Genomic DNA, 72089 nt, shown 5'->3' with positions numbered 1-72089 from the left:
TTAGCCTGGTGTGCCGTCTTCTGTGTTGTGGTCGAAAGAGCGTGCGAGAATTGGAGCACATTTATAATTTATATACTGCGCCCTAATTAAACAGTGATGAAAATACTTTTGTGTGCAAAAACAAAACAAAAATAACGACCCTGCCATTCTCCTGCGCTACTTTCGTTGCAACGCTTCCAGGTTCTTCGTCAGAACGCAGACTTAGTATTGGCCGGCGCCTTTTATGTGAGCAGCATGATGCATGCGTGTGATGCTGACACAGACAGGAGCTGGCCAATACTGAGCCGACATTCAGATGTAAACGCAGAAGCTCTGAACTGCATCAACTGCGTACGAGTCTGACAGGGTAGAGAAGAAATTGTTGAATAAAATCCTTATTTTTGTTTTGTTTTTGCGCACAAAAAGTATTCTCGTCACTTTATAACACAAGGTTGAACCACTGTAGTCATGTTGACTATTTTAACGATACCTTTAATACCTTTCTGGACCCTGAATGATGGTAATTACGTTGCTTTCTATGGGGGATAAAAAAACAACAACAATCTTGGATTACTTCAAAAATATCTTAATTTGTGATCCGAAGATGAACGAAGGTCTTACAGGTGTGGAATGACATGAGGGTGAGTAATTAATGACAGAAATGGCATTTCTGGGTGAACTAACCCTTTAAGAAATGAGATTCAAGGATCAATTTAACCACTTCAATGCTTTTTTCTAAATTAAATGCAGAAAGTTATTACACACAGACAGTGCAGTCTGGTGCACAGTAAGTTCACAGCCTCAAACCAGCGATTCTGTTCCGTTTCGTGTCAGTCAACACCTCCTGCTGGAGGGTGATGAAAAGATTTCTGCCTGATTTCTTCCAGTCTGGGGTGAGTTACCCGAAAGCATCGTTAGCCAACTGTGGTCGTAAATCCCTTTGAACTCTATTGGTAATGACGGAACTTGCGACCATAGTTCGCTTTTGGAAACGCACCCCTGCTCATTCCATCTTCTTAGCTTGGTGTCAACACCAAGAGACTGCAACCAGTGTTTTCTATCAGACCTCTGCCTTAATGCTTATCTTCTTTTTTTTACAAAGGCAAAAGGTTCCCACAATGTCTGAATGGAGACCACCCTGTAATGACCATATTATATTGCAAGCTTTTTCAAGAACTCTGGAATAGATCATCTTTGACTTTGTCATTTGCTTCTTGATGTCAGTCCTCTCTATATTTTTGTTCTGTCAGATTTCAGGATCTTACCCCATTGCATCACCTAATCGAAAGCAAACCAATTTATTCATCAAAACATTCCCTTCCCCTCATGCGGTTTTCTTTTGTTTCTTACCGCAATTTCTTATGCTCCCTCCTAAAGCAACGAAGTCTCTGTGAATGTGTCTGTGAAGTTTCAGCTCAAAATACCCCATAGATTTTTTAATATTCATTTTTTTTAACTGCCTATTTTGGGGCATCATTAAAAATTTGCAGATTCTGTGCATGTCCCCTTTAAATGCTCGCGCTCCCCGCCCCCGAGCTCACAACTCTAAAATACATTGCATAAACAAAGTTCACACAGCTAATATAACCCTCAAAATGGATCATTACAAAGTGTTCGAGATGCAGCATATCAGATCATGTAAGTATAGTATTTATTTGGATGTTTACATCTGATTCTGAATGAGTTTGATAGTAGCCTATGCTGTGGCTAACGGGGCTAAAGCTAATGTTACATAGTGTTGGAAAGATTTATAAAGAATGAAGATGCATTTATGAATTATAGCCTACAGACTGCAAGTGTTTAAAAATGAAAATAACGACGGCTCTTGTCTGTGTGAATACAGTAAGAAACAATGGTAATTTTAACCACATTTAACAGTACATTAGCAACATGCTAACAAAACATTTAGAGAGACAATTTACAAATATCACTAAAAATATCATGCTATCATGGATCATGTCAGTTATTATCGCTCCATCTTCCGTTTTCACTATTGTCCTTGCTTGCTTACCTGCATAACGTCTGATGATTTGGCTGTGCAGATCCAGACGTTAATACTGCCTTGCCTTGAACATGGGCTGGCATATGCAAATATTGGGGGCATACATATTAATGATCCCGACTGTTACGTAACAGTTGGTGTTATGTTGAGATTCGCCTGTTCTTCAGAGGTCTTTTTCACAAAACAATTTTACATAAGAAGGAGAAAACAATGGTGTTTGAGACTCACTGTATGTCATTTCCATGTACTGAACTCTAATTATTTAACTATGCCAAGGTAAATTCAATTTTAAAGGGCACCTTTAAATGAAGCTTCACTACACTGAAGCTACCCCCCACCCCGGGAAGCTAAGCTACAGCAACATGGCAAAAGTAGATTACTACATCTAAGCATTTTTTTTTTTTTATTTCATTTTTGTATTGAACCAACTTGATTCCAAGTCAATGCTATGCCAATGATTAATAAAACTGTCAGTCAAACAGATAGGCAGGCATAATTGTTCAGTTCAGTTGTTTATTCAACAACTGCTCCAAACCAATTGGCAATAAAAAAATAAAAAAAATGTGATAGAGATAATAAAAATCCCATTTCCAGAAAAGTTGGAACATTTTATAAAATGCAATAAAATCAAGAATTTGTTAATTCTCTCGAACCTCTATTTAACAGACAAAAGTACAAAAAGAAGATTTCCAGTGTTTCACTGAACAACTTTTTGTATTTAGTAAGTATAAAAAATGTGATGGCTGCAACACACTCCAGAAAATTTGGGACAAGCATGTTTACCACTGTGTCACATTACCATTCCTTTTAATTACAATTTTTTAATCAGTTAGGAATTGAGGATACTAATTGTTGCAATTTTTACAAGTGGAATTTTACCCAATCTCACCTGATGCAAGGCATCTGCACAACAGTCTGTAGTCATCGTTGTCTGATTCTCCTTTTCATGATGGGCCATACACAGTCAGATCTGGACTGCAGGCAGGCAGTCAGACACATCCACTCCACGGTGTATAATGTCTAGAAACCACTCTGTTGTAGCACATGCAGAATGAGGCCTGGCATTGTCTTGCTGCCCAGGAAAGATCTCATCCTGATGGCAGTTTATATGCCTCCATGTCAATGGTTCCTTCACACAAATGCAGATGTTTGCTTTTGCACCGGTCACTAATGAAAGTCTGGATGGTCCCTTTCAACTTTGAGACTAAGAACTCGATGTCCATTTTTTTCCAAAAACAAGCTTAAAACATGGACTCATCTGACCACAGCACACATTTCCACTGTCTTTTAGACCATCTGAGATGAGCTTGCAGCGTCATACTGTTAGGTGACAACTGTTTTCCAAAGTACTCCCGAGTCCATGTGGTTATATTTGACACAGTAGCATGACGGTTTCTAATGCAATGCCATCTGAGGGCTCAAAGGTCGTGCACATGAGGTGTCCTACCTTGCCCTATACAGACTGAGATTTCTCTTAATTCCCTGAATCTTTTTACAGTATAATGTATGCTAGATGGTGAAAGATATAAACTCGTTGCAATCTTGCATTGAGAAATGTCCCATGACTGAGACTGAGAAGCTCTTTTACACCCAAACATGATACCCTCACCTATTACCAATTCACCTACTAACTGTGGACTGTTTAAAAACAGTTTAACTTGGATATTATATAATATTTTCACTGTCCCAACTTTTTTGAGTGTGTTGCAGCCATCAAAATTAAAATTTGTTTATATTCACAAAATACAATTATGTTGGTCAGTGAAACATTGGAAATCTTTTCTTTGTACTTTTGTCAGTTAAAAAAAGGTTCAAGAGAATTAACAAATAACAGATTTTGCTTTTTATAGCGTTTATCAAACGTCCCAACTTTTATGGAAATGGGCTTTGTTGAGAGTATGTGTATTCGAAGCTTTACGAATCTTTTGTTTTGAATCAGTGGTTCGGAGTGCGTATCAAACTGCCAAAGTCATGTGAACTATTGAAATTTCGAAACACTTACATAATGAAGCGTTGTTTACTGAAATTGCGTGCTTTTGGCGCTCCAAACCACTCCGAAACAAAAGATTCGATAGAATCGATGTATAGCTTTCTCCTTGTGTAATCCGAAAAGAGCCAACGGACAATTTTTAAGTGTCGGCTGACTAAATTTTCCTGGTATGTTCTGCACCGTTGGTTCTAGTTGGACACCATCAGGTTTTACAGGTTTAGAGTCGAAGTTTAGCGTTCAGTTTAGAGTCGAAGCGCGTAAATAATATCAAAGCAGTAAGCAAACAAATCAAGGGCAGGGCCCCACATGGAGAATGTGGGCTTTGCTACCTCTCGCTACCTCTCGCATGCTAAGTGAGCGCTCTACCATTTGAGCTAATTCCCCTGGTCAGTGGAAAGAAGGTATCCTTCGCTCTCACACACACTGGTGAGGAGCCATGCAAATGCCCATGTTTGTGGCCAGACAGCAGCAGGTATTGGCTCGTTGGTCAGGTATGATTCTCACTTTGGGTGCCAGAGTTCCCAGGTTCAAATCCCAGATGAGTCTGTGCTTTGTTTATGATTTTATTCTCTTCAGCCTGACTAGGGTTATCAGCAATCAGGATATTTCTGGGAAAACGACCAGCAAAATGATCTGAGAGTGCTTTGTGCTTCTAGGCTGAATGGCTTAATTCTTTGCACCATATGTAATGGTTAGCACTCTGGACTCTGAATCCAGCTATTCGAGCTTCAAAAGCACACACCGGTGAGGAGCGAACCCTAGCATGTGTGCAGGCACTGCAGCAGGATTTCCAGTGTGCATAAAGAAAAGAGATTTCCTCAACATTCGTGGGCGGGGCCTGTGGCTAAAGTGACGTCACATTACCAGAGATCTGGAAACGGCTTGTTCTGAGACACTGCTTGTGATTTATTGGTTGGATTTTTATCATTATATGGTGGTTGTGTACACACACTACCAACACATGTTTAAAGTGAATTTTGCATAATAGGTCCCCTTTGATCTCTATAAATATCACAAAATACCAGTCACTTTCTTATTAAACAAGATGTTTTTTGTGATTGTGTTTCAGTGGAAACAGGCTAAACTGAATGGCAAACAGTTTCATTGCTCAAATTTAATAGTGATTTAGGAATATGAATGATATGATAACTGATTAAGCAGTAATCAGAGAGCAGGAGATAAGGCACAGGATAGCATCAAGTCCCAGGTCAGGTGATTATGCTGTTGACAACAACTCAATGTATAATCAATGTCAGCATTATCAGGGTGCTTCTCATTTTTTTTAATTGTCCATCTTCATCTGCCTTCACTCCTACTAAAGGATCAATGTGCTCTGCAAGCACTGATGGATGCAAGACATTGGCTATGTGTAAAGTGTGACACTCTTGCTCACGTTTATGTCTCTTGCACTTCAAGAAATCTGATAAAAGTATCTAATTTAATGTATCTAATTAGTCAGTAACAATACAAATCAAATGCAAATAACAAGCACACAAAACTAAAGAACATGCACCATTGTTTGAAACTGTGCTAGAAAAGTAATGTTTGTCAGGTGGATCAAAACAAGACTTCTGTATAGGATGCACCTGTGTTTTCTCGCTAACGAGGAAGCATCAGTTAGGCTACGTTTACACGTGGGCGGCTATTTTCAAAAACGGACATTTCAACCTGTCTGGTTTCAAAAATAACATCGTGCACACATGTCAGTTTTCAGAAAAGTGTCCATTTACACGTACCCGTGTATATATGCCGTCAAGAGCATGCCAAACCTGTAGGTGGCGGTGTAACGAGAATCTCAAGCCCACGTAAGCCAATCAGAATCCCGAAAATAGCAACGAATCACGCGGACTGGTTCTTCGTGTTGGAGGGAGAAGTTGTTGCAAAATTGCTGACCTCCGAGCACTCATTCGTCTCTGCTCCACGAAATAATGGAGCAGCTGTATTTGCAAATGTAAACACACAAGAAGAGTTTGCACCAACATAAATGCGACTGCTACTCTGAACGCTTCCATGATCACATGTAAACATAGGTCGCACTTTTGATGTAGGTGCGAGCTCTGGTGCATACTGTGACGTTGGCTGCCTAAACCCCGTTTGTTTCAGTTTACATACAAACGTGTAAACGAAGATTTTCAAAATCTCCACTAGGGCTGGGAAATATGTCGCATGTGATTGTCACGCGCATTTCGTCAGTAAAGCCGGTTCCCTGATTACCGCTAAATCGCCATCACCTGCTTTCAAATTGAGCGTCATTTAATAGACAGAGCCATAGTTCACTGACAAGCTATGCAATATCACGTTCATTATTGAAGGCGATTCATCTGCGATAATGAACGTGATATTGTGTGGCTTGTCAGTGATCTACGGTTCTGTCTATTAAATGGCGCTCCATTTGAAAGCAGGTGATGGCGATTTCGCTGTAATCAGGGAACCGGCTTTACTGACAAAATGCGCGTGACAATCGCATGCGATATATCGCCCAGCCCTAATCTCCACTCTGGCCGGAGTTTTTAGAAAGACTCGTTTTCAGAGGCGAATTCTCAGTTTTTCATGTAAACGAAGGGCGCAAGTGAAGGGAAATGTCTCCGTTTTTCAAAATAACCATGTACGTGTAAACGGGGCCTTAGACTACTGAGAAGTGCACATGCAAAACCAGAATGGGCGTTTACCAATCAGTGGCCAATTTCAAACTACAATATATGTTTTTCAACCATTTTTCAACAGACTTGCTAAAATTATAAAGGCCCACCCATAAACCAAGCCCCAATGGATTAGAGCAAATCGGTGAAAGCAGTTGAAAATGCCCATCGCGGTTTTAAAATGCCCCACTAATTGGAAAACACCCACTAGTTTTCTGCAGAGATACATACCTGCATGATCTTGTAGTCATCAACTACAAATCACTGTTAGTTCAATGTCACTGTCTCAACCCAAAATTTCAATGCTGATCCAACAAACTTTAAACATTAAAATGTCAATCTCAACCAAAACTCAACATTGTATCAATGTCACCACGCTATCTGGGGTGTGTTTTTATGGTACTGTTTCGTATGGTATTTTTTTATATGCCACACGTCTTTGAATGTCCCTTCGATGTACTTGGAGGGCGGGGTTAGGGGGGCCCATACAATTTTTATTATTATTTTTTTTCATATGGGCGTGGGACTGACTTGCTACGAATCAGTCACATTCTCTTTTGACTGGGAGGATACATATCTTCCCCTATGAAAATCATAATCTGATATTGAAATATCATTCTGTGTCTGGTGCTCGGTAACACGTTGTTACAAATCTCACAAGCCTGTGCTTGAGAACTTTTCATGTTTCTAGATAACAGACTATGTATGCAGGGTTATTTTTGTCATACCCTACAAAGATTCCTTTTTCACATAATGCATCCAATTTCTTTTTGTCGTGTTTGTATGCATAACATACTGAACCAAATGCCCTCATTTTAGAAAAAAAAGAATGGGGTTTGTCGTATTCTGCTATTGTAGCACCTGTTGTGAATTACTGCAGTACTCATTACAGCATAAGTCCACATCATCTTGGGTAGATTGCTCTCTAGGAGCACACATCCCCATTTTGATGGGGTGAATATGGTGCTGAGGTCTCATGTCTGATAGAATTCTTGCTTAGCAGCGACTGAAAACCTTTTGCCATGAATTCTGATCTAACACACTTTATAGACCCATAAGGGGCTGTTTGTTCGGCCAAGCATGGGCTTTATGCCCCTTTTGACCACACTTATAGAACGTAATGTCCGAGTCTGCAAGTCATTTTCTCCCCCTCTGTTCCAGGGCTGAGGCACTCGCTCTCATCACATTATCATCACTCGTGCTGGTGTGAAACTTTTCTGTACTTTCAAAACTTCTCAATTTGGTTTTGAACTCTGTGAACAATTTAAATGAGCCTGGCAAACCTTTCAAAATCATTGCAATTAAAAGTCCATCACTGAGACTGTCTCTGGCATTTCTCAGTGCTGTGATCGTGGTATCGGCTCAGATAATATATTTTGTGATGATTTGGAATAATATTGAGTTTAAAGATTATTGAGAGGGTGATTCTGTATTTAGTGGTATGGATGTAATAAAGGAACATAATTTGAAATTGAACTATGGTAAGCATGCAAGACAGGCCTGCCATGTCAGAGAGCGAGACTAAATGTGTAAGAACAGTGAGTCTCTTGACTCTTTGCTTTAATAGAAGCTGAGGAGTGTTTCTAACAGAATTAATGCTTATTTGTATGAACTTTTTTTTAATTAACTGAACTGTTGATTAAAGTACCTTAAGTATTGATATTGTGAAAATCAAATATTGATATGTAATTGTATCAGCACAGCCCTAGTATGCTAGTGTTGAGATTGCTAAGTTGTACATGATGTTTAGCATCCTCTCTTAATTAATAAGATTTTTATCACATAAAAAATCACTTATTGATTTTACTTCTCCCATCTCAGCCTAGATTTTGGCCCCGATTTTTTTTTTTAAAACTTGCTGTATATCAGTAAAGTGGTAGGAATTGTCAGGAAACTGTATTGTACAATAGTAGAAATTCATTTCAGGGACAAAGACCAAGAAAAAAACAAACCTGAAAAAAAAATGTTGAGGCATGGTACAGTATTACTCCAGACTGTAGACTTATCGACAGTGATTCAATGTCCCATTACCAATTATTTCTCTGTTAAACTATGCATTGGTATTCAGCTAAGCTGTCCTATTATCCCTTGCAGGAAAGGTGAGATGTGCTTTACCTGATGAGAACTCAAGATGCTTAAATGAAGCAGCTCACAACAAACTCTTAAATGAACGAAGGCTTAGAGGTCGTATTCATTTTATTTAAGTATTGTCTAATTATATATGTGCATTTTCATTCTTTGCCCTAGTTTGAAGGGAATAAAATTGTTTGTGATAAGTGATGGTATGTATTGTGAATAAATGTTAAAATGTAATAACAAAAAGTGAAATGGAATGTCACATTCAAACATACTGTAGCAATTTACCGTGTATATCAACTTGTGACCACTAAAGCCTCGTCTTGCACGTGTACTACAAATATTTTTTCAGATTATGACCACAGGATTATCATGGACAAACAACACTTTTCTTGCAGGAATAACATAGAATGTTACCATAACATTCTCAAATAAAAGAAATGGTCCTCACTGCAGAACACACGATCATCCCACTTTACGCCCTCTGGATCTGGATCCAACTCATCCCACTTTATATATCCTTTAAACCTACCCATCTCCGCCCCCTGGATCTCGTATGTTCTGCAGTGAGGGGCTACTGAAATAAAAGGTTACATAAATACCACAGCATACTACAAAAATATAACAATTAAGCACCACAGGTTTATTAAAGGAAATTCCAAGTATTACTGCAGAAATATGACAGTTGTACCACAAGAATGTCACAATATGTTGCCACTTGCTGCAGAAATATGACAAGAATATCACAGCAATATTACTGAACAGCACAAAATCCTGTGGCAAATACTGCAGAAATATTATAATACCACACAGTACTGCAAGAATATGACAGGAATATTACATACTTTACAACAAAATCCCGTGGTAAAGCGTCTCAAAAACAACACCACCAACAAAATACTACACAAATACCACACCAGTTTTGTGTGGTACTTTTGATGTTTTATCACATGGAATACCACATTTTTGTAAGGCCATAGCCATGCAAAGGCTATGCTATTTAATGCAAAAATTCAGTAAAACATCTTCACAGACATTTACCAGCAGATACAGTTAAATACTGTTCTAAACAAACAGCAAGACAGACAAAGTTCTTAATAATATAAATCAGGGGTGCCCAAACTTTTTCCTATGAAGGGCCAAAAATCAAACTTGATTGAGAGCCGTGGGCCAAAAGTAAATTTTGCATCATAAATCAAACTATATTACATTAAAGTTGCTATGGGTTTATTTATTTCATAATATTTAAAATGAATATAAAACAACTTTAATCTGATTAACTAATGCAGTTTTATTTGTAAAGTGTTGCATTTTAATGAACAATTAAATGGGCAACAATCCCCAAGTGTTCAATGTACAATACAGTTCAATGCCAAATACACAATCAATAATAAAACCATGTGGTTGCAATGTCAGTGACCTAATGAGAGATATGAAGCTGGTCCTTATTTTTCAGAAGTTTTTCAAGATTGGGCTGTAGCTGACTTACAGACAAAGACAATATATTATGTAGGTGAGAGTCAGTTATTTGGCTTCTTAGTTTACTCTTGTTCAGGTTCATCAGACTGAAAGTCTGCTCGCAGAGGTAGGTACTGCCAAACAGAGACAGCATCACTTGTGCCTGCTTACACATCTTTGGGTACCTGTTAGCTGGGACACATTTGTAGAAGTCTGTCAAGGGAAGGGATGTGAACTTGTGTTTCAGTTCTGAATCACACTGAAGCTCAATTAGTTCCATCTGAAGATCATCTCTGACTGCATCCACACTGATGGTGAAGGGTTGAGCAAACAACTCAAAGTCAGCAGTGCTGTGTCTGAAGTCCTCAAAGCGGCTGTCAAACTCCTGAATAAGGTTGCTGAGAACAGCATCATACTCATGGACCTTCTCTTTCACCATGCCTACCCCTCCAAGACAGGGAAAATGAACTAAATTTCCTGCATGTGGGATGAGAAACAGAGAGAACAGTGTGAGACAAGGACAGGGATGTAAAACAGAGGGAGAAAAAAATAGAATAAATAACTGAAAAAAGAAGAAAATTATTATGACAATTTAAGAAACTAGCTAATTTTAAGCAAATTTTATCAGCTTGATGTACAACAAAAATACATGCTGACATGACTGAATATAAATGTAAACTCCACATATAATTCTAAATATAATTAATAATAATATAATTATAATTGCACAAAATATCCTGAATATTATAACTGTAAATGTTACTGTTACCTGCTGAGAGATGTCTTCTGAGCAGCAGTAGTTTTTGTTTGAAGGCTCTGACGTGATCAAAAAGCTGGGTGATAATCTGGTCCTTTCCCTGGAGCTGAACATTTAACTCTGTTACATCCACAAGGAAAGCCAGGTCAGAGAGCCATTTCTTATCTGTGGGCACTTGAATGTTACCATCCTTGCTTTTCTGAAAAACTCTGATCTCATCACGCAGATCAAAAAATCTCCTGAGAACTTTTCCACGGCTGAGCCATCTGACCTCCTGGTGGTACAACACATCAACATATTGCGCATCCATCTCATCCATCAGCGTCTTGAACTGTCGGTGAGAAAGCGCCTTGGAGCGTATATTGTTGACAATTTTGACGACGTCACGCATCACATCCACAAGCCCGACAGATTTAGCACATAGTTGTTCTTGATGTAAAATGCAGTGGTACTTAACAACTTTTCCTCCACATTCACTGACTTTCTGAGACACAAATGCAGCAAGGCCAGATTTCCTCCCTACCATTGCCGGCGCTCCATCAGTTGTAATGCCGGCCATCTTCTCCCACTTTAATTCGTTTTTTTCCAACACTCTCTCAACAGCAAAAAAGAGATCTTCTCCTTTAGTGGTACCAGAAAGGGTCTCAATGCCAGCCAGCTCTTGTGTCACATCAAAAGTTTCATTTACTCCACGCAAAAATACCAACAGCTGTGTGGAATCGGATATGTCGGTGCTCTCGTCACAGGCTATTGAATAGGCAGAGAACGCACTTGCCTTTGCCTTGATTTGTTCGCCGATGTCTTGAGCCATGTCTTCTATGCGTCGGGTAACAGTATTTCTTGACAGGCTAATTTGTGAGAACATTCGTACCTGAGAAGGACAAACTGCTTCTGCAGCCACTGCAAGACATGCCTTGACGAACTCTCCAGTAGCGAAGGCCCTTCCACTTTTTGCAATTAGAGCGGAAATCTGATAACTGGCCCGTGTGGCGCTTTCTTGTGCTGATGAAGGCCGTAGCAGCGCGCTCTGTTCAGATCGAAGTCCAGCAAGCAGCTCGTTAGCCTTCTGTTTTCGCGCCTCGCCGCTGTACTTTGAGAAAGCTGCAGAATGTTTTGTTTCGTAATGACGACGGATATTGTACTCTTTTAAAACAGCAACAGACTGTTTGCAAACTAGACACACTGCCTTTGATTTGACTTCTGTGAATAAAAACTCATCTTGCCAAGCTTTTTTAAAATTTCTGCCTTGATTTCTCCATTATTGCGTTTAATTTGTTGACGTTAATTGACGTCATGTGTCGCAAAGCACGCAGTGCTGCACCTTGAATTGCGCATTTACAATATTTTTTTTTTAATTAATTTACATTTAATTTAAACATTTAATTTCAGTTTACTCTGTTGTAGTTCAACAATAAAACAAACAAAATTGTTATGTCAAATTAGAAATGACAATCTGTGTCAAAGGTATCACCCCTATCAAAAGGTCTGATTGAAGATTGTCATCGGCTATAGATGGCTAGACTGGCCACAGAATACTCTGAGTGGATCACTGTGGATGATTGGGAGAGTCAGCAGCCGGAGTGGGTGGAGACAGCCAATATGCTATGGTGGGAACATCTTAAGATCATGTGCTTTTAGAGAACGTTTGATTTTTGGTTTAAGTAAAAGATAAATCTGAAACAATCTTTTTGCTTTGCACCTATTGTAGTGCTTTTTACCATTGCATTAGTAATGATGAGTATGAGCGGGACTGAATAATAACACATGTACATTCCAAAATAGTTTGAAGCTCATGTGTGTAAAACCTACAATGATAAATGTATGATGTACAAAAAATCATCAGTAAATTCTATTAAAAATAATTAAAATAGAGAAAAGATGAACATGTGTTTACTGCACTTGATGATGAGGAATCACATCCTCCTAGTCTCGCATAGCCAGACTTTCAAACTGACGGCAGGATGTCTGGACTCTATCGCAGCTTTCATTGGTCAAGGACCGCCCAAGAGGACATTTGACATGTGACGCAACCAATCACAGTACGTTTTGTTGATGTCTCTACAATAAGAGGCCGGCATGCATCTACTAAATTATTCATTCAAGAATGTTGTGCAAGTTTACAGCAACAGTGGAACCATGACCTTCACATACTTTTGAAAATCCAGTGTTAAGTTGATCCTAGTAAGCGCTCATTGTCACAGTTGTAAACACAACAGGGGTTTGGTGTCATGGTATTAGTTTCCAGGCGGACCATTAAAGAACATGACACACACGTCTCCTGGACATCCTGTAAAATTCAACCAACCAGATGACGACTTTGAAAATCCTGAAGAGTTTCCAGTTAAGTGTGCCATATGCGTCAGATGTTCAGCCAACAGTCCATGGGCGTGACGTCTGAGGCTGAGACTACATCCTCCTCATCAGAGTGACTGTCTTCCTCAGTGTCAACTATAACCTGACAACACAGCAAGCCCTAGCCCTTTGCAAAGGGAAAGAGAAGACAGAAGAGAGTGTAATGAGATAAGAAAAAAGTAATGGAAGGGAGGCAAAGTGAGAGAATGGCAAATTAAGCGGATTAAATATGAGATTTTAATATTTTAGGGGCATATTTCTCAATAATAGTATAACCATTTTGTGTGTCTCTCCACTGACGCTCTTGCCTTTCTTATTTCCACAAGGCTCTCTGTATTACAATGAAGCAAAAATGATTATGCAAGTGTTGAGCAGAATCTCCTTGATATTCTCTTAACTGTGAGGAAAATAATGATAAATAATCAGATTTCTTAATATCGGAGCCAATATATTCCGTAATTCTAAGTTAGCTAGCAATAAATTTGCAATCTTGCTAGCTAAATTCGTTCGCCAACGTTATTTAAAATCGAATCTATCACGAAATCACTCAACGAATCTACAAATGTGTTGACTGACTTGTTAAGTAATAATATGCTGATTATTATCGATCATAAAAATGATAGCGCTAAATATTTATGGATTCACTTACGTTACCGTTTGAGTATTCAAATAAAGCTTAGTCTCATTTTGGTGCCTTATTTACTCCAACCGCTTCGTATTCCAGCAGGTCATTCCTCTTTGTGTCTCAACATTTCTGTCCTTAACATATTTATCCATTTTATGAACACATGGTGGCAGTTTTCTTGTCTTAAATCTTTGAACGGTTTACTTAGAATAGATTTGCCTCAGCAACGGACAGCAAATTAAGCCAATCAGATTCGTCAAATCAAAATTCAAAATTTTCTCCACTCACGTAATTTGTTTCATTTGGCGCGCACACACTCCTGGAGGAAGGCAAGAAAAGAAGGATAATGTAAGAAGATGGCCTACTTGTGAGATGACAACGAACCCACCCCGGACGACAAAATATAATATGGAGAAACTTGGTAGGCTAATATGGACCATCTTTTAGTGGAGAGTGCTCCATCCGGTTCACTTGCATTCGCCACTAAAAATATGTTCGAATGTATAAATGTAGATTATTTAGGGGGAAAAATCCACGGTTTTAGGAAATTTAAGAACATACAAATTATTAATTCTTAAATGGTAACTTCTTAATTGTCATTTTAAAATGTCTCAAATTTTGGGGATGAAAAAAGAAGAATGGTGATATCAATGGCACAACAAAATAAGACTGTTTCAAAGGTGTTTATAATGTAATATCGGCCAGCGGTTCAATTTTTTTACTTGCCCCAAGAAAATGGGCCTGTAAAATAAGCCTATTGTTGTTTTCGATACATGCAACCTTGGTTATTCCACCAAAAGCTACTAGATTAACTCTATATTTATATAGGCCTATAACTATTTTAAATATTGTTAGACAAATAAAGTAATAAATTAGTAACAGATAATCAAATTACGAGTAATAGCACAAATAAATACAACAGAACAAACCTAATAACCAGTGCTTTTCATGTCGGTTTAAACAGGAGATTTTTGTAATTTAATGTAGCCTAACTATTTAACTATAGATTAAACTTTATAGTTAATCAGTCAAGAGCAGTTACAGATGCATAAATACATGTTTTGAAATGTTGAAAATATAAAACGTTAAATACTGTTATTTTTAATTATTTTAAAAATGAAAAGACACTTTAAACGTGAAATTAAAGGTGCTCTATGTTTCTCCACAGTTTTCTGCATCCCTCCACCACCCTGTTTCCTCACACTCACCTGGTTACTACCCGAGACATGGGGAGTACCCTGGGTTTGGGCCTGTTCTGAGCTCGGAGCCCTCCCCCAGACAGCACACCATCTAATCATTTGTAAGTGTGAAATATCACAGGTCCTGAAATATCACAGGTCCTATAAATAGTAGGTATCCTCTTTTTTTGTTCCAGGTTAATGATGACATGATGAGGTCCCCACTGTACAAATGAGCACTGGTTACTCTTGGACAAACCATCCTACTTCTGAAACCTTTGCTGAAACCGTGGGATTGGCAGTTTTAAGATGGTTTGCAAACACTTTTTCAGATGTTGATTCTTATTCTACCACATGATTGCCACTTGCCACCCACCAAATATTTGTTGAAAAACTTTTTAAAACAGGGAAATGTGATTTTCATGTTTATTGCCACAACTGCTGTTGTGTTTTGGAAAATAATTAATGCAGGTCAAGTCAAGTCTTCTTCATTTATATAACGCTGTTTACAATACAGATTGTTTCAAAGCTGCTTCACAGTGATGATAGGAAAATGAATGGACAGAGATTGTTTTGGTTTTACAGCAGCTCTAGGAAAAAAGTTATTATCGAGCTAAAGTAAGTTTTTCATTGAATCACTTCTGTTGTAAAAAACGTTAATTATTAACTTAAAGGCCACTTAAATTACACCTTTTTAACTGAGAACAGAATACTTAATGCATTTTTGCTGTTTATTTACGTGTTTAGTTTATAGATATGCGCGTTTGAATGTGTATGTATGTATGTGCGCAGACGCTTAATCTTTCTTTACAAAGTGACATCGCCAAATTCCTTGTACATTGTTTGAGTTGGCTAGACTGGCCACAGAATACTCTGAGTGGATCACTGTGGATGATTGGGAGAGTCAGCAGCCGGAGTGGGTGGATACAGCCAAAGTGCTATGGTGGGAACATCTTAAGATCATGTGCTTTTAGAGAACGTTTGATTTTTGGTTGAAGTAAAAGATAAATCTGACACAACCTTTTTGCTTCACTTAAAGGAATAATCTCTCCAGTTGGAGATGGCTATAAAAAGAAAGGTCTGATTGAAGATTGTCATTGGCTGGAGATGGCTAGACTGGCCACAGAGAACTCTGAGTGGATCACTGTGGATGATTGGGAGAGTCAGCAGCCGGAGTGGGTGGAGACAGCCAAAGTGCTATGGTGGGAACGTCTTAAGATCATGTGCTTTTAGAGAACGTTTGATTTTTGGTTGAAGTAAAAGATAAATCTGAAACAATCTTTTTGCTTTGCACCTATTGTAGTGCTTTTGTGTACTTGTCAGTGCACTTAAAATGGTGTTCATTTTAGAATGTCACCTGACAACAAGCTAAATTAATGGCTGATGGCTGGACAGTAAAGAAATGGGACAGCGGGTTACATTTATGAGTGTTTACATGATTCAACATAATCTGCATTTCTCTGCACTGTCTGACAGCATTCCTCTCCAAGTGGAACACTGTACAGATGTAAAGGTGTAATTATTGAGAATTGAAGTTACTAATGAAGAGAAGCAGTCAAATGCTTGTTGTTTCATACTGGATTTTAGTTTTGCAGTGGACACTGATTTTCACAGCAATAAATTGTCCTAACTGATTGAGTTTTTCCTGTGAGAGTATCTGAGTATCCTGTAAGGTCAGTATTCCTGACCTTCTGAGACTCATATCTTTCATTCCATTAAGGGAGTGAATCCACATTCTTGCCTTCAAGCTGTTGACTGGAGCTAATTGTGAGTTGATGATAGCATAAGCATTCACAACAGCAAACAAACCACAGTCATATCCATTCACCACATTTGAATTTTTCTAGTCAGAACCCTGAAGGTCTTCTGTTGCTGGTGTGTACATGCAAGCTACGGCTTTCATTAGTACCGGAACAGCATGTTTTAAAGTTGTACGACTGTGGATTGAATTGAAAACTGAGATCTCTCACTTTCTGAAATTTGCTGTGGTAAGAACCCAGTGACCACTGCCTGAAATATCTGTGTTGAAGGGAATTACAACTAGATCCTGTTTGCAGCAAAAAAAAAAAAAATCAAAACTGGACTAAAGTCTCCTAGGGCAGCTTGTTGGTAAAGGTATGTTGGTGCACATAGAATTGAGAATTGATGTTTTTTGTTGGTGAATGAAGATATTAATAGCTTGCTCATTTGTTTCTCCTTTAAGCCAGGTGTTTGAAGAAAGACAGCAGTTTCTTCGAGAGACCTTTATCCAGTCATGAATGATGCCATTGATGCACATCCAAGGAGCAAATGAAGTCCCTGTACTGTTTAGTGTGGCTACTCTGGAAAAGTGTGGTGAAACTACAGGCAGACTGCCGCCATTTGAAAACCCAGACTGGTGAGTGTTGTTCTCTTTTTAGGACCTGGCCGTGCTGGCACCTTAGACAGATTAGCTATATAATAACACTCATTCTGCTCTGCATTTCTCTTATTTTCAGCATCCAAAGAAATTGATGGCATGCCATCCACCAAATAATCTGATTCATTATGAACACCCACACTGGTTGAAAACTTAAAAAAGTACCTCTTCCATCAGACTGTAATGCACCATTGGCAATATTTTAAACTACATTTACTGATTCATTTGAAGCATTTTTCATGACCATCACTCTAAATAATGGATTTAGACTTACCTTTTCAATGACTGTCTTAGCCAAATCTGTCCGAGTTGACAGAAGTTTAGCTCCATCAACCATTATGCAAAGAAAATATATTTCCTAATATATGAATGATCAATGTATTAAATTATTTAATTGTATATTAGAAAATATACAGAATAATATATTGTGTAAATATGTTACAATATATTGAATAATACACAAGGAATTGCCGATTCATATATTGAAAAATGTGACAGAATACTTACTTATATATATCATAATATAAGTAATTTTAGATTCATTAATACACTTCATAACATAAACATATAGATGTACATGTGTTAAGATACTGCATGGCACTGCGTGTGTATAAAAGTCACTGTTTGGATTTTAATAGGCAAATACTTAAGAATCTGTGAATGGATCATTATTACAGTGATTATTATGTTTCTAGCATGTTATATGTTTGGCAACGGTTCTTTTAACCCTTAAAGATGGATTGTGTAGCTTTTAATTTCTTAAAAAGCCATGTAGGAGGACACATCATGGCCATATTCCAATAAAATTGTGGAAGAATGGTTCAGAGAGCATGAAGAATCATTTTCACACATGAAAATCCAGACCATAATTTGATTGAAAGTCTTTGGGATGCGATGGAGACTTTACAGAGTGCTCACCTCTTGCATTGTCCATACAAGATCTTGACAAAAAATTATGTCAAGATCATAACATGCTAGAAACATAATAATCAGTGTAATAATGATCCATTCATAGATTCTTGAGTATTTGCCTATTAAAATCTAAACCGCGACTTTTTTTTTTGGCCGGGCAGTGTATATAGCTAAGAGTTAACATTAAGCACACCTTTGTAGACATGGATCAGTTTGTTTGTGATTATTTTTCTATTCTTCAGTGCCATCAGATATTCTCATTTGGTTCAGGAAATAATTCTCAGCTGAGGGAAGAATATACAGATTTTGTTCAGGGATGAATTTATATAGCCTACACCTTCAGTTTCTTAATACAGAATAAACAAACTTGTATACATTGTCAAGGGGTGGTGTATAAATTGTCCAATATGAATATACATTAAATCATATAAGAATATCAGACAAACTGATTAATAAGCCCATGCATGTAAAGAACATATGTGTCCAGATCTTGTCTGGAACAAGACCAAATGCTATCACCCTCTCCATCTTTTCAGAGAGAGCGAGAGAGAAAGAGAGAGAGTTCATAGCGAGAGTTAAAAGTCAAGCAGAGCGCCTGTTTTTTTCTTCTTCAGTTTGTGATTAGTATCTTTCTTTCATTCATTTAGGAGGAGTCTGAAGAGTCAGATGTTGCAGTGGCCCTCCTTAAAGACATCAGTGACAGTAACACAAGTCCAGTTCATGACTAGCCTCTGAAATTACTCGAGCTGTTTGAGTTGCCACAATATTTTATAGTTTTGAGTCACATGATTTGTGTTTTATAATGGTGAAATGTTTGAGTTGTGTAACAAAAAATTGTACTATATAAATACTGAGTTTACTGTACTTAGTGTACTTATTTTTTAAGCCAATTTAATCAGATTTTATGTTTTTAAAATTAATTAAAAATTAAGGCCCATTAAAAAAATCATTAAAACAAAATTTGCATTTAAATTCAGTTCAAATACATTTAATTTTAAAAATACAGTACAGTGTGCTTAATTAAAATACACTTTAATAAATTGTTAAGATACACTTCAAGGCCTGGTTTCACAGACAGGATTAGATTAAGCCACGAGTAGGCCTTAGTTAAATTAGGACACTTAAGTAGCTTTTATACACTGTGTTCCAAATTATTATGCAAATTATATTTTTCTCTGATTTTGCCAAATAGTCAATTTAAATGACAATCATCATAATTTTCAAGTAATCAACCTTTAGAGTACAATTCGAATTTTATTGAACAAACATCCCAATGATAATAGTATTTTTTTTTTTTTTTTTCAAAAATAAAAACTTAAAATGTGCTGTTCCAAATTTTTATGCACAACAGAGTTTCAAACCATGTTATTGTTGTAAAGAACTGAAAATGGTCATTTGTTTATTTTTCAGTTAGAACTATTAGCATATTACTGAAATCAAAAGCTATTTTAATCAAAACATCTTAACAGGTCAAGTTACATTTTAACATAGGACCCCTTATTTGATAGGAGCTTCACAATTCTTGCATCCATTGAACTTGTGATTTTGTAGAGAGTTTCTGCTTAAATTTCTTTGCAGGATGTCAGAATAGCCTCCCAGAGCTGCTGTTTGGATGTGAACTGCCTCCCGCCCTCATAGATGTTGTTTCGCTTGAGGATGCTCCAAAGGTTCTCAATAGGGTTGAGGTCAGGGGAGGATGGGGGCCACACCATGAGTTTCTCTTCTTTTATGCCCATAGCAGCCAGTGATGCAGTGGTATTCCTTGCTGCATGAGATGGTGCATTGTCATGCATGAAGATGATTTTGCTACGGAAAGCATGGTTCTTCTTTTTGTACCCTGGAAGAAAGTGGTCAGTCAGAAACTCCACATACTTTACAGAAGTCATTTTCACACCTTCAGGGACCCTAAAGGGGCCGACCAGCTCTCTCCCCATGATTCCGGCCCAAAACATGACTCCGCCATCTTCTTGCTGACGTTGCAGCCTTGTTCGGACATGGTGGCCATCCACCACTCCATCCATCTGGACCATCCAGGGTCGCACGGCACTCATCAGTGAACAAGACTGTTTGAAAATTAGTCTTCAAGTATTTCAGGGCCCACTGGAGCCGTTTCTGCTTGTGACCATTAGTTAAGGGTGGCCGAATAGAAGGTTTATGCATAACTGCAAGTCTCTGGAGGATCCTACACCTTGATGTTCGTGGGACTCCAGAGGCACCAGCAGCTTCAAATACCTGTTTGCTGCTTTGTAATGGCATTTTAACATCTGCTCTCTTAATCCGATGTATTTGTCTGGCAGAAACCTTCCTCATTGTGCCTTTATCTGCACGAATCCGTGTGTGCTCTGAATCCGCTACAAATCACTTAATAGTACGATGATCACGCTTAAGTTTTCGTGAAATATCTAACGTTTTCATACCTTGTCCAAGGTATTCAACTATGTCACGCTTTTCGGCACTAGAGAGATCCTTTTTCTTTCCCATATTGCTTGAAAATGGTGGCCTGCTTAATACACTCAAAAAAATGATTCTAGCTGCTTGTTCAGTTTATTTAAATAAAATAAGCTGAACCAACACAAATCTTTAGTTTTTTACTTAATTGGCATTCGCACTCAATTGTATTATGTTAAATGAAATTAAATTTGCAAAATGTTAGGTCAACCTAAACCATTTGTGTTGGGACTACATGAATCATTTATGTTGCATTGATTGAACCTGGGCAGTGGATTTCTAGTTCCCAGCATGCTTTGCATAGGGAAAGATTGGGACAGTAAATGTTGAACTTAAGTGCTGTTTAATGTGTTTTTTAGTAAAGGGAAATACCTTTTAAAGTTTGAAGTTCAGTTATATTTGACATTTAAAAGAGTTTATGTTATGTCGGTTTTTTGAGGTTACCATTATGCTGAAGTGTAGACCTTGTGGTTAGGCTTTAGGTGGCTATGTAAAACAAATTTATATTGTTTTCAACGAGCATTAACTGTGCTCAAGCCAGTAATGAGAAGTTCTTTATCTGATCATTACTTGCATGCTATAAATGTTACTTAGCATATGAATAAGTATTATTTTAGTTTAGTTTTTATAGAAATATAAATAAATTACTTGGAGGGCCAGCACAAATTTTACACAGTCTACATATGGTCATCAGCTTTTCCCCTCTCAATGGTAATGAAACATGTATGTCTGTGTACAACAGCTACTCAAAACCTAAGCACAAGCGCACATCTTCACCATGATGGTAACAAAAAAAAAAAAAAAAAAGCACTGGTTGGTTCCCTTTCGATACTTCACTCGTACTGCGTATGGGGAAAGGTCTCCCTTTTTCCCCGCTGCTGAAGCCTTTTTCAATAACGCAGTGTAACTGCACCGTCATTGGTTCACTCATAGACAAGTTGTTGAACCAATGGCGGCGCGGCATAGCTGCGCGGCCTATGGCGACAAAGCGCGCGAATATTCCCGCCGAAATGGGCGGGGTATAGGGCTATATAAGCAGGCGTTTCGCCATAGGATTTCAGTGTTTTCTCCTTCAGCGACGACATCTACTTCTCTTCGCTGATCTCCGCCTGAAGCCGAAGAAGCTCGCCGCCTTCTGCTCTCGCCGCCGTCTGAAGAGGCTCCCGCAGCGGACTCGCCTGGACTCGCCGGTGGAAGAAAGCGCCGGCGCCCTCGCGGACTGCAGCTTCTAGCGCCGTCGCCGAGCCGCCGCCTCCCGCTTCCCGCTTCCGGCCGCTTCCTGTGCGTCCCCTGCCGCCATCCGGCGCGCCGCCTGAGAGCTTCATCCGCGGCTTAAACGCCGCTCTAAAAGAGCGATTTCCAGCGGTTTTCACCGCTTTAAGAGCTTCCGCGGCCCTCGCCGCTCTAAAAGAGCCACCCAATTGCCGTTTTCACGGCAGCGGCGTCTCACGATGCCCCGCCACTCATGTGGTACTTGCAGGGCCCCCTGCACGACGACGATGGACACAGCGAGTGTGTCGCTTGCCTGGGCAAGCCCCACGCAGACGGCGCGCTCGCTGGAGACTCATGCCCGCACTGCGAGTGTATGAGTCTCGCTTCCCTGCGCTCGCGGGTCGCCTTCTTCACTGAGGGCGATCTCGCCGCTCGCGCCCTCCCCGTCTCCTTCCTCCCGCGGTCCGGCGAGGAAAAGACAGCGGGGTAGAGCGACTCAGCGCCAGGAGTTGAGCGAGCTCACGCCGGCCCAGCCCCCGCGTGCCTCGCCCTCTCCTCCCAGGGAACTCTCTCCAGTTCTGTTCTCTCGCCCTGAGCAGCGTCCCTCCGCAGAAGCGAGTGACCTCGTCTCATTCGGGGGAACAGACGACGAACAAGACGACTCCATGTCTCTTGCGGCTTCCGAAGCGGAAGGATGGGCTGGCGAGCCGGAAGACCCCGCTCCACCGCCTCCCTTGGAACCCATCGAGCATGGCCAGGGCATGGATGCCGAGCTCTTCCGCATCCTGTCTAGAGCCGTTGAAGAGCTGGACCTCGAGTGGGCCCCTCCAGAGGAGCCGTCTCGCAGCCGCCTGGACGAATGGTTTCTGCCAGGCCGCCGCCAAGCACCTCGCCAGCGTTCAGCGCCCTTCTTTCCTGAGGTCCACGAAGAGCTGACGAAGTCGTGGCGCGCTCCTTACTCTGCCCGCCTCCACACTACGCACCGCTCCGCCCTCACCGCCGTCGACGGCGCCGAGGAGAAGGGATACGAGCGCTTGCCACCCCTAGATGAAGCGGTGGCTGCTCACCTCTGTCCTCCCGCGGCTGTGGGTTGGAAGACGAAGAGGGCCCTTCCTTCCAAGCCCTGTCGGACCACCTCTACTCTGGCTGGACGGGCTTACACCTCGGCGGGCCAAGCTGCCTCTGCGCTCCACACCATGGCCATATTTCAAGCATTCCAGGCCAAACTCCTCCGCTCTCTGGATGAGTCTGGAATCGACGCGCCAGCCTTCAAAGATCTCCGCAGCGCCACGGATCTTGCCCTGCGAGCTACGAAGGCTACGGCCCAGGCCATCGGTCGTTCCATGGCCAGCCTGGTCGTGTTGGAGCGCCACCTGTGGCTCAACCTAACGGAGATCAAAGACCTAGACAAGACGGCCTTCTTAGACGCCCCGGTCTCGCCTTCTGGTCTCTTCGGGCCTGCAGTGGATGGCTTCACTGAGCGCTTTACTGCCGCGCAGAAATCGTCTCAGGCTATGAGGCATTTCTTGCCTAAGCGCTCCAGCTCCGCTTCTGCGTCTAGCCGCCCCAGGACTGCGCCGGCTCAGCAGAACAAACCAGCCCCACCTGCAACACAGGCAGCGCCGCCCCAGGAGCATCGCCAGCGCTCGCGCCCTGCGAAGCGCCCTCCCTTCCCGAGGCGCCAGGGACCCCGGCCCAGGATTGTGCTGGACCCGGTGCCTCCGAAGTCGTCCTGATTCGTCGGACAGGAAGAGGATGGGGGACCGTCCCGTTACGACCGGACCACCCCAAAAGCTCCCACGGGTAATTTCCCCTCCGCCTCGTTTATTTCCGGGCGTGGGAAACATACTCCAAGTGACAGCTGGGCCCACACCTGTTGCGCCCATCTAAACGCCGTTTTCACGGCGGACAAATTTTTACCTCATCACAAAAAGAGCAAATTTCCTCTTCCACCCCTCGCGGTGTACGACCCTCTCAACGGCGGTCTGTCACCCAACATTATTCAACCCCTAGCCACTCGGGCCGAGGCCTGGCAGGCCATCCCCGATGTGTCAGAATGGGTCATGGGGATCGTAAACCAGGGCTACTCGCTCCAGTTTGCACGACGGCCCCCCCGCTTCGCCGGGGTGCTTCAAACATCGGTCAATCCGGACGACGCTCATGTCCTCCGGGCCGAAGTCATGTCGTTGCTGGAAAAAGGAGCTGTGGAAATGGTTCCTCCGTCAGAGAGCGAGACAGGCTTTTACAGCCGCTACTTTCTGGTCCCCAAAAAGGATGGCGGTCTCAGACCCATCCTAGACCTCAGGCTTTTGAATCACTCCCTCACGAGACGGAAGTTCAAAATGCTGACGCTGAAGCAGATCCTCGCGCACATTTGCCCCGAGGACTGGTTCTGCTCGCTGGACCTGAAGGATGCGTATTTTCACATCCAGATAGCCCCCGTCACAGACGATTCTTGAGATTCGCATACGAAGGGGTGGCATACCAATATACGGTCCTGCCCTTCGGGCTGTCTCTGGCTCCCCGCACTTTCACCAAGTGCATGGACGCGGCGCTTTCCCCTCTGAGACAGATGGGAATCCGGGTTCTGAATTATCTCGACGACTGGCTCATCTTAGCCCGTTCGCGAGGACGAGCTGGAACGCCACAGATCCGTGCTCCTCAGCCATCTACAATGCCTGGGTCTCAGGGTCAACTTAGCCAAGAGCTCGCTATGCCCCACTCAACGAATCTCGTTTCTGGGAGCAGTTTTCGACTCGGTCCGTATGACGGCAGTAGTCTCGCCAGAGCGCGCCCTGGCAATTCAGCAGCTCACGGCATCTGTCACGAACAAAGCCTATCTCCCTCTGAAGTTTTTCCAGAGGCTGCTAGGGCTGATGGCTTCCGCCTCCCCGGTGCTGCAGCTAGGCCTTCTTCGGATGCGGCCTCTTCAGTACTGGTTGAAGTTCCGGGTTCCTCCCAGCGCATGGCGGCACGGCCGCCTATGTCTCAAGGTCAATCGGGCCTGTCTTCTAGCCCTGAAACCTTGGATGGATCCAGTATGGTTCCAACGCGGAGTCCCTTTACAGGCGGTCTCACGGAGGACGGTGCTCTCAACAGACGCCTCCAACTTGGGCTGGGGCGCTGTGTGCGAGGGGCAGACCGGCCTTCGGCTCGTGGAGCCACGAGGAAAGCCATTTACACATCAACTGTCTAGAGATGCTAGCAGTGATGAAAGCCCTTCAGTTCTTTCAGGCTTACTTGACGGGACGTCATGTTCTAGTTCGGTCAGACAGTATGACGGTGGTGTCATACCTGAACCACCAAGGCGGTCTTTCGTCCAGCCGCTTATGCGCTCTGGCGAAACGTCTGCTGGAATGGGCTCTTCCGAGGCTTCAGTCGCTCAGAGCGACTCATGTTCCTGGCAGGAACAATCTGGGTGCGGACATGTTGTCACGGAGCAACATCCCCTCCGACGAGTGGATGCTCTACCCCCAAGTGGTCCTCACGATCTGGGAGTTCTTCGGGAAGGCAGAGGTAGACCTCTTCGCCTCAGAAAACAACTCTCATTGCCCAACATTTTTCTCGAAGGAAGTAGATGCTCTGGCCCACACATGGCCCAGCACGCTCCTTTATGCTTTCCCTCCGATCGCACTGATCCCCCAGGTCATCAGGCGTATCAGAGAAGACCAGCACAGAGTCCTTCTGGTGGCCCCGCTCTGGAGGAACCAGGTTTGGTCCTCAGAGCTATTCAGGCTCTCTCTAAGAGCCCCGTGGCCGATTCCCCTGAGACGGGACCTCCTCTCTCAGGCAAACAGAACAATCTGGCACCCACAGCCGCAGCTCTGGGCTCTGCACCTCTGGTCCCTCGATGGGAGCCGACTAGCCTCCCCGAGGACGTCCTAAATACCATTTCTCAGGCTAGAGCCCCATCTACGAGGCGCCTACGACCAGAAGTGGTCAGTCTTTGTTGATTGGTGTTCAACACGCAACATAGACCCTGTGGAGAGTGACGTATCTTCCATACTGTCTTTCCTCCAAGAACGCTTGGAAATGGGGCGCTCCCCTTCCACGCTTAAGGTTTACGTAGCAGCCATTGCAGCGTTCCACGCTCCTATTGCTGGCCAATCGGTGGGACGAAACGGGCTCGTGATCCGTTTTTTGAGAGGTGCTAGGCGTTTGAATCCTCCTCGCCCTCTCACTATTCCCTCCTGGGACCTCTCGTTGGTCCTCAGGGCCTTGAAAGGAGCCCCATTTGAACCAATGGGTTCAGCCGACCTCAGGCCCCTAACGCTAAAAACCGCTCTGCTACTAGCACTAGCATCGGTAAAGCGTGTTGGCGATTTGCAGGCCCTCTCCGTGAACCCTGCGTGCCTCGAATTCGGGCCTGGTGACTCTAAGGTCGTTCTGAAACCTAGGCATGGCTACGTCCTAAAGTGCTCTCAACTCCGTTTAGAGCTCAGGTCATCTCGCTCTCTGCTCTTCCTCCCTCGGCGGACGAACCAGAGCTGCAGCTACTCTGCCCAGTCAGGGCATTGAGGACCTACATAGACCGATCACAGTCTTTCAGACAGTCAGATCAGCTCTTTGTTTGTTTTGGCGGCCGCACCAAAGGGTCTCCGGTCTCGAAACAACGCATTTCCCGTTGGATAGTGGATGCTATTAACCTGTGCTACTCCTCACTGGGCACTAATTGCCCCATAGGAGTCAGGGCCCACTCCACTAGAGGAATGGCTTCCTCGTGGGCTTGGTCCAACGGAGTTTCCATCCAAGACATCTGTGAGGCGGCCGGCTGGTCTTCGCCGTCCACCTTTGTCAGGTTCTATCACCTCGATGTCCCGACCTTACAAGCTCGGGTCCTGTCGGTGTGATTAGCGGCTTCCAACAGGTCCCGCTTCACGCCACCATAGGAAGTATCTTCCTTCAGTGTAACCATGGGTTCGGTTAGGCTTTGCCTCCGCTTGTCCTTTTTGCCCCCCTCTGGGTGGCCAAATGCAAGCTATATCGTTCCCAGCCGTGGCACGGCGTGGTTGAATTCGTTCCCCATACGCAGTACGAGTGAAGTATCGAAAGGGAACGTACTCGGTTACTAACGTAACCTCGGTTCCCTGAGATACGGAACGAGTACTGCGTCACTTGCCGTGCCACGAGGCTGCGGCTCAGGGTCGTCGCTTCAGTCGATTGACACTGAAATCCTATGGCGAAACGCCTGCTTATATAGCCCTATACCCCGCCCATTTCGGCGGGAATATTCGCGCGCTTTGTCGCCATAGGCCGCGCAGCTATGCCGCGCCGCCATTGGTTCAACAACTTGTCTATGAGTGAACCAATGACGGTGCAGTTACACTGCGTTATTGAAAAAGGCTTCAGCAGCGGGGAAAAAGGGAGACCTTTCCCCATACGCAGTACTCGTTCCGTATCTCAGGGAACCGAGGTTACGTTAGTAACCGAGTACGATCAACAAGAATGAATTATGTTCAGGAAACATACACAGAATACGTCAAATGAAACTGGTGTGATCTCATTCAATTAGGATGAATTTCACTCATTAGTACAATTAACCTAGCTTAAGTTCAAATAAATCAGTTCAACTGTGTGGAAATAGGTGTCATAATTGAATTAAGTTAGACCAACAAGTTATTTTTTTGAGTGTAATGTGGAACATCCTTCTTAAGTAGTTTTTTTTAACTCACCTGGCACACTAATTGGCACAGGTGTCTGAGATTGATTTCACTAACCCAAAGATCCATGTGACACAATACCATCCATGATTTTTACTGGAAAACAAAAAACTTTACCTTTATGACACTTAAACACAATTTGCATAATAATTTGGAACGCAGTGTGAATATGCCTTAGAAAAAAAAAAAAAAAAAAAAAACACTACTGGTGTGCCTCTTGACTCAGGTAATACATCTCAGGTAATACATCTAAAACATGCATTTTAGTATGGGACTATAGGCTTAAGCCTTCACTGTGAAACCAATATGGCATAGCCCAGGATTAAGCCTTTAGTTCAATTAGGGCATTTAAGTAGCTTTTATAAATGATCACTAGAAGAAGAAAAAAACATTACTGGCGTGCATCTTGAGACAAAACAATGAGTTGCTTTCAGTTAAGACAGCTCAAACATACATTTTTTAAGCCTTGTCTGTGAAACCGGGGGGTACATTTAATTTTTCTCAATATATTCTTTTAAAGTATATTATTTGAGTCATGAGTACAATTTATAAAAGTATAAGTGCACTTCTTTTTCACAAAGGTTTTCTATGGGAGGACAAAGCTTAAAGGTGCTAAAGAGGATCTTTTCGTCGACTGAGAAATGAGCGCATGCGTAAGAACAACCCCCTCCTTCACAGCTCATTTCGAAGGAACGCCTCCCAAAACTTGTGCATGAGTATTGGAAAACGAGTGTTTACCACCGGCATTCGCTGTGTCGTGTTAGTGGATTCATTATGTCGGACTCACCGCAGGTAACTCATAATCTGCGGTTGTTACTCCTGTCTCCTGACAAAAACATTGCATGCGGCGCCTGTGGAGTGTGGAAAGTTACTGGAGCGCACAGCCGCGCACGTCTCACAAGGAACGTCATGGCAGTGACTGACAAGCCAGAGGGCCAATCGTTTATGCGATGATCGGCTGATGTTTTTAAGGCCCTACCTCGTGCACAGATGATGTATATTAATATTATTCCTTTCAGTGCACCTAATAAATAGTCTTTTATCAGTTAGTAAAGACAGTTTCAAGTAATATTGCAAAAATGTATAAAACAAAACATCCTCTTTAGCACCTTTATTGTAATGTTAAATAAAGAGAGAACCACAAGCTGATCATCTGATTTTATTTATTATACATTTTGAAAAGACAAGAGTGAAGAACAATGTCATTATATACCAAAACACAAAATAGTGCATCTAAATGTACATTGTTATAGGCTATAGATTGTGCTGTCTGTGTCAATGCATGTTTACTCATGTCATAATAGTCCATAAGGTGGGAGTACTGTATTATAGCAAGAGATGTGTAATGGTGATATTCTGCTGTTTTTAGTGATGAGCGAAAATAGTTATGTATGAGTCAATAGTTCTTTTAAAATTATGGCAAATGTTGCTCTAGACATGAGATGTATACACATCCTTACTGATTTTATATTTGTTTGTTTGGGAATGAAGACTAACACAATTTAATCCACTGCATGCACATTTCAACATCATCCTTGAGTCTTCTCATGGCACTCTTACACATGCCCCAGCTACATTTTTATTTTCATACTTTTGAATTTTGTATAAAGTAGTTTAAAATGACTCAAAGAACCTTTATTATACAATTCTTAGACAAAATGGCGGATGACAACTGTTTCCAAGGTAGGATTGGTTGCTAAAATGTTTAAGGTGGGGCTTAACAAAGGTGTATTTAGATGCATGTTTTAGATATCTATAAAGTTATTTACAAGTAAGAACGCTGATTTCTCCAAAGAAAGATCTTCCTTGTCAAAAATCAGATTGAGATATCCATAACTAAGTTGCAGATATTTTCAAATGAGATTTTACTAGGAAGAATTGCAATTCAAGATATCTCTTATTAAGTTTTACCAAGTCAAAAATCCAATTCAAGTTATCTACAATTGTATAAATTACATTCAGATATCTCCAAATGTATCTGGGATATCTTTAAAGATAATGAATTAAAGATTAAAGAATTATGACTGGCCATAAGATAAAGATATATGATTGATTTTGTACTAGGCATAATTCTAATTATGGATATTTTGAATTATAATTTTTACTAGGTGTTTTTACTTAAAGGTGCTAAAGAGGATGTTTTGTTTTATACATTTTTGCAATATTACTTGAAACTGTCTTTACTAACCGATAAAAGACTATTTATTAGGTGCACTGAAAGGAATAATATTAATATACATCATCTGTGCACGAGGTAGGGCCTTAAAAACATCAGCCAATCTTTTACGCAATCGTGTAAACGATTGGCCCTCTGGCTTGTCAGTCACTGCCACTGCCTTGTGCGAGACGTGACTTTCCACACTCCGCAGGCGCTGCATGCAATGTTTTTGTCTGCAGATTATGAGTTACCTGCGGTGAGTCCGACATAATGAATCCACTAACACGACACAGCGAATGCCGGTGGTAAACACTCGTGTTCCAATACTCGTGCACGACTTTTGGGAGGCGTTCCCTCGAAATGAGCTGTGAAGGAGGGGGGGTTGTTCTTACGCATGCGCTCATTTCAAAAACTCACTAACAGTCTTTGGTTTCTCAGTCGACGAAAAGATCCTCTTTAGCACCTTTAATTATCTTGTAAAACTGTAAATTGAGATATTGAATTAGAATTATGCCTGGTACAAAATCAATTATATATCTTTAATTACAACTACTAGTCAACTCATTTGCAGATATCAGAAAATGTTTTTCCATGGAAGAATATGTCTTGTCAAAATCTTGAATATATAATATCACTAGTCAAATTAACATTGTTGTCAAAGTTGCAGAATGTACAGTACAGTCCAAAATTTTGGAACCACTAAGATTTTTAATGTTTTTAAAAGAAGTTTCGTCTGCTCACCAAGGCTACATTTATTTAATTAAAAATACAGTAAAAAAAAAAATAAATAAATAAAAAAAAATAACTGTGTACTATTTAAATATATTTGACAAAGTAATTTATTCCTGTGATCAAAGCTGAATTTTCAGCATCGTTACTCCAGTCTTCAGTGTCACATGATCCTTCAGAAATCATTCGCTGATCATATGCTGATCTGCTGCTCAATAAACATTTATGATTATTTTCAATGTTGAAAACAGTTGTGTACTTTTTTTTCAGGATTCCTTGATGAATAGAAAGTTCAAAAGAACAGCATTTATCTGAAATACAAAGCTTCTGTAGCATTATACACTACCGTTCAAAAGTTTGGGGTCAGTAAGAATCTTCATTTATATTTTTTTGAAAAGAAATTAAAGGAATGAATACTTTTATTCAGCAAGGATGCATTAAATCAATCAAAAGTGGCAGTAAAGACATTTATAATGTTACAAAAGATTAGATTTCAGATAAACACTGTTCTTTTGAACTTTCTATTCATCAAATAATCCTGAAAAAAAATATTGTACATAAATATTTTGTACAATTGTACACATTAAATGTTTCTTGAGCAGCAAATCAGCATATTAGAATGATTTCTGAAGGATCATGTGACACTGAAGACTGATGCTGAAAATTCAGCTTTGCATCACAGGAATAAATTACTTTGTGAAATATATTCAAATAGAAAACAGTTATTTTAAATTGTAATAATATTTCACAATATTACTGTTTTTACTGTATTTTTAATTAGATAAATGTAGCCTTGGTGAGCAGACGAAACTTCTTTTAAAAACATTAAAAATCTTAGTGGATCCAAACTTTTGGATTGTACTGTATATCTGTAATTGGAATTCTGACTAAAAACTAAATCAGGACTAGTACAGACAAGGTCATTAAATGCTTTTTTTTTTGGGTGTGTGGCAGAATTAGATTCAGGTTTATCAGGTAAAGGCACGAAACCAGACTGTCCAGCAACTGCATCCAAAGCAGATTTTTCAATGCATTAGCCTACTGCATAGTACTATGAAGAGTTTCTTCCATTTTCAAGTCAGCAGTTTGTAGCACGCAAATAACAAAAAGGGTACACAAAGAGAGGCTATTTGCTCATAATAATATCAGCACCAAATTGTTCTGAACATGAACCTTTTCAAAAAAAAAAAAAAAAAAAAGTTTCTAAAGTTTAGAAGCCTAAATATCTGTATCTTTGCTAAATGAATTTAACATCTTAACAACTTTAATTTGTTCATTTTTTGTTTATTTTTATTTCAATTATTGTTGTGTTTCATTTTATACTTACAAAATATAAAAATGTGTCAAGAATTCTGTAGTTTTGAAAGTTTAATAAAAAAGCATACCCGAGGAAAAATGAGGACAAAACACCGTCGAACTACAACGCCATCAGCTACATTCCACGCGTGACGTCACAATGCACGCCTCACCGCGCTACAGTTGCTGCAGCGACTGTTCGAAGTCAGTCGGCTTCCGTCACTCGTTCCAGCAGGTTCAGCGAAATATCGCTCTGAACAAACAGCGAGACCGACAGAGTTAATGACATATTACCCGTGTTGTGACAGTGCTTCAACTCAGCTAAATAGGAAGCATGGCAGTACAAATGAAGACCAAAGTTGTGCTGCTGGCATGTGGGTCCTTCAACCCCATCACAAACATGCACATGCGTATGTTCGAGCTGGCTCGAGATTATCTTCAAGACACGGGTACATTTTAAATTAAAGATGTATTAATGTATATATATTTATATATACACTGCAGAATGTGTTTCTTCTTATATTTTCTTGTCTTGTTTCCAGTCCAAATATCTAAAAATTCTTAAATCAAGAAGCATTTTCTAGACAAGTAAAAAAATATTGTCTTGTTTTCAGAAAAATTGAGTTTTTCCTTATTTCAAACTGAAAACAAGATTATTTTGCTTGCCTCATTGGCAGATTATTTTGTTTGTTTCAAGGAAACTTTTTTTTCTGGAAACAATACAATCATTTTTACTTGTCTAGCTTCTTGATTTGAGAATGTTTATATATTTGGACTGGAAATGAGACAAAAAAATTAAGATTTGTATATATTAAATCTTTGTATATATTAAAGTCATCTGTTTTTGTTAATCATTCATCTCATTTTTAAGATAAACATTATAGGCCTGCATATTAAACACACATAACTTAATATCTTTGTTTTTTCGAATCAGGGAGATACATAGTGGTGAAAGGAATAATCTCTCCAGTTGGAGATGGTTATAAAAAGAAAGGTCTGATTGAAAACTGTCATCGGCTGGAGATGGCTAGACTGGCTTCGGAGAGCTCTGAGTGGATCACTGTGGATGATTGGGAGAGTCAGCAGCCGGTGTGGGTGGAGACAGCCAAAGTACTAAGGTGAGAACATTTTAAGATCATGATGTTTTATTTTGGTTGAAGTAAAAGATAAATCTGACACAACGTTTCTGCATGATTTATGCATGAGTTATGTTCTCATCTTGTGTGGTTGAACGTTATATTTGATGTGCTATTATGTAAAAATTATCAATATTTTATGCAAAATTGACATTAAATCCGATAATTCTGATCTTTAATAGGCACCATCATGCAGGACTCATTTCCAGCAGTGACAGCAACAATAATGACTTGGATACAGTGAGGTGTGGGAAGAGGACAAAGATGGAGCAAAACAGAAACATCTGTCAGATTGGTTTTTCTTTTAACACGAAAGGAGGTATGAAAAATAATCCACAGCTGTCCTTCATGAGACAAATGTTCCTACTTCTCAGTGCACATGAAATGGTGTTTATTTTAGAAAGTTATTATGCTAAAATTTTATATTTAAAAATATTAAAATATGAATAAAATGTTAACATTGAAAAATTATAAAATGTACTATGAAATATACACTACCGTTCTAAAGTTTGGGGCCGGTACAGTAAAACAGTAATGTTGTGCAATGATATTGCAATTTAAAATAACTGTTTTCTATTTTAATATATTTTAAAATGTTTTCATTTATTTTATTTTTTTCCCCCTGTGATGGCAAAGCTCTATTTTCAGCTTTGTTATTATCACTGAAAACAGTTGTGCTCCTCAATATTTTTGTGGAAACCGTGTCACATACAAAAACACTAAAATGATGTGTATTATTGTCATCAATATTGGTATTTTAGACACACCTCAACTGAAGCTGTTGTGTGGTGCTGATGTGCTGGAGTCATTTGCTGTCCCCAACCTTTGGAAGCCCGAGGACATTGAGGAGATATTGGGGCGGTACGGTGTGGTGTGCATCACAAGATTTGGCAGTGATGCTGAGAAGTTTATCAGTGAGTCTGATGTGCTGTCCAGACACCGTAAGAACATCCACGTGGTTCAAGAATGGGTGACCAATGACATCTCAGCCACCCATGTGCGCTGTGCCATACGCAAAGGACATAGTGTACGCTACCTGCTCCCCGACCCTGTGGTACGTTATATTCAAGATCACAGTCTGTATAAGGAGAGCGAGCAGAAGAATGCTGATGACATCCTCGCCCCTCTTCAGAGATACACCAGCACCAACCATAGGTATACGCAGAATTGCAGTGATCCATTTGCTTCTTTTTTTCTGTAGCATTCGGCATTCTGAAAAAAAGCTCATATTTATTCAGTGCACAATGTTTAGTTCTTAATATTATGCCTGGAAAGTTTTTAATACGTTTTTAATATCACTATTAATAAGGATTGTATGATCTTTGTATCAGTCTTTAAATGGAGTGTTGGAGGATGTTTAAAGTGTAAAGTATACTTGCAATATTTGTAGTATGCTTAGCACAAAATAAATGTATTTTAAATTTTAGTATATATATATATATATATATATATATATATATATATATATATATATATATATATATATATATATATATATATATATATATATAATTTTTACTAGGTTAGCCATAGCATTTCTATTGCAACTGTGGCAAGTGTCACACAAAGTATCACATACAGTTTGACAACTGAATATCTGACATTATATTCTGTTTGAATTCTGTTGATCAGATACGAAACAACAGACACCGTGAGAGAGGTATGTCTGGAGATGTACATCAACAGTCTCTTATATTGCTGTGACAGTTGCTGGGTACCAGATGAGGAAGATGTGCAGCTGGAGGCTGATGACAACAATGTCATCTCAGAAGTAGTTCAACTGGTGTCTGAAGATCTGACCGACCCAGCATGGCCTTCAACCCAAATGGCAGGGAGCAGCAGTGAGATCGATCAGGGTGGCATGGATGCTTCTCCTGTAACCCCTGTGGAGAACAGGCCAACAGGTTAATGTCAACAAAGCATTTGAGATGCAACATTACAATTAGATGCAAAAAGAAAAATCTTACAAATTTGACTAATTATTCAAGTTTGACCTGTGGTTGGTTTCTAACAGCAAATCATTTGTTTTTCTTCTTTTTTTTTTTTTCCCAGAAAATACCAAAGTGAGGAAGAAGAACATTATTAGTGCATTCTTCCAAAAGCTATTTGGGATCTCAGCAAAGCCTAAGATGGATCTGACTGTTCCGGAGCCGTTGTGTGTCCCAGATAAAAGTGGGACAAAACTGTCGAGCCAACATCTCAAACGGATCTTTTTGTTACCGAGCAATCAAGTGTCCGAGTTCCAAGCGTTCCTGTGCCAGAACCTGAATTGGATCTGGCTAATTCAAAGGAAATATGTGTCCCGGAACCTATATCCTCAGATGTTCAGGAGGTGGATGTCAACATTGCCATCTCAGAGTTGAAGAGCCCTATGCTGGTGTCTGAAAATCTGACCGACCCAGCTGGACCTTCAACAGAAGTGGCCAGGAGCAGCAGTGGGATCGATCAGGGTGGCATGGATGCTTCTCCAGTAACCCCTGAGGAGAATAGCCCAAAAGGTGAATGTCAAAAAAACATTTGAGATGCAATATTATAATTAGATACAAAACTAAATTTCTTACAAGTTGGACTAATTATTCATGTTTAATCTGTGGAGATGTTTCTAAAAGCGTATTATATGTTTTTTTTTTTTGTTTTTTTTCAGAAAGTACCAAAGTGAGGAGGAAAAACAAAATTAGTGCATTCTTCCAAAAGCTTTTTGGGATCTCAGAAGCAAGCGCACACTGAAAAAGGATCTGGTAGTTCCTGAGCAATAAAGTGTCTCAGTTCCAAGCATTCCTGAGCCGAAACCTGAAGGTCTGGAGGCTAACATCAACAGCATCCCATTCAGTTACTGCACTTCAGTAGAAATAGATGTGCAACTGGAGGTTGATGCCATCACAGAGCTGAAGAATCACTGGTGTCTGAAGGTTTGACCGACCAAGCAGAAAGTACGTGTATTTCTCCAAAAGCTTGTTAGGGTCTCAGCACAGCCTGTGATGGATCCAGCTGTTCCAGAGTAGTTGTGTGTCCCTAGTGCCTGCACTTCCAAGCAGGAACCTAAGTGGCAGATCTTTCAGTGGCAGATAACTTTTTTTCAGTTGAAGGTCCATTGTGAATGGCTGTACACTGCCCCAGACACCTGTCACTGAGGTCCAAACCATTGTCTTCATAGGAAATAAGTCTACAATGTAAGCTTAATGTAATACGGGAGTATAAACAGGAATCAAACACAAATATTTTTCTACATTGTAAATCCTCTTTAGTGAAAGACTAATCTAGGCTGTTGTGTTCTTGTGCAGTGAGACAGCTAGGAACTGAGCCAAACTGAAGGAGATGGATATTACCCACATCCTGAATGCTGCAGCGTTGAAAAAGAACCAGAAGGTTTTGTTCGGAATGCCAAGAAAGAAAGACCTGAGAGGACGATTAATACAGGGGTGAAATATTACACTTATTGTTGCTTGTGGACATGCCAGCTGCAAAATTCATCCACAAGGCCCTGAGAAAACCATTTTTGAAAACCAAATTTATGTGAACCTCAAACATATATGTATATGTGTATGTGTGTGTGTGTGTGTGTATATATATTTATATACACACATATACATACAGTCAAATCAAAAATTATTCAGACACTAGATATAATTTTATTTTACAAGTGGGTGCAGGACACTATAGTTCATTTATGCAAGTGAGGATAGCAAAATAAAGTAAACTGTGACATATTATACCCAAAAATTATTCATACACTTTGACCTGACCATGGTTTGCTTAAGTGTTATCTGACATAATTAAGATATTTTTTCAGACACAGTTTAACTTTGAGATCTCGTCATATTTTATTACCCTTTTTTTTTAACTATAGTGAATAAACTTTTTTGAATATTTTGAATACTTATTTGACTAATGAATGAAATGTTCAAGGTGTCTGAACAAATTTTGGTTTGACAATATATATATATACATATATATTGTCAGATTATTGCACAGTAATGAATGGCTGTCATTGAATACTGGCTGTCGTGTGTGCATGAGGGTTAAAGTCATCAGTAAAAAAATCCTTGACTGCTGTTTTGACATAGTCTTTATCTTCATATGGACATTTTAGTCATATTTGTTAATTCTCTTTAATGCATTTGCCCTGTTTTGTTCTGTTTTCTTGGGAAACTGGTTTATTTTTATTTTATTTTGTCATTAATTTTAAGGAGATAAAAATGGTCCTTATCAGCCTTGATTAACATGGCAGTAAAATTCGATCACATTATGTGTACAAAATATGATAGTAACATGTTAATTTATTCAGAAGACTAAACATTCTATCTCTGACCAGTTGACACTTATTTTGTGCTTTTGATTCTTATTATTTATCTTTATTTTGTACATTTGTTTCTTATTGTCTATAATTTGTGATTTGACCCTGTCCTTGTAACATGTATGTTCAGTTTTGGTTTTGTTTCTCTGTGTTCTGTTTTACCTGCCTGAGTTAATAGTTAGTTTCCTTGGTTATTAATTAGCTCTACACCTCTCCGTGTCCTCGGTTCTGTTTACTCCCTATGCTCGCACCTTTAAATATTTAAAGATATTTACCCAGTTGTTTTTGCTTTAGTACAGACTCGTCTCCCACTTCTCCAGCGGCACGTTGCAAGATTCAAGATTTGCCAAACTCACTCCATAGTGGGGGATTCAAGATCAGCATTGATCAACCAAAAGCACACCTTGACTAGATCAGTGGTTCCCAACCAGAAGAAACTCTTGGTTTACCAAAGAAAACCTGCTCCCGACCAGGTTAGGTTCACAGAGTAAGTTACCATGGTAAATGGCTCTGAGTTACCTCTCTTTCAGAAACGGGCTTGACGTACCCTGCTATCTCGGGTTTGATATACCTCCCATTCTGAAACAGAAAACCGAGAGTTTCCCTCCTTTCAGGGTTAGAATACTCAGAGTGTTCACTTAACTTCCTTTCTGAGACGGGCCTCTGATCCGATTTGGTTTTATAACCAAGGAACTCCGGCAGTCATGAATAAAGAAACAACATCGAGTTGGTACCTACAGCATTTTCAGGCAGACCAATGATATGGCATTGGTATTCTGTATCATCCTGGTGTACTTTGAAGGCACACATTTGCTGTATGTAATTTACATTTTTCTGTTTAAAAGATAAACTGAATAATTTGGGGAAATTCTGGGGAGAGCCTGCTCCTACTGAATCAAAAGCTGGGAAAACTGTTAAACTCATTAGCTCTCAGAGACTGTATTATTGCCAGCATTCTTGTCTGTCTCAGATGCTGTGGGTCATAAAACATGCTTGGAAGGCTGTTTCTATAGACTGGATTTTGCACAAACACCCACAAAACATTTGCTATTCATATGTGTAACAGGCTTGCTCTTTTCCCATCTGCAACTGAGCAGAATGGCCTGGCACTGCTCCACCCCTTCATTTACTCTTTAATTATATAGTATGAGTGCTGTCTTTGCCTTTGTTATGCCTGTGGCTCTGTGTTTAAAATGCATCTTGTTCCCCTGCTTTTCTTGGCAGTCTTGTTGTTTTGTTGTCACTTGGGTTGAGGGAAAAATGCCCAAAGGTTACAAGACTCTGTTCATTCATAGTTGCCCCATCTCACCAATTCTCCTTAAAGCTTTAAATACCCAGATGATTTTTTGCTCTGTTTAGTATTTCACTCTCTGTAGTTAAGGTACAAAACTTCTACTGCAGTTCAGAGGTGCATTTTATAGGAATGCATTAGAGCTGGAAGGTAAAATAAATCGATTTTTGGACAAGAAGATTGAAACAAGTAGAATGATTGCAGTAGCTTTATTGTATAGGTGTAAGGGTATGAAAATGAGTTTACATTTAGGTGATGATTCTTCTGTCCTACAGCAGTTTACCTAAAATGTGGCACCCTCTTTTAAGAGTAAAGCCGGGTGCACACTGTGCGATTTATAGCAGTCCTTTAGGATTGTTGCTTGTCAGACTGTACGAACATGATCCTCATGTCACACTGTGGGGATTTCAGCCTTCATTTATATTAAACTGTACGATCTGTAAAAAATGGACGTGCCCATGAAAACTCATCCGGTGTTTTACATCATCAACCCACACATGTTCATGTGACTGTGAGCTGCTGCATTACACGTGGGACTGAAATGGTGGCTAACAAAGACATCTCTAGCGTTAATTTTGATCATGGCTTGTCTTGAAAAACGAAGACAATTTGACATTTGTCGTAGGAGAAGTCACACTGGGGGGCTATGTGCCAAATCTTCTGACACTGCCAGAATTTTGTCAGAGGTAAAATTTGATCGCAGCGGTCATTAATCGGCTGTCGGTGAATGTCAAACTAGCCATCAAAGACTATAGATTTTAGCCTAGGATTATAGAAATCTTTTAGGATTTGCAAAATTTGCCTCAGATGATCAAATCGTGTCCAAAATCGCACAGTGTACACCCGGCTTAAGTGTGACAAAATTAGGATTAACCTTAAACTTTAGCTTTACACTCACTAATTAAGCCAATGAACCCATCTCAACAAATTCAGACTGGCAAATCTAGAACCTTTTGAGGATGTGAGACAAGGGCTATGTGCAGAGTAGTGTACCATTATACTGTTTTACTATTCCTGTAGTATTAAAGGGTTAGTTCACCCAAAAATGAAAATGATGTCATTAATGACTCACCCTCATGTTGTTCCAAGACCTCCGTTCATCTTCGGAACACAGTTTAAGATATTTTAGATTTAGTCCAAGAGCTTTCTGTCCCTCCATTGAAAATGTATGTGCGGTATACTGTCCATGTCCAGAAAGATAATAAAAACATCATCAAAGTAGTCCTTGTGACATCAGTGGGTTAGTTAGAAGTTTTTGAAGCATCGAAAATACATTTTGGTCCAAAAATACCAAAAAATACGACCTCACTCTTTATGCATGGAATACTTAGATGACCCTCCGCATTTGCCAAATAGTGCAGTACATAACAGAGTGTAATGAACTGTATCCTACAATGCAATGAGCTTTTGACCTAGATCTGAACTAGATCTCACTCAATATTGCAGTGTATGGAATTTTAAAATCACATCTTATAGTGAGTTTATAGATGGTAACTAAATGCCACTTTAACACAAGTCATGTGATAGCATGACTGTTTAAAATGTTGGTAAAATTAACAGTTTACTATATTAAAATATTTATTTAGCATTTTTATTACCCACCATTTCACATACAATTTAAAATTGTATTGAAAAAAAAATTAGAAATACTGTATGAATTTGTAATTTAGTGAAATTACAATGGAATGATGTGGTGTGTACTAAGAGGTTTAGGATAGGACCTCTTTTAATTCCAAACATTAACTATTTTCCCATGTACTTTCTCTCTTTACAGCTAGACAGAAATGATGGGTACTGTACTTCCTGATTGTACATTCCTGGTTACTGTATGATCACATGACAAAAATATTGACTGTTGCCTGGATACAGGGGGTGGGTCAATTTACCCACTAGTTCATTATATCCCACTCTTCCCTGTGTCACATATCAAGCACAGTTTGCATATAGAATACTGATGCATGAAGACTTTTGACTTGGAGGGATTTTATACCACAGTTTTGAAAATATGACTTACGGCAGCCTGATCAATATCAGCAAAGATTCATATTTGAAAATATGTATTGGTAATTTTTTTTTACCAATTTTTTGTTTTTGCATTGCCATGACTTGTAAAATATATCTATAAATCTCAGTCATAAAAAAGTGATTATAAGGTATACTGCTTAAAAAAAAAGTACAATAGAAAGTACAGTACCCACTCCAAGATGAAGACCAAAGCATTTGTCATGTTTCATGTTTCATATTATTGAAGAAAAAAAAAAAATAAAGAAAGAGAGGAGATGGCTTGCTAAACATGAGACTTAATATAGGGTTTCTGGATAATTATAGCCAAGTCATAGCCTAATTATAGTTTGGAAAATTGAAAATGTTTCTACTTACCACATGCCTGAGGGCTCCCATTTTGAATTGTCTATAGAGTCTAAGAGTTGGGTTTTAAGATTAGACTTACATTTAAAGTTTAAGTCAAATGTTATGTGAACATTTCAGATATGACTTTTTTTTTTTAATCTTGCATTCGCAGAAAGACCGGAAAACCTGAATACAACTGTTTGCTTAATGAATACTGTGCAGTATATATTGTATACTGTTTGCAAAAAAAAAAAAAAAAAAAAGTATTTGGTTCTTTAACGTTAAAAACAGATAAACATTTTAAATAACAGTAAGAAAACGTCTCGGTTACATAGGTAACCCTCGTTCCCTGAAGGAGGGAACGGAGACGTACGTCGGACAGACCGACGAATAGGAATCTCGCTAGAGAGGCCAATCTACTTCGAGTGTAACTAAACGAGCCAATGCACATTGGCATGCAATCATATGCATCAGCTGCTCGCCTCGCAGCGCGGGTATATAATGAGCAGCAGGTGCGTTGCATCTTCAGGTTTTCGCTGAGGAGCCGAACCCAGCAGGCGGCAGCATCAGCAGGACAACGCCTGTGGCGACGGGACGTACGTCTCCGTTCCCTCCTTCAGGGAACGAGGGTTACCTATGTAACCGAGACGTTCCCATTCAGTCGGTCACGTTCGACGTACGTCGGACAGACCGACGAATAGGAATCCCTACCAAAGCGCCACAGGGGCTGCCCTCTTCCAGCGCTCTGTCGTGAGCCACCTGAACCCCCTTGCCTAAGGACGGTGGGACCAGGCTCACGCAGAGAGGGTCGATCACTGTTGTTCCCAAAACCCACTCAGTGCGACAATTGGATAACGCTGGGAAAGCGTAGCCTTACATGCGATAAGGAACGCTGCGGAAGCCATATCCTTCCCCGAAGGAGTTATATGGATAAGTACATATGGACTAACCTTGTAGGTTGTACAACATATGGAAGAACTGGGGTGACTCCACTCGGTGAGAGATGGGTTCTCCCAGAGGGAAAGACACGGGCTTCGTTTAGGAGCAGCCGTGGAAAGCCATATGGGATCCCCGTAGGGTCACACATATGGAACCCAGCCTAAATCCGGTTCTCAAGGATACAACGGAGTATAGGCCTGGCGCCAGACGCTCCGCCACGTCGGCTGCCGAAGGGTAACCGGAGGACTCAACAGGGTCTGCCCGTAGGGACTCTCTGGAGAATAGAATGCGCATGTAGCGCAGCAAGCCGACACTAAGCCGGGGCCTCTCCGTGTCTCTGACCTGAGGCGAGAACACGGGAGGAGACCGGCTCGACACGAAGGCTATAGTATCTAGCGAACGTGTTAGGTGTCGCCCAGCCCGCAGCTCTACAAATGTCTGTTAGCGAGGCGCCACGAGCCAGCGCCCAGGAGGATGCCACACCTCTCGTGGAGTGGGCATGCAACCTGAGCGGGCAGGGCACGCCCTGAGCTTGGTAAGCCAGGGCGATGGCATCCACTATCCAGTGGGCCATCCTCTGCTTGGAGACAGCCTTTCCCTTCTGCTGGCCTCCGTAACAGACGAAGAGCTGGTCTGAGGTCCTGAAGCTTCGAGTTCTGTCTATGTACAGTCGCAAGGCACGAACTGGACAGAGCAAAGCCAGGGCTGGGTCTGCCTCCTCCGAGGGCAGCGCTTGCAGGCTCACCACCTGATCCCTGAAGGGAGTGGTAGGAACCTTGGGCACATAGCCAGGCCGGGGTCTCAGTACCACGTGGCTGTCACCCGGCCCGAACTCTAGGCACGATTCGTCGACCGAAAATGACTGCAGGTCCCCTACCCTCTTGATGGAGGCCAATGCCACCAGCAGCAAAGTTTTCATAGAGAGAATCTTTAAGTCTGCTGACAGCAAAGGCTCAAAGGGAGCAATCTGGAGTGCTCTGAGCACCAGAGTAAGGTCCCAAGAGGGTATGGAGGGGGGACGAGGAGGATCTAACCGTCTCGCCCCCCTAAGGAACCTGACGACCAGGTCGTGCTGACCAACAGATTTGCCATCTATGTGGTCGTGGTAAGCGGAGATAGCAGCAGAATGGACTTTGAGGGTGGAGGGGGACAGCCTACGCTCCAACCCTTGCTGCAAGAAGGAAAGCACGACACCGATCGAGCATCTTCGGGGGTCTTCTCGGCGAGAAGAGCACCACTCGACGAACAGGTTCCACTTCGAGGCGTAAGCACGTCTCGTAGACAGTGCACGTGCCGAAGTGATGGTGTTAAGTACCTCGGGGGGTAAGTCACCTAGAACCTCCGCGTCCCGTCCAGGGACCAGACATGGAGTTTCCAGAGGTCTGGACGCGGGTGCCAAAGAGTGCCCCGTCTCTGAGAGAGGAGGTCCTTCCTCAGAGGGATGGGCCAGGGAGGGGCTGTCGCGAGGAGTGAGAGTTCTGGGAACCAGGTCCGGTTGGGCCAGTAAGGCGCAACTAACAAGACCTGCTCCTCGTCCTCCCTGACTTTGCACAGGGTCTGTGCAAGTAGGCTCACTGGGGGAAACGCATATTTGCGCAGGCCCCGGGGCCAGCTGTGAGCCAGTGCGTCTGTCCCGAGTGTTCCCTCGGTCAGAGAGTAAAACAACTGGCAGTGGGAGGTTTCTGGTGAGGCAAACAGGTCTACCTGAGCCTCTCCGAACTCTCTCCAGATCAGCTGAACCACCTGGGGGTGGAGTCGCCACTCTCCGGGCAGCGCAGCTCGTGATAGCTCGTCGGCCACACGGTTGAGCACACCGGGGACATGAATGGCGCGAAGCGACCTCAGATGCTTCCGACTCCACAGGAGGAGATGGCGGGCGAGTTGCGACATGCGACGGGAGCGTAGACCACCTTGGCGGTTGATGTACGCAACGGTCGCAGTGTTGTCCGTACGGACCAGTACATGCTTGTCGCGAAGCAGGCCTTTGAGGCGGCTCAGCGCAAGGCGTACTGCCAGCAACTCGAGGCAATTGATGTGCCAATGCAGATGGGGTCCCGTCCAAACCCCTGAGACTGCATGCCCGTTGTACGTGGCACCCCAGCCGGTGGCAGAAGCATCTGTGAAAACCACAGCATGCCGGGACACCTGTTCTAGGGGCACTCCTGCCCGGAGAAACAAAGGGTCCGACCACGGACTGAAGGTTCGGCGGCACTCCTGAGTGATTGGCACCCGGAACGTGCCGCGTTGCCACGCCCATCTCGGGACTCGGCCGTGAAGCCAGTGCTGAAGCGGTCTCATATGAAGCAGCCCGAGCGGTGTTACAGCCGCTGCAGCCGCCATATGCCCCAGGAGCCTCTGAAAAAACTTCAGTGGGACCGCTGTCCTGCCATTGAACGTATTCAGGCAGTTCAACACCGACCGAGCACGTTCCTCTGTGAGGCGTGCTACCCGTTCGACCGAATCCAACTCCATACCGAGAAAAGAGATCCTCTGCACTGGGGCGAGTTTGCTCTTCTCCCAGTTGACCTGAAGCCCCAACTGGCTGAGGTGCCTGAGCACTAAGTCCCTGTGTTCGCACAACTGATCCCGAGACTGTGCTAGAATGAGCCAGTCGTCCAGGTAGTTGAGAATGCGAACACCCTGTTCTCTCATGGGAACAAGGGCTCCCTCCACGACTTTCGTGAAGACGCGGGGAGACAGGGCCAGCCCGAAGGGTAAGACTCTGTACTGATATGCTCGACCTTCGAACGCGAATCTCAGGAATGGCCTGTGTCGCGGAAGAATCGAAACATGAAAGTACGCGTCCTTCAGGTCGATCGCTGCAAACCAATCTCGGGGACGGATGCACTCGAAAATGCGTTTCTGCGTAAGCATTTTGAACGGTAGCTTGTGAAGGCTCCGATTCAAAACTCGCAGGTCCAAGATCGGTCGTAACCCGCCGCTTTTCTTGGGTACAATGAAGTAGGGGCTGTAGAACCCTGACCTCAAATCGGCTGGAGGGACCGGCTCTATCGCGTCCTTCGCCAGTAGGACTGCAATCTCCGCACGCAGAACAGGGGCATCGACATCTTTCACTGAAGTGAAGAGGACGCCCCTGAACTTGGGGGGACGCCGGGCGAACTGAATCGCATAGCCGAGCCTGATGGTCCGGAGGAGCCAGCGAGACGGACTGGGGAGCGCTAGCCAGGCTCCCAGAGACCGCACCAGCGGCACCAAGGGGACCACCGGCGTACCCGCCGCGGGGCAGCGAGGTGGAACGCAGGGACGCGGCCCGGGAGGCTCTCTGTGTGAGGCGGCCCGAAGCGGGGTCACAGTGTGCTGTGCAACACTTACCTGCCTCCACGGGTGGACAGAGGGAGCAGTCGAGGATTTGCTTACCTGCTGCTCGCTGCTGTCCGCTGGCGACAGAAGAGGTGGATGAGAGTGGTGAGGTTCTAGCCCTCCCACTGCTCTCCGAGCCCTCTTCGGACCCGGAGATAAAGGAAACTGCTCCTTTCTTGAAAATTTGGGTACCGCTGGCCGTTGAGCCAGCGGCGGAACAAAAGGAAACAACAAAAGATTCTCCACCCGGCCCTCCTCCGGGGGAAGGAGTGGTGCATTCACCACCTCCTGAAAAGCAGTCCCCTCCATCTCCGGGTCGCCCGTCCTAGGGCCGCTTGGACTTGGCCTTGCCACCCTTCTTCTTGGGGGGTGGCTGGACGGGCTGGGCGCCCCGCCCGCGACCGGCTCCACGGCGCCGCTTGGATGGAGGCTGCTGCTGCTGGGGCGCGGGAGCGGGGGCGGCTGCAGGGGGGCGCCCTCGGCGACGGGTAGTCTGAGGTGCCGCCGGCGGTGGAGGTGCAGCAGCTGACCGCCTCGGCAGGATGTGACTGATGGCCTCAGACTGCCTTTGTACAGCCGAGAACTGTTGGGCAAAGTTCTCGACCGCGTCGCCGAAAAGGCCGGTCTGGGACACGGGGGAATTAAGAAACCTGACCTTGTCGGTATCCCTCATGTCCGCAAGACACAGCCAGAGATGGCGTTCCTGGACCACCATAGTGGACATCGCACGACCCACTGACCGCGCCGTAACCTTCGTCGCTCGAAGCGCGAGGTCCGTCGCGGCACGAAGTTCCTGGAGAACTTGTGGATCATGACCACCCTCGTGCAGGTCCCTCAGTGCCTTGGCCTGATGGACCTGCAACAACGCCATAGCGTGTAAGGCAGAGGCAGCTTCCCCACAGGCCTGATAAGCCTTGCCGGTAAGATCCGACGAGTACTTACAGGCCCGGGAAGGGAGAGACGGCTCCCCCCGCCAGGTGGAGTTAGGGCACAGTTGCATAGCAACGGCCCGTTCCACAGGGGGTATGCGCGTGTAACCCTTCGCTGCCCCGCCATCAAGGGTGGTGAGGGAGGAGGACCCACCGACACTGTTTCGGGCAGTAAAAGGTGCCGTCCACGTGCCCGTGAGCTCTTCATGCACCTCCGGGAAGAAGGGCACTGGGGTGGGGGGCTGAGAACCAGCCCTGGCCACCCCGAGATACCAGTCATCCAACCTCGAGGGTTCGGGACACGGTGGAGGATTCCACACGAGCCCGACCCTGTTGGCGGCCCGGGAAAGCATAGCCATCATTTCCGGGTCCGTGTCGGGCACAGTTGTCACCCCCGAAGGAGGCAACTGCGCCGACTCATCCTCCCCAGAAGTATCAGGCTCACCCTCCGATGCAGCGATCGACATCCGGTCGTCTGGGGAGCTCCGAAGGAAACGGATGGTACACACCTCTGGGGTGGTCCACCACGTTCCGAGGGCAGCTCTACTGGCTGCGGAGCGCACGAGGGGGGAGGGTTCCTAGGGGGTTGGTTCCCCGAAGGAAGCGCGCTCACCGTTATCCTCAAGTCACCAGCCCCGCCGCTCGCAGCAACCCTCTGAGGAGGATTGGAGCGAGGCGTCGGGACCGGGACTCCACCCCTTTGCAGAAAGTGGAGTCTCGACCGCAACTCCGCGATGGTCATCTTCCCACAATGGGTACATGACTCATCCACAAACGCTGCCTCAGCGTGCCTTAAGCCCAAGCACGCGATACAGCGCTGGTGACCATCCCGAGGCGCCAGGTAACGACCGCATCCAGAAACACACAAGTAGAACGACATCTTTAAAAAGACGCGAACTACTCGTGTTAGCTCTTTCAAGGACTGACTCTTTTAGGTGCTGAAGCACGCAGGGGAATAGCCGCTGCAGCACAGACAGGGAATGTGCAGCCTGTCGTGTGCACTCTCCTTGAAGGCGCTCCTCTTACCAGCTGTAACAACAGCTTTTTAGCGCTCTAGGCGCACCGTTTCACCAGCCGTGAGAACGGCCTTCACGCTGATTACAGCTTTGCTCAATCAAATTAAAGGCAAAAACAAAAACAAAAGGAGAATCGGCCCCGCTGCTGCGCTGTCCGCCTGCACCTCGCAACAAAGAGACGTCTTGAAGAGAGACTCGTTCACCACACTCGCTTTCAGTAGCTGTCTTCATAGAAGGTTTGGCTCCGAAGCGAAAAGCTGAAGATGCAACGCACCTGCTGCTCATTATATACCCGCGCTGCGAGGCGAGCAGCTGATGCATATGATTGCATGCCAATGTGCATTGGCTCGTTTAGTTACACTCGAAGTAGATTGGCCTCTCTAGCGAGATTCCTATTCGTCGGTCTGTCCGACGTACGTCGAACGTGACCGACTGAATGGGAACTTTAGCTAAATTGGTTCATCACTTCACATAAAACATGCCAAGTGGCACGTTGTTAATGTTACTACAGTAATTTCATGAATTTGATATAATTCTGACATCTTTTCTATTCATTAAAACCAAAAGTTTTAATGAAGTGAAAATATTTATTGATAATGATAATATTAATATAATATTTATTTGAGTGAAAATTTTCAAATATAATTCATAGTGTTGCTATTATGACATACAGTATCTTCAATGATAATATAGACCATTTTGTATGTGCACTACCGGTCAAAGGTTTTTGAAAAGTACGATTTTTAAAATGTTTTTAAAAGAAGTTACGTCTGCTCACCAAGGTTTCATTTATTTGATCCAAAATACACCAAAAACAGTAATATTGTGAAATATTATTCCAATTTAAAATAACTTTTCTATTTGAATATATTTTAAAATGTAATTTATTCCTGTGATGCAAAGCTGAATTTTCAGCATCATTACTCCAGTCTTCAGTGTCACATGATCCTTCAGAAATCATTCTATGCCGATTTGCTGATTAAGAAACATTTATTATTATTATCAATGTTGAAAACAGTTGTGTACATTTTTTTTCAGGATTATTTGATGAATAGAACGTTCAAAAGAACAGCATTTATCTGAAATATAAAACTTTTGCAACATTATAAATGTCTATAGTCACTTTTGATCAATTTAATGCATCCTTGCTGAATAAAAGTATTAATTTCTTTAATTTCTTTCAAAAAAAAAAAAAAAAACTTTTAATGACCCCCCAAATTCAATTTAGTTGTATGAACAAAAGAAATTCAAGTAAAGCTGACAAAATTTCTTTGAGTAAATACAAATCATTTGAATGTCACTGTTACATAAAATGTATATGTGTAGTTTACTTAATAATGTTGATTATTACGTAAGGTGAACACATTTATTGACTTAATTTGCCTCATTAATGAACTATTTGCTCTACATAATGTACTCAAAAAATAGCTATTGAACAAACTTTGTTCAATAGTTATTTTTTGAGTACATTATGTAAACTCAATTAAATTGAGAGCAGGAATTCCATCCTAAACATGCGTATATGAGTGCGCACCGCCTAAACAGACACCACTCTTCTGTATAATGGTAACCACAAAATTCAAAAACATTACAGAAACTCCTCTAAATGTCCGGCATAAATGAACATTAAACACTAACATAAACTAACAACATCTTTCCCTTTACTGAAAAACACATAAAATAACTCTTTAATTCCTAAATTTACTCTCCTAATGCAGTCCCTTGCAAAGCATGCTGGGAACTACGGATCCACTGCCCAGTTAGTTATGTCAACATTAATTTGTGTTTCACTCAGCAATGTTAAGTTGACTGAACAAACACTTACTAAGTAAAGCTGACAATACTCATTTTTAGTTGAAACAACGCAGTTAAATTACGTTCATGTTGTTACATGAGTTTTTTAAGTAATGTGAACATGGGTGATTTGAGTGAAATTAACAACAGTGAAAGTTCATTTTTTTGAGTGTAGCTTTCTATCTGTGTTGCTTACATCATATCAATATCTGCATGGCAAGTTTTTACCTTTCTATGGTTTTTAACTGTAACAATAGCAAACCCAAAAGACTGGTCAGGTGTTATTTGCCCTTTAATATTTAAGAGGTTGTAAATAACTGTAAATTTACAAAACAGACAATATTATATTAAACATTTAAATAATGACATAAAATGAACAGATCTGATTGACCTGTAACAAGATAACAATAATACATTTATTAAAATTAAAGGGATAGTTCACCCAAAGTTATTTTGAAGAATGGATTTAAATCCGATCACTCAAACCACTACAGGAGATGGTCTGAGACGCATTCCAGTCAAAACTCTCTATGCATCAGTCTAAATTCATCTGGTTGTTAAAACTACATATGTAAATTTTACTTCTCTTAAAATACTAAAACTGAAACATGTGAGAGTCAGATATGACACTACTGCATCACGCATCGCCACAGATCTCTTTAGCAAGCTGCTAAATTGATTCAAACTGTCGCATATGAAAGTGAAAGTTAGTCGCAGACACGTGACACACAATTATCTTCATTAAAAGTAATGAGACCTTACCAGTGCTGTTGCCGCTCTCTCCTATTGCGTTCTTTGATTTTAAAATTCTCTGTCAGTTATTGTCATTGTTTAATGTGTGGATTGCAAAAGTGTGACAAAGAAAAATGCAACTGGCTGCGATGGCACGGTCCTGTCTGGAGTCTTTCCCCTGCCGTTGGTTACATTCCCTCTGCTAGATCTGTCCAGCTGGGGTAACCCTGGTTCTGCTGCCCATGCTGGGGCCGTCCAGCTCCTCAGTTCCGCCTTCTCTATTAGCTCCCTCCAGCTCTCCGGCTCTGCTTCAGGCCTCCCGATCCCCAGCTTGGCTCGATGAGGCGGATTCCCTGGCTTCATCTTGGTCCTCCAAGCCCATGACTGCACTCTTGGCCTGTCAGCCTTCCTGCTCCACCTTGGCTCTGCACTCCTTCTACTCCACCCTGGCTCCTCCCTTAGGTGCCGATCCTGTGGGTGCTGAGGGGCTGGATTTAACCAATCAAAAAATCAATTGAGATTCGGGAACCACTCTGATTGGTGGATCTCAGATTGGGTCCTGGCATGTCATAATACACACAATTCTACCATTATATTCAGCATTACAACATGACAACCTGACACTAAAGTTTGTGTTTTTTTTTTTTTTGGACAATAATAAATTGCATTTTAAATAATTAACTCCAAAATCATCAGGTATGATACAACACAGGGGTTCCTGTGAGTGCTAAGGACCCTGAAATGTTGATATTGTAATAATACCATTTTGGTGAAACTGTTTTGGAAATGCTCCAGTGTGTATTTGTGCTTGCTTTCTGGAGAACGTCAAATGTTTCTATTTACAGCTGTCACTCATAGCATAAGACAAAAATGGCATGTGAAAATAGATCAGAATATTTTTGAAATTCTATTTATTTGTAAAAGTAATGTCTTTTAAAAAATCTTATATCTCACTGCAGTGTTACAATGCACATTGCTATTCTTATAGTGAAGCCATTGCTCACATATTACATTTGCAATTTAATAGAGCATCAGCCAAAAATTAAATTTGCACATCTGTGAAAGTTTCCAGGTTGGAAATCCGTCATGTGGCATTCTAGTGAAATCAAGTAGGAAATTCCAAGTTTCTGAATTGAATGGATTGCAACATTCCATTGAAAATATCAACAGAAGGAAAAAAATAAAAGAAAGTCATGTATATAATAAGCATTACGTTTTTAAGGAAGATCACTGCAGCACACCATAGTGTCAAGACATCTGTTCTACAGCTTGACTGAGAAAATGGTTTATGTTCAAAACGCAGTGTGTGTATATCGTCTTTGGAGCGTGTTCATGGAGTAATGACAGATTCTTGCAGGGTGCAGCACTACTATGATGTAGTGCTTTAAAAAGAGGTCATCCAGTGTCTGCATCCTGTTAAAAATGCCAATGTTCTGTGCTGTTGGTTTGGACATTTATATATAGAAGTCTACAAATGTCTGTCACACATCTCCGTTTCATAAACTTACCACAATATCACTTTCCTCAGATGATTGCAAAAGTGAACACACTAAAGTTTTTTAAGTCTCAGTTGTTCAAAGTTAACCCCCTCCCTCCTCCCCCATTCAGGAACAGTCACATGCATATGGAAATGATTGGGTTTAACACTCCTGGAAATAGTGTTGAGAAAAATTTATCAAGCAATGGGTCTGCCAAGAAAATTCCATGATATGGTCTATGATTTCTCTTCAGATATGTTCAGAAAATCTTAGAGATTGGGATCTGAGGAAACATTTTCGCTTTTTACTTTATACTTGGCTTAGCATCACATTGCGCAAGTCGTAAATGAGCATTAGTTTGGGAGTTTCTCAAGCACAGGGAGAAACCCAGACAGACTTTATGATCCCTTCGATATCCTCAGTAGAGTTCAGCCTATTTTAAGGTCTAAAAATGATTCTTATTGCACGTCTGAGTCAGAAATTTGGCCAGCGTGTGTATGTATTTGGAAACAGTGTTCCTCCAAGGGCTTCAAATTCCTGAGATGTGTCATGAGAGGAAGTAGGGTATCTTTCTCAGGCCTCTGAAGCCTCTTGGACTAAATTTCATTCTAGTGACAAGTCTCGGACTGAATGAAATTTTGTACTGTGGATGCAATATATCACCCATTCTTCTTCTATCCAATTAAATGTGCCAATCAAACCCGACCTGCATTAATGTACTTCCTGCCTGTTGTTCATATCATAGCCTGGCAAGACCACACTTGACAGCTTGTACTACGAGTGAAAGCAATGAAGACATTTTACTATTTAACGTGACCTTTGTCTGCTGAAATATTATACCAGAAATCAGGGGCGATGAATCAGAAAAACAGAGGGTGATGATTCAGGTGAAGATGCCAATAGTCATCATCACTGATGTAAATGACAGACTGTCAAATTATTTAATTATGATTTTTATGATATTTTACTTTTAGGCGGAGGAGACATTTTTATTCTAGAGAACATTTAATTGGACAAAAACTACACACGTCACCTTTAAAGGCAAACACAAACATTGTTTTTTTATGACATCATTAGATTCATTAACTATAAAAGAAACATAAAAAGTATGGACAAATATTAAGGAAAATGTGACGTTTATTTAATTACTCATTGGAATACATGTGAATGTGATAAGTAGAAAATGATAATACTACAATTTTTACAATTAAAAACACCATTTTAAAAACATTGTCAGTAAACGGTACCTTAAATGGTGAACATTCACTTTAGCTTCACTGAGTAAAGGTTATATATATTTATATATATATATGTGTATGTGTGTGTGTGTGTGTGTGTCAGGTGCTCAGCAGCCTGTTTGCAATTATACTTACAATTAAACTCATAAAAAAATTTTAAAAATCAAATTGAAAAGGGAAAGCTGATCCTAAACCAGGATATTCATGATGTGCATTGACTTAAGATATTTTAGCCATAAATGGTCAAACAAGACTATGTATAGAACTTCTAAACAAATTTTGTGTCCCTCTTGTATAAAATGGATGTTTCTTTGAGTTTTCAGCTAACTTACAGTAATGTGAAAAGGTGACTTTTTTTTTTTTCCATGTAACCACTTGGCCAAATAAATTCACAAGACTCTGATCTGTATCCGTGATCTTGTCAGGCTCTGCCCGATTAACATCTGCATATAGGCAGAAAGACAAAATTTGCTTTTGCAACCTCATGTTGTGGTTGAAAGTTGTAATTTATATCAGTATTTTCACATTTTGATCAAGTATCAATTGATGGATTGATGATTATAATGTCAAAACATTGTTTGATTTTTGTTATTTTGCCTTTTGATGATATTATACATCTAGTTAAATGAAAATGTTGTTTGTCTAAACCTTCTGAAGTCATTAAAGAACAATTTAACTAGTCAAATGCCTCTTTGCAAGATATTCATTTTGAAGGATAATTCACAGGAGAAGGTTCATTGCACATGAGAACCTTTTGAAGGCTACACTATCTTCATAGATCCCTATGACCCCATCATCTAGATCTGCCAATACACCATCATATTAATCAAGTTTCCTTTAGTGCAGGAACGGCTCTTAGTTCTTGAGCTTTTTTGGCAGGATTTTCCTGAGAGGAGGCTTCTGGTCCTGGGTGGTGTCCTGTTGTGGATGGGGTACCTCTGGTTTGGCTTCATGAAGCTGTTTGAAGCTTTGAACCGGCTCTTTGGTCTCTTGTTTGGCCTGCCTCAAGAGACGTTTCATGTTCTTCACCTTGTCCCTCAGGTGATTGTTGGCCTTTTCCAGGATCTTCACTTTCTGAGAGAGGTTTCTGACTTTCTCTTCCTCCTCAAATAAGGCCTTCTGCACATTGGAGCACCATAGCTAAATTAAAGTAAACAGGAAGTAAATAGAAATAAACAGGAAGTACAAAATACAAAATGGCTCCTATAAACATGATTTAAAGTAAATTTAAGAAGCAGACTGTTTTGTGACTATTTAAAGCAAGTAGAATATTCATGAACTGTAAAAGATTCTAGCAACTTTCTGTTTTCACCAAAAGCAAAAAGGTTACACAAAACAAAATCACAGCCATACAGAAAATAGCTATTTAATATTTGTTTTTTATATGTTTTTCATTATTATTATTTTTTTTTATGGAAGCACAGCTTGGTATAAATTCCTTCAATGGTCAACTTACTGTACATGAGGCATGTGGTTTAAAGTACAAAGAGTATGGTGTAGAGAGAGAGAGAGAGAAAAAAAAAGATTACTTTGGCTGTAATTTAATCAGGCTGTGATTATCAGTTGGAAATCAAAGCAGCTGAAACTCATTTGAAACTTTTGATAACATTTGTTGTTCTTGATATGTAACAGTAACTTCTTAATCCTGGGAAAAACAAAGCATTCGATGCTTTCCTCTCACGTGTGTTCCTGAGTCTGAAAAGATTTTACATCTGAAAATTAGTCACAGCTGGGCTTTTTCTGTAAGTGTGGATTTCCTGGGTAGCTCTAATAATCATGCTTGCACCTGAACCTGTGTGTAGGTCAGATGTGATCGTAGATTTATGGGATATAAACATGTAAAGACTGTCATCAATGTGGAATATATTTAGGAAATGAAAGTACTGAGTAATGAGGTCATACAAAAGAACTTGGATCAGGAAAAGAAAAAAAAGTTGGCCAAGATGAATGTAAAAAAAAAAAAAAAAAAAAAAAAACCTTTACATGATTGTTAATTGAACAAGACAGGGTTGATTTCCATTGGCTGCTACTTTCAATTCCTACAGGGATCAATCTTTTGTTGACTGCTCTCACAGACATATGGTAAAGGCAGGGGAAATGTTATTGCTTAATTAATTCTTTATGATATCCAGTTTAACATAAAAATTCAGCCAGGACTGCTTGGATGATTATAGTTTTAAAGGGGTGGTTCAGTGTTTTTTTTCTAGGCTTGATTGTGTTTTTGGGGCGCAGTTAAACATGTCTTAATGCTTAAGCTCGTTGTAGTCCAAACCGGTCGTTTTTGTTAATCTTTTGTTAAAAGACAATATCTCCGTTTGCATTGAACTTTTAGCGCTGTAACTTTGCAGATACTGTTTATGCTCAAGCAGCAACATTACACACTAACTAAAGTTAAAAAAGTGAAATCGCAATGAACCACCCCTTTAAAGGAATAGTTCACCCAAAAATGAAGTTTCTGTCATCATTTAATCATATTCACACCATTCTAATGTAATAATAAAAAAAATCTTCTAAATTTTGCCCTTTTGGGTTCCACAGAAAAAAAGAAAGGCTTCGAACAAAATGACAAAGAGCTTAAGTGCATCACTAGCCATAATGAAAGCTGGCGATACTCACTCTCTAAACTGGCATAAGCTCACATTGAGCAACAATATATTCACATGCACACATAGAGAAGCGGCTCCTGAAGACAAAAAGGCTGATAATGTCTATTGCAGGCACACTTTTATATGCATGGGCGCTCCACGTGATGTTATAGCTGTCTGCCAACTAGTTAGCATGTTTCACGTGTGCTTCAGACAACGATCATGCTGGACACGTTCCTATAGCCCCAACGTAATGGCGCAGTGTCTTGTTCCTTTCTCAGGGAACCTGGGTTATATACACCCTTTTGTTGTAGTTATGGTGTCAGCTTTGAAAAAAAAAACACTTCTTGCTGTTTTAACCACAATAAATTGAAAGTGTTCCTCACAGTTATATATTTGAATTAGGTCCTAATACAAATAAGAAGAGTGAATTATGTTTTGTACCACTATGAACTAGCAAACTATTTTGCTATAAAGATTATGCTCAAGCAATATGCCATCAATAAGATACTTTTCATAGAAATCTCCCACAGCCCAATGTGGAGTTGCTGTTTATGGCAGAGAACCTCTGGTTTAGAGTTTAAACATACCACCAACATTATAAGAAACATGTTCTCCCAAGTGAAAAGCTAAAGAAGAAAAGATGTCCAGAGAGGAATGTTAATATCCCAGCAATCATTTCTCTAAATTCCCTTTAGACTTGGACCCTGACATAAACTATACTTAATGGTGAATAACAATTCACAGCAAAATATAGGTTTGAAAATGTCAGTTAGTTTGGATTCTTGAGAGAAGTTGCCTACTTTTTCTTGCAGGATTTCTCAGGCAGACTAGCTGAGGTTTAGGCACATCTTCCACTGAAATGTTGATTTATATGTTCAGCATTCAGTAGCCACTAAAACTTCTGCTAGAGCCAAGAGAAACACAAACAGACATGCAAAAGACCTGAACAAGCAATACTGCCATTCCACACTTGTTTTCTCACTATGGTGTGTCTGTCTCCCTAATAATATCCATCAACGTGCATACAGACAAGCACACAGCGAGCAAGGATGGGGCAAGTTTGGAAAGGAGTCTCTTATTAATACTACAATAAACATGCTCCATGTTGATTCATGCATAATTATTATGTGTTACGGTAGACATTATGCAAGTCGATATTCTGATCAGATTTCTTTTCCAAGCACACTTTACCAATTCCAAACCACATCAGTCTTAGTAACTACTATTCATTTTGTATATAATTATTTATAAGTGATATATCTGTAAACGAGGGCTGGAAGCGAAAAATGTGCATTAAGCAGTATTAAGCAGGGTGTTTTTTTTTTTTTTTGTAACAGATAAAATGAGCCAAAAAACCAAAAACAAAATATTCTCACTGAAACTGAAAAATTATTAAATGCCCATGAGAAGGATGCAAAACTAATGCAAAACTAGAAATTGCAAAATTAAGGCATGACCATTGGACAGTGAAATGAAGAGAAAGATGAAAAAACAAACAAACAAAAAAACATGTCAAGAAGAAAAGACGTTATCTGCAAAAGACTTGAGTTTCTTGTGGTTTCACACTTATTTCTTTGCCTTAATTCTTAGTCTTCAGTGCCACCGTTTTCCAGAACTGCAAACTACCTTGAGTCTCCAGAAGTACAAGTCAACGTAAGGCCCCGATGTACTTCAAACGAAATCGAAGAACAAACTGATGTGACGTCATTTCGAACAAAATCAGGCCAAAACGAAGTTTGTTTTGTGTTCTTTTTTCTGAAGTTCGAAACGGCTTGCCAAAGCAAACTTTCAGGAAAAGTTCGCTTCAGCTGCAAAACACCATACTACCATTGGTCCGTGACGATAATGTAACAGGAGGTGTGCGCCGAGGCTCCGCCTTCATTTGCGTGGAACTCTTCTATGACTCATTTCATCTGTAGAGTTCGTTGAGGTAAGAGCTCCGCGGGTGAAAACATGAACACACTGGATAGCAGCTTTATAGTACAAAATGAAGTTGTGCTTCTGATGAAATGACACTGTAAAGCTGCTTGCTTTTAAGCAGTCTCTTGAATGAAGTGCTATATAAATAAACGTGACATGACTGGAGTGCTAATTTGCAGAGCTCATGCTATATAACAATGTTGTTATGATCAGACGCTTTTCTTATGCTTTCTATAAAAAGGCTTGCAGTTTTCTAATTTTTGTTGTTTATTTTATTACCGAGAAGAAAGTGTTCAGCTCATATTTACATATTCATCTAACCGTCACTCTCAGCAGTGTGGGCGGCGTCAGATGTTCGATTTCAGTATATCGCTGCTCACGCATTCTGAACTTCGTTTTACTCCTAAACGAAGAACGAAAAAGAACATTGTTTGAAGTATATCGAGGCCTTAACTCATTAATTTGCAACTACATGTCAACTAACTTTATGTCACGTGCTTGCAGGATTCAAACGAAGGCAGATGATTAACGTTCAATACAACAAAGTTAATATATATATATCTAAGGCAATTTGCAAACACACTTAAAGGGATAGTTCACCCAAAAATGAAAATTTGATGTTTATCTGCTTACCCCCAGTGCATCCAAGATGTAGAGGACTTTTTTTCTTCAGTCGAACGCAAATTATGATTTTTAACTGCAACCGCTGCCGTCTGTCAGTCAAATAATAGCAGTGATTGGGAACTTGAACAATAAGAGTTGAAAAAACTTCCATAGACAAATCCAAATTAAACCCTGCGGCTCGTGACGACACATTGATGTCCTAAGACACGAAACGATCGGTTTGTGCGAGAAACCAAACAGTATTTATATAATTTTTTACCTCTAATACACCACTATGTCCAACTTCATTCAGCTTCCGGCTAGTGAGGTCAGATCGCGCTCTGACAACGGAAGTGATGTCTCGCGCTCATTGAAGTATATGGGCGAGACATCACTTCCGTCTTCAGAACGCGTTTTTTGACCTCACTAACAGGAAGCTGAATGAAGTTGGACATAGTGGTGTATTAGAGGTAAAAAATTATATAAATACTTTTCGGTTTCTCGCACAAACCGATCGTTTCGTGTCTTAGGACATTAATGTGTCGTCACGAGCCGCAGGGTTTAATTTTGATTTGTCTAAGCAAGTTTTATTTACTGTTATAGTTGAAGTTCCCATCTACTGCTATTATTTGACTGACAGACGGCAGCGGTTGCAGTTAAAAATCATAATTTGCGTTCGACTGAAGAAAAAAAGTCATCTACATCTTGGATGCCCTGGGGGTAAGCAGATAAACATAAAATTTTTGGGTGAACTATCCCTTTAACAGACTATACCAGACAAAGAACTGAACACAAGCAAAAACTTAAATACACACAGGTAAATGACGGACAGCTGCGAAGGTGGTTAGTGTCCGTGATGAGTGTCTGCAAGGTGGAACAGGGAACATGAGACAGGAGTGACAACAAACTGAAAGTCCTAGAACTGAACACAATGGTTAAAGTATTAAGTATCATTAAAGTATTGCGGACTCTTGGGTTAGGGTTAGTAGAATAAGTTAAAATGTACTTGCAAAATTGGAATGTCTGTTAGGGGAGCATCAAAATAAAGTGCTAGCAGATATTAACACTCTGAGGTCTAAAAACGCGCCGGCGTTTTTTTTTTTCACATTGCAGCAAAACAGACCTAAAATACTCCGTCATTTTTTGTCATAGAGACATAAGTAATATATCAATTGAAACTATAGAATATCTTCTTTTATTTATATACACTCAAAGTAAAAACAAAATGTTGTGCTTTTTGTAAAATAAAGAAAACTAACATGATGCGTGATCTCTCCTCTCCCTCTGAACGAAATCCAATCTGATAATTCTCAGAAAATGAACTGTAACTTAGTGAATACTAATCACAGAAAAATTACACTTATGTCTAAAAAAACGTTAAGATGTCAGGTTTTAAATCATGTAAGTCAAATCAAAAACAAACCTTCTGTGTTTATGTAATCAGGTGAGAATGGCCCATTTTCAGTGGTGATTCACGCCTCCTCGCATACTGTGTTTCTTGGCTAAAAGTGTCTTACAAAAACTAAATCAATATATTGTTTTATATGAAGGAGTAGGCAGCATAATCTTTACATAATTTTGAAGCAAAAACTCTAGTTTACAACCTCCAATACCCAAAAGTATTGTGAACACAGATTTACTATACTTTATTTGGCCTTATTTCAGTGACTTACGTTTTTTGTTTTTTCAATAACCACGCATAAATGTTATTCCTTCAAAAACACAAACATGTACATACATGTTCTTCACATATTATTGTAGCCTAGTTTGTGCTGAATACAGTGTAATGACACTTTTTCCATTAATATGTTTATGAACAACTGAAAAAAGCACAAATGTCAGGGCATGTCAAAACTTCTCCAGGCCCCAAATCAGCCTCAGACTCCAGAGGGTTAAGCAGACAGTTCACTAATACTTTAGACTGGTAGCTGACATAGTATTAAAGTTAAGGTCAGTAGAATGTCTAAAGTGGACTATCGAAACAAGGTAACTTTAAAGGAGTCTATAACAGAGGTTTTTAATGGGTGGGTTGTGATTCAAAAGTCAGTTGCAAATCTTATCTAATAAGATTTAAACACTTTCCACATCTTATTGACCTAATAGTCTGTGTGTCCAATGGACCTCTACAACACTTTGACATAAATTAAAATTTTCAAATTCCAACATGGACAGCCTGCAAGCTATGCTCTCCTCCTCAAAAAAATGATCAAAACTACACAAACTTGTCAGAGACATATCCTTGTGGGCAGTGCTCTGACATATGGTGTAATAATGCAAGTTACTATTATTATTATTTTAATATATTAAAAGTAGCTCACTCGGTTGTCCTCTTGGACCTCCCAGTCTGGGGTGTACATGTGAACCTGTGTGCCAGCTGTGCAGTTGGAAAACTGGAATAAGCTGGAAAACATGCGGTGGTTCTCCGGTGTGTCCGGGAAGATGGGGTCCTGGAAGTTGACTCCGTGAGGAATGATACTGTAGTTTTCATCCATCCTGAGAAGAAACATAACACACGCAACACTATATGACAAATAATCATTATGTGTGGAATATGATTTGAACAAATCGCTTACTCTAAATATTAAACTCTTCCCACACCATCTGTGCTATAGACATGAATGATAATTTATCAGGCTTACTGAGAAGAGCTGTGCTATTACTTTTCTAAGTAATTTGACTTAACAATTTTATGAAGTGCATGATAAATTATCAAAAAAAAAAAAAAAAAAAAAGGCATAAACTTACAGTGAAGGCCATATCCAAACCATAGAGCTTTAGGTTGGACTAATTTGAGCCCGCAACCAACCAACTATAGTAGAAACTACTTTGCACTTTAGTAAATACCTAGCAACATACTTAAAACCACTTGGAATACCTATCAATGGCATAGCATCATGTTAGCGTCATGGAAAATGTAAATCTTGCTTAATAATGTATATTTTTGGCAGGTTGCAATGTTTATACACACCATAGAGGGTGTATCAAACATGAGCAACAAAATTAGCACTACAATAGCATGCTACACCACAAAAGTTGCACAATCTTCGTGTATTTTTGTTTCTCCTGTGTGGGCCTCAGCGCTGTAATAGTTCACCACCACTTGGGACACTTAATGTCAATGACCCATATATTTTTACACAGAAAAGCAGTCTAGGAGAGGGGAGGTACCAGCTCTATTTGTGTTCTTTACATGTGTGTGTTTGTATTAAAGCTGCCTTTGAATTTGTTTTTCCTAAAGCAATAGCAAAAGTATTATATTTAAAGCAAAATAGTGAGTAGAGTAAACATATATAATACAAATAAGAGGTTAATTATGCAGCTTATATGTCTAACTGATTATACACATTGCTATTCTTTCCTCTCTGTTCTTTCTCTTGTATCTCTATTTATCTGAGTGAAGAATTCATTATTTGTGATTGGCGTTCAAAGCTGCTCTTTGGCTGGTTTCTTGCTGTTTCCGCCTGCAGTCTTGCAAACTTTCACACATCAACACACATACACACACACACACCTCCCAGTGGTGAGGAAATGAGGAAAGTCTGTTATCAAAGTTTCAAGGGTGGTTTTAAAAATATTGATAAAAAAAAAAAAAAAAAACTTGGTTACATTGGCACAATGTGGGGAAATGAGACACACTTTTCATACGGACTCTTCACAATGCTTGTTCTCCTTTATTCAGTGTTTAATTTGGCCACCATCAGCTTGCAGGAAAATCTCTCTTTTTTTCTTTTCTTTTTTTTTTTTTTTTGCTCTCTTTTTGTGTACTCCTTTAAGACATCAAAATGCAAGCTTAATGGTTTGAAGCGCTTGTGTAATCATCAATGTATATTTTTCAATTTTAGTCATTTGGAAAAAGGAAAGCAGTTACAACAAATGACAAGTTAATGCATGTGCATATGTTAGAGAATTCCCACAAGGCATCTTTTTTTTTTTTTTTTGAATGGTTTATTGAACAGTCTGGGTAATTAAAGGGGGGGGGGGGGGGGGGGTAATTGCATTCTCATGCTAAACATGGCCAAAGTTTCAGAACACGAGTTGGACATATGATGGAGTATTTCTGTGCCAAATCCACTACTTCCGGTTTCAGTACAGGATTCGGGTGTGTCCTGTATGACATCAAAAGAGAGTGGAATTCCTTGTATAGGCACTTCTCCCTGATAAGCGTGCACACACACATCACCCAGAGCAAGAGCACGCCCATCAACGCGTCTCGTTCGGGATACGGAAGCAGAGAGTTTTTTCAACAATGGCTGTGTCCCAATTCAGGGGCTGCACCCTTTGAAGGCTGCATACATCATCGAGGCAGTCTCATTTAAGAAAAATAACCATTAGATTGCAACGCAAGAAAGAAATTACAGTATTTCACACCTCACAATGAATATCAGTCAATTTTTTGTACAGTCACTTTTCTTAAGAAAAGTATGCAGTATGCAGCCTCCGAAATGAGACGCAGCTCCTGTCACCAAAGGAGTGTGTTTTTGGTTGTGAGGGAAAGATTACCTTTTTCAGCTTCCCAAAGAACCCAGCGTTATGGGCACTGAGGATGAAGTTTGTTTTTCCAAGGCAGCAACGGAGTTGTGCATGTATGTTTGTTGAATTCGGTGATGATACGTTGTAAACAAGTCCCAGTTCGGCTCTGGATTTGCAGATTGCCGGCGGTGAGTAAAGCTGCATCAGATGTCAGTGTTTTGTTGGAAATCGGCGCACAAGTGCATATAATGTAAACAACATGAACATTTTTGTTCCCTTTTTATTCATAATGATGTCGCAGCTAGCATGCGATCTCTATGCAGAAGCTGCGCTTGCTCATGACACTTTAGCTCCGCCCACAGCACTGATGGCAGACACGCCTCCGGGATCTCGGCTTTTTCCGGAAAGACTCGGTTTAGCGTATCTATTGTACTCTATATGTACTCAAGATTAACATGATTTAACAGAAACTGTGTGTGATACAACCCCCCCCCCCCCCCCCATATATAGGCATATAAAATCATATGTAAGCTTTGTTCAAAGGTTTTGTTGGCTTCAAATGCCATTGCTGTCAATGAGGGAAATGGGTTTGAGGTGAATAGTTTTCCACCTGGCTTCTATAGCCCATTTTCCCTGATGGAAACATTGGCTTTGGACCTTGACAGCAGCGAGTTCCTCCATCTGGATCTAATTCAGTCTCTTTAGAGGGGCATCAGAAGCTCAGGGGCTTTTACAAATCCTGTGCTCAGCGCCAGACTTGGAACATCTAGATCCAACTAGAGTTTCAGAATCATCAGATGGATTTTAACTGAGCTCCAGAATCTTTTTTGTCTTGAGGGCCATTTCGGCTTGAGCCTCAGCTTGAGCAAACTGTTATGCTGTTCATTTTGTGTGGAGTACAAGAGGATATATTTTGAAGAATCTACACATTTCTTTTTTCCCGTACAATATCAGTTTATGGTGACCATGGGAGTTGAGCACCTTAAAGAGCAAAAAAGCACCTTTCTGTAATGTTGTTATTATTATTTTTATTATTTCCAGAACACTTAATACAAGCATTTTGGAGAATAGATGGATGGAGTTGTATAGACAACTTTTAAGATATTTTAAAGAGGGGGTTTCTTGTCCTTTTTGGATCTTGACATGGTCATGTTTGCCAGCTTGTTCCATTCAGGAGCATGTGCATCCTTCAACTTTTCTTCCTTTCTGTTTTAGTGTTTTGTTTTGTTTTGTTTTGTTTTGTTTTTAAAGATGAAGGTAAGTAAATGGTAACAGAATTTCCATTTCTGGAAAAAAATATTCCTTGAAGGAAAATGTATTTTCTAAGTGCATTCCAAAGGACAGTGTCACACTCTGCTGAGAATCCAAAAAGAAGCTCTATGAGTAAGAGATAAATATTTAGTAAACATGCAAGGCATTGCAAACTTGCTAAATAAAAGTGCCTGTTTTTTTGTAAATGTTTTGAGATACAAATGTTTAGATAAACTGTGGATTACAGCAAGCTCATGGAACATGTGACGGCATGTCAATTTGCATAGTTTATGCTGCTATGTGATGTATATTTCAATACATTTAAGGTCAGCTTTTACAATACATTTCTTGAGAGCAGTGTTTGCAAGTGCGAGCAGCTCTGTTAATAATTCCATAATGCATAATGCTAATAACCAATACCATATAACTTTCCAAGGGTTCCTCCTGATATACTACACATATTCACATTATCAGGATATAACATTTATAATTTACTGGCCACCCTCGATTAAAAATGAGAGCCTCTCAAAGAAAACCTGAATGTAGTTGTTCTATGCACCATATTGCATTAATTATTGTTTCCATGCAGAGTGTCTCCAGTTTCTCAGGCTTTGATGGTTTGATGGTTTGACTGGTGAGAATTGTCTTGCCAAAATGGAACCAGCTGCCTGATTGGTTCATGGCTTAGATTCATGACATCTGGGACATAAAAAGACGGGGAAGAAAAGTTGGACATGTGCACTGAAGCAAAGTCTGCTCAACAAGTGGACCATTTCGAAGACGTATTTCCCTTTGTCTTCTCCGGAATTAAGTCAGCGCACTGAACGCCATGATGAATTAAGCGTGGCTTTGTGGACTCTTGTTAAGAACATTTCACAGGAAATATGGAAGTCACCAGAGAGCACAATGGAAATGTTCACTGCTTCGGCACCCAGAAAATGGAGTAAAAGTAAGGATAAACAAAGAACCAGAGGTCTTCCATTATATCTAAGCCCCAAAAATTCCCAAACCATTCACTCTTGTTTTTCTGAAAAGAAAGCAGACTTGTTTGAATGCTCTTATACATGTACATACAATGAAAATAAATGAGATGCCATTGAGCTATGAAAAAAGCAGATAAAAGTACCATAAACATGGTCCACAACACATTATTTTTTAGATTAGCATAATTGTAGTCATAAATCATAATTTAATCCCTCCTCAATTAACCATTTTAAATCAAACAACGCAAATTTAAATGCCTTGACACCTCGGTTTGACCTTGTTGACACTGGTACCTTTACTTATGTGTGTCAGAACAACACATGAGGCTTTAGTTTGAATATGCAGAATGGATTAGGTGTGTGCAAGTTCATCACATGCATAATTGCTTAAATATTAGAATGTTCCTTAAACAAAGCTATCATATGGCAATTCCAGTGTTCTCTTGAAGCACAGATGTATGACAGAATCTTTCAGCATTACTCTAAGTGAAACATTCTGGAAAGCAACAGGACTGCATGAACCCTGAGTGAATTTGTTCATTGAATGACATCACGGCATGTCTCACTGGTTTTGCTGTGAAATACAAGAGATCAAGAAATGAGGGACAGGCTAACTTCTTTAGGCAATGTTTCTACAAACCCGATTCCAAAAAAGTTGGGATACTGTACAAACTGTGAATAAAAAAGGAATGCAATAATTTACAAATCGCATATATTTTAATCACAATAGAATATAAATAACATATCAAATGTTGAAAGTTTGACATTTTGAAATGACATGCCAAATATTGGCTCATTTTGGATTTTATGAGAGCTACACATTCCAAAAAAGTTGGGACAGGTAGCAGTAAGGGGCCAGAAAAGTTAAATGTACATATAAGGAACAGCTGGAGGACCAATTTGCAACTTATTAGGTCAATTGGCAACATGATTGGGTATAAAAAGAGCCTTTCAGAGTGGCAGTGTCTCTCAGAAGTCAAGATGGGCAGACGATCACCAATTCCCCCAATGCTGCGGCGAAAAATAGTGGAGCAATATCAGAAAGGAGTTTCTCAGAGAAAAATTGCAAAGAGTTTGAAGTTATCATCATCTACAGTGCATAATATCATCCAAAGATTCAGAGAATCTGGAACAATCTCTGTGTGTGAGGGTCAAGGCTGGAAAACCATACTGGATGCCCGTGATCTTCAGGCCCTTAAACGGCACTGCATCACATACAGGAATGCTACTGTAATGGAAATCACAACATGGGCTCAGGAATACTTCCAGGAAACATTGTCGGTGAACACAATCCACCGTGCCATTCACCGTTGCCGGCTAAAACTCTATAGGTCAAAAAAGAAGCCATATCTAAACATGATCCAGAAGCGCAGGCGTTTTCTCTGGGCCAAGGCTCATTTAAAATGGACTGCGTCAAAGTGAAAAACTGTTCTGTGGTCAGACTAATCAAAATTTGAAGTTCTTTTTGGAAAACTGGGATGCCATGTCATCCGGACTAAAGAGGACAAGGACAACCCAAGTTGTTATCAGCGCTCAGTTCAGAAGCCTGCATCTCTGATGGTATGGGGTTGCATGAGTGCGTGTGGCATGGGCAGCTTACACATCTGGAAAGGCACCATCAATGCTGAAAGGTATATCCAAGTTCTAAAACAACATATGCTCCCATCCAGACATCGTCTCTTTCACGGAAGACCTTGCATTTTCCAACATGACAATGCCAGACCACATACTGCATCAATTACAACATCATGGCTGCGTAGAAGAAGGATCCGGGTACTGAAATGGCCAGCCTGTTGTCCACATCTTTCACCCATAGAAAACATTTGGTGCATCATAAAGAGGAAGATGCGACAAAGAAGACCTAAGAAAGTTGAGCAACACAAGGGAACAGTGGTGTAGGGGAGGCTGGTCTACCTGTCTCCACAAGCTCAACATCCCAAGCACTTTACAGAGAAATCAAGGCTAATGTGGAGAATGTGAGGTCAGTGCTGACCTGCTATCAAGAAAATTACTTTCCTGATGAATAATCTTTCAGATAACAAGAGACAAAAACTGTAAACTTGAACTCCCAAACACCTGATAAAATGCCAAAACAGCCTGTTAACACTCCATCGGACCTTTAACCTGCTGCCCTCAGGCCACCTGAGCAGTTCGACACTGTGTATCCTGTGTAATTAAGTTGAGTGTAAAGAATTCCAGAACTGCTCTGTCTCTGAGACTGGGAGAATTAATAAACTTTTTAGCTTTCCCACAGATTGAGAAAAGCTACATTTTATGTTCACAGGACAGCACTGTGTCAAGGAATACGGAGCAGTTATTTAACTACAGTCCATTAATAAAATCTGTGCCATGGCATTGTTTAATTCTTTATTCTATCTGGTTGACATATGTTTCAAGAATGTTAATAATTTGTTATAAACTGCACGGCTATGCTTTTTTAAAATTACTAAACTGATGAGTGTTCCTAACTCATCCAGCACACATACTTACAATCATCTGTTGTCAATTATTCCTTAATTGTTTCTTACTTTTTATATTTAGTCTTTTTCAGGCATAAAATTTGGCAAATCTTTTCAGAGACCTAATGTCAGGTCATTTTATAATAACATGAAATCAATCTGAAACCTTCACTCTCTCTTTCTGTTAATGGTTATGACTTCATTCACAGTGACCTGGGTTGACCCTAGTCACATGTAGTAAAAAAAAAAAAAAAGACATTGCAATATGGTTCTGTATATTAGTGCTAATTAGTGTCTCTTAGGTAAAACTTTTTCAATTGCAAACAATTTTCTTTTTGCAGGGGTTTAATTATTATTTTAACATTATTTATTATTAATTAATAATTATTAATAAAAAAAAACATAAAATTTTGGTTACACTTTATTTTACAGTGCTGTAGTTACATTGTAATTACTCAAATAAATACTGAGTACTATTAATTAACTACATGTACTTACTGTAGGGGTAAGATTAGGGTTCGGTTTAGGGTTAGTTGCATGTATGCATAATTTACTGTTATTACTATAGTAAGTACATATAGTAACGTATAACTAGGGCACTATTAAATAAAGTGGGTTACACTTTATTTTAAGGTGTCTTTGTTACAGTGTAATTTTACATTTAAGTACTGAGGAATATTAATTAACTACTTGTACTTACTGTAGGGATAAGATTAGGGTTTGGTTTGGTTTAGTGTTAGTTGCATGTAACTATGCATAATTTACTGTTATTACTATAGTAACTACATGTAACATTTGTAACAATGACACTGTAAAATAAAGTGTTACCATAAAGTGTTTTGTTTGTTATTTTACATGGAGGTCATTGGACACTTTTTATACCTTCATTATTTATTGTGGCTAACTTTCAAATGTCTCTTATGTGTAAATGTAATCATTTTACTCCTGTGCCAAAACTTTCAATTGTAAATGATGAAAAAATCTATTAGGATATTAAGTAAAGATCATGTTCCATGAAGATATTTTGTAAATTTCCTACCATAAATATATCAAAAATGTGTTTTTGTGAACGGATATACATTGCTAAGGACTTCGCTTGGACAACTTTAAAGGCGATTTTCCCAACATTTTGATTTTTTTGCACCTTCAGATTCCAGATTTTCAAATAATTTTATCTCGGCCAAATATTGTCCTATCCTAACAAACCATGGATGTATAAATCTCAATTTCAAAAGAATTTACCCTAATGATTGGTTTTGTGGTCTAGGGTCACATTTGTAAAACTATGATAATCAAAAAAACAAAAAAAAAAAACAAAAAAAAAAAAACAGTGAATTAATCATAAACCATTATAGTAATTGAGCAAAAATTATGTACTGTATAGGTCTATACTTTTTTTTTTTTTTTTTTTTTTTTTTATTGTTACTTACTGTAGTTATGGTGTTTTTCCACCATGACCAACAATTTATAAAGAGAACATGGTGTGCTATTTCCAGTCAATATTTTTAATTTTCTTTTCATTTTATTTTAAATTATCTAAAAAGTGTGAAATATTTTTTTAAAGGTGAGTATTTAAGCTGCATAAAATATTAGCTATGAAAAATACCAAAAAACAATAGTATTCTCCTTTGATGCATGTTCACTGTTAAGACATTTTTAATGGAGAAATTAAAGAAACAACCGAGTGTCAAAAGTGTCATAGACACAACAAGTAAGATTACTTTGGGAAAACAGGTTATACTGTCAGCCCTGAGATACCAGTTTACATTCAGTATATGAGGTACCATCACAGTAAAAGACTTGACCAGAAAAGTGCTGAGTGTGATGGATCCAGTAGGATGCACGAGGGAGTTAAACATCCTTCAGTTTAACTGATTGTATTTTAGGGTGAGTCAGGAAACACAAGAAAAAAAACTTGTCAAGAGATTCAAGCCTTATGCTATTACTACATAAATCACTTCAAGTGAAATCATAACAATAGTGTATCATATAATATCTTTCTTTCTCTTTCCAAATGTGCTGCACTTCTGTTCTCTGTTAGCTACCTCATCCTTTGTAAGTTCATCTGCCAATGTGATCTCATTCTCACTGTAAACACAGAAACAAAGACAAGCCAGAACTAATTAAGTCTGACAAAAGTTTTGATCATTATACACAGTATTCACGATCATTATACACAAAGTTAGCCATTTTCCATTCGTTATGAAAGAAAATAGAGGGAGATTTGAGTTGTTTGGCCCAGTATTCATTCTTTGTGGAATATCCCTGGTGGATCATACATTAACATAACCCAACCAAGGGCAAATAAATTCTTGAGTTCTTAGGTAACAATGATCACAGATGTCAGACAGTTGTGTGCTATGAGATTGAGCTCTCATGCTCATGGGAGATGTAAGTTTGAAGCCAGCTCATTCCAGCTTTTGTTAAGTCAGTATGTTTACCCTTTTGTCAAACAACCATAAATGCCACAAATATTAAATGATCGAAAAATGTATGCAATCCCATAATATTGATGTGATATATACATAAGTGCTCTCATAGTGGCGACTCATTCTACACATTCCCACAATAGTTACATTTACATGCACCCGAATGAAATAATAAGTAATCAGACTGATGGCTCAGTCGGATTGAAAAGTACGCCTCGTTCGATCTGATCGAGTTTGATCCGAAATAAATTTAGATTGAGCTGAAAGGGTGGTGTAGACCTGAAGTAATCTGATAAATAGGAAAAAACAACTAAGCATGCCAAACCCAGAAATACGACTATCCTCATATGTTTACCAGAGCACTTTTAGCATGCGCTGAATTTTGTTCAGAATACATAAATGCACATGTAAACGATCAGATTGCAAAGTTTAAGGTTTATATAGACCTTTTAGAAAATGAAATCTGATTGAATTCATTTGGATTGATGAACATTAGTGCATGTAAACATACCTATTGTCTCACATAATTTATGATTTGCACTCATTTAAAGCTGCACAGTACATTTTTGTTTTGCTGGATTTTATTTGGCTCAATAGCATTATTGGTTTCGAACTTATACTGACACCCATAGGCCTTGTTTACTAACTGCTGTCACTTCACACTAAAACTGTTTATCTTTTGTTTTGTCTGTGGCCTCGGAGCTGCAGGTTGATGTGGTTTGTTTGTGCTCTCATTTTTCTACTCTTGCTCATTATGTTTGTATACAACAATACCAGTACTCTGGACTATGCTATTTACTCAGGCTTCATTGATATGTTGTGTCTGTATTTATATTGTTGTTTTATTGATTTGTTTGCTTGTTTTGTTTAGATATACCTGTTGTTTAATGACTAAAAGCACTATATAAAGTAATTATTGTATAATTTTCTATCATTTTTATGATCAGTAGTAATAGTCAATTGCATGACATGGGTAGTCATGTGATCTCAATGTGGCAGTGACCCTCAATGTAAAAGAATGATTTGTCTTAAAGGTACAATATGTAATAATTTTGTCCGCTAGAGGTCGCTAGAAGCCTATTCAAAACAAAGGCGTAGCTTGATGACGGCAAGTTTGAGAGCGGTATCTTTGGACATGTGCAAAAGAATAGGGATAGGACTCGGGAAGAAATCTTGTTCATGGATGAGATTATTAACGTTATTGTAATATGAAGCAGAGCAGGGCGAGAGTTGTTGGTGCTTAACGAGGACGCTAAACCGATTGCGCAACACGCCGCGAGCAGCAGAGCTTTTATTATGCAGCAGTCGCCGGCGCCGCTTCCGCTTTTCTGGTCATGAGTATGAGGTAACGCAACTCCGTTTATTATTAAATACATTTGACTGTGTCGAAAATGTTATACCGTTACTCTGTATGTCGCTCGGCGGCTGCTGTGAGACACTGTTACACACTGCAGTGAACTAGATCGATTTTAGAATATCATATTAATAAATGCTGGATGGCTTGTGTTGATAAATGGCATGCAATTAATTTTAAAACGTATCGTATGATGGAGAAAATTATGTATTATTGTTACTAAAAATAAAGCTGCATCTGATTATGCTATGTTAGCTACTTCACAAAATAGTGTTTTTCTCTGAGGCATTTTAAAGCATGGTACTCGCAAAAAAATCAAGAAAATTGATTTAAACAATAAGACTAAACGTGTTGAGCTCTATAACAATTCGTTTTCTGTCTATAAATGTATCAAAACAGTTGTTCCCTTGTCTATTAAAACGTGATAAATAAATATTAACATCTTTGGTGTTTCCATGGTTTCTACAAAATAAAACCGGAAAACGAGGGTAACGCGGGTATGACGCAATTGACAGGCGACTCCTCACACACCCCGGATCCTTGGTTAAAATTGCAATTTTCTCACGATTTTCAAATAGTTGGAAATATTTTGGGATATTGTAAGTACTCAAGTGAACAAAATATAAAACAAGGGCCTAGTGGTTTTTGGATATTTTACTGCAAAAATATTACATATTGCACCTTTAAATCTTTTTTTTTTCTTTCATTCTTAAAAGTGTTCTTGTTTTCTTTTTTGTAATTAGCAAAACATTACTAAGTGCACCTTTAAGACGATGCCGTATTGCCATTTAAAATCTTTTATCTCACCTCAAAAAGAAATAGTAGGAGTTGTTCTCCATGACGCTGTACGAGTAGCAGGGGAAATATCCCAACCCGCTGACATTGAACCTGGATCCGGCTGGCACCTCCAGCATGCTGCCCCATGCCTGATCGCACAGCAGCTCGATCTCCGCGGAGAAGAACAGATCCGTGTCGTACTGCCACGGCAGGTAGTTGTACACGCTGTAAGACTCCTTATGAAGGGCGAGCACTTTGGCAAAAACTATGATCTCCGCCAGCTCTGCGCGGCACGCTTCCGTTTGAGGTCTCCAGTCGTGGGGTAGTTGGCATCCCCATGATGCGCTCAGGGAGAGCGCCAATATTAATGCCAGAAGAGAACCCATGACATGCAACCTTGCTTTACTCGTGCAAACTGCCTCTAATAACAGCAATTCCACGCGGTTCGCTCTGATATGCCTCTAAAACAGACTTATCCAGGTCCGCGTAAAACGCACACCATTAATATCCAAACTCTCAAATGCAGTGAATGATACGCGTTGATATAAACGACCGTTTATCTGCTGTAGGTATAATGCATCTCTGTGGATTTAAACTGATCTATAGGTCTTATCCCTCTCCATTCTTCCCTGTGCGCCGTGTGCATTACGCGCAGCGGTTAGTGGAGAGCCTTTCAGTGACGCTCAGCTCTACTACAGACCTGCAGAAGAAAACAGATCAGTTCAGCTTTCATCTTACGCCTGAGCAACGCGGGCTCCAAGAAAGCAGAGCAAAAAAAAATCAAAACATTTTTATTAACAAAGTATAGTCTGCGTTTTCAGTAGGCTACCCTCAGAAACAGCAACATGAACTGCTGATGTCACTTTGTT

The 72089-nt window shown here is 40.4% G+C and overlaps 3 protein-coding genes across 3 annotated transcripts; 1 reads left to right on the top strand and 2 right to left on the bottom strand.

Moving 5' to 3' along the window:
* Positions 1-9903: 9903 nt before the first annotated feature.
* LOC137021282 (general transcription factor II-I repeat domain-containing protein 2B-like) lies at positions 9904-11712 on the bottom strand. The gene is made up of 2 exons (XM_067387559.1): positions 10914-11712; positions 9904-10621 (listed from the first exon to the last, which is right to left on the bottom strand). Exons 1-2 carry the CDS (start codon positions 11710-11712, stop codon positions 10107-10109), a joined length of 1314 nt encoding a protein of 437 aa, XP_067243660.1. The 3' UTR covers positions 9904-10106.
* A 20491-nt stretch (positions 11713-32203) lies between these two features.
* LOC137021281 (nicotinamide/nicotinic acid mononucleotide adenylyltransferase 1-like) lies at positions 32204-35920 on the top strand. Its single transcript, XM_067387558.1, has 8 exons — positions 32204-32318; positions 32804-32987; positions 33188-33324; positions 33767-34160; positions 34638-34909; positions 35058-35177; positions 35327-35503; positions 35772-35920. Exons 1-8 carry the CDS (start codon positions 32204-32206, stop codon positions 35918-35920), a joined length of 1548 nt encoding a protein of 515 aa, XP_067243659.1.
* A 16373-nt stretch (positions 35921-52293) lies between these two features.
* On the bottom strand, positions 52294-71663 carry ccdc3b (coiled-coil domain containing 3b). The gene is made up of 3 exons (XM_067387481.1): positions 71251-71663; positions 59816-59990; positions 52294-53526 (listed from the first exon to the last, which is right to left on the bottom strand). The coding sequence occupies exons 1-3, from the start codon at positions 71604-71606 to the stop codon at positions 53242-53244; spliced, it is 816 nt and encodes a 271-aa protein (XP_067243582.1). The 5' UTR covers positions 71607-71663; the 3' UTR covers positions 52294-53241.
* Between the last annotated feature and the right edge of the window lie 426 nt (positions 71664-72089).

This window comes from Chanodichthys erythropterus, chromosome 6, assembly GCF_024489055.1.
Source record: "Chanodichthys erythropterus isolate Z2021 chromosome 6, ASM2448905v1, whole genome shotgun sequence".
NCBI lineage: Eukaryota > Metazoa > Chordata > Actinopteri > Cypriniformes > Xenocyprididae > Chanodichthys > Chanodichthys erythropterus.
This window is presented reverse-complemented; position numbering and strand designations above follow the sequence as displayed.

Coding starts and splice junctions, on each gene's coding strand:
- LOC137021282 (XM_067387559.1), bottom strand. CDS start 11,712: ATGGCTCAAGACATCGGCGAACAAATCAAGGCAAAGGCAAGTGCGTTC. Junction 10,622..10,913: donor CAGAAGACATCTCTCAGCAG/GTAACAGTAACA, acceptor TCCCACATGCAG/GAAATTTAGTTCATTTTCCC.
- LOC137021281 (XM_067387558.1), top strand. CDS start 32,204: ATGGCAGTACAAATGAAGACCAAAGTTGTGCTGCTGGCATGTGGGTCC. Junction 34,910..35,057: donor TGTGGAGAACAGGCCAACAG/GTTAATGTCAAC, acceptor TTTTTTTCCCAG/AAAATACCAAAGTGAGGAAG. Junction 35,504..35,771: donor TGAGGAGAATAGCCCAAAAG/GTGAATGTCAAA, acceptor AAAGTGTCTCAG/TTCCAAGCATTCCTGAGCCG.
- ccdc3b (XM_067387481.1), bottom strand. CDS start 71,606: ATGGGTTCTCTTCTGGCATTAATATTGGCGCTCTCCCTGAGCGCATCA. Junction 59,991..71,250: donor TCCTACTATTTCTTTTTGAG/GTGAGATAAAAG, acceptor GTTTCTTCTCAG/GATGGATGAAAACTACAGTA. Junction 53,527..59,815: donor AGGTCCAAGAGGACAACCGA/GTGAGCTACTTT, acceptor ACTTTAATTTAG/CTATGGTGCTCCAATGTGCA.